Source organism: Hyperolius riggenbachi, chromosome 8, assembly GCF_040937935.1.
Source record: "Hyperolius riggenbachi isolate aHypRig1 chromosome 8, aHypRig1.pri, whole genome shotgun sequence".
Classification (NCBI taxonomy): domain Eukaryota; kingdom Metazoa; phylum Chordata; class Amphibia; order Anura; family Hyperoliidae; genus Hyperolius; species Hyperolius riggenbachi.
The window spans coordinates 46,404,601-46,476,689 of NC_090653.1; the positions used below are offsets into that span (position 1 = coordinate 46,404,601).

The following is a 72,089-nucleotide window of genomic DNA, read 5'->3' on the forward strand; positions in this document are numbered from 1 at the left end:
TGAGATTGTATGATATACATTTCCATATCAATGAGTCCCATCTCTGTGCATGTGTCTCATTGAAAAACAATGTAAACTATGCAGGTGGGCTACAGGAGGCCAGTTACTCTAGTGCTTTTAGTAGGTTAAAGAGGAACTCTAGTGAAAATAATATAATAAAAAAGTGTTTTTTTAAATAATTATGTATAAATTATTAAGTCAGTGTTTGCCCATTGTAAATTCTTTCCTCTCTCTGATTTACATTCTGAGAAAAAGACACCGAGCGCCCAATACGGTGTAGTATGCTCAGGACAATAGTGGATAATGTAATGTGAGAAGGTTATACTCACAAACAAGGGTTACCGCTGAGGCAACCACTGTGAATGCAGGTGAGGAGATTAGACCTGTCCTCACTCAGGGTTAAGAAGTTGCTCTCTGTAGATAGAAGAAAGGTAGGGGTGGGTCCCCCTTCCACCAAGGGTGGACACTATAATGACTTTGATGAACAGAGGCGCCAGCAGAATAAAAACAACAATTAAAAGTTTTAAAATATGCTGGGGAGGCAGTGGTGGACTTACCTCCGAAAGCAGACTAGACTACTTGTCTGACATAAATAAACACTTTATTAGTACCCCAATAGATGCAACGCGTTTCGCAGGACCAAGCCCGCTTCATCAGGCAATAAAACAGGGGACAAAACAGTAGCTCTCAGGTAGCACATATAGCGCCTCTGTGAGAGGTCCACCACTGCCTCCCCAGCATATTTTAAAACTTTTAATTGTTGTTTTTATTCTGCTGGCGCCTCTGTTCATCAAAGTCATGATTTACATTCTGACATTTATCACGTGGTGACATTTTTACTGCTGGCAGGTGATGCCAGTGGAAGGAGATGCTGCTTGCTTTTTTGGCGGTAAACAGTTGTTATTACCCACAATGCAACAAGGCTCCCACAGTGTGATGTCAGAACCATGGTCCTGACATCACACTATGGGAGGGGTTTCACCACAATATCAGCCATACAGAGCCCCCCGATGATCCGTTTGTGAAAAGGAAAAGATTTTTCTCATGAGAAAGGGGCTATCAGCTACTGATTGGGGTGAAGTTCAATTCTTGGTTACGGTTTCTAGCAGAAGGTGGAACAGTTGGTGGAAGTCCGTCTCTAGCTGGCTACACCTGCCCATACAAAACAAGATACCATATAGGAAACAGATATAAATAGAAGAGGGTATTAAAGAGAATCTGTATTGTTAAAATCGCACAAAAGTAAACATACCAGTGCGTTAGGGGACATCTCCTATTACCCTCTGACACAATTTCGTTTTAGTTAAAAACAGTTTTAAAAAGTTTGTTTATAAACAAACAAAATGGCCACCAAAACAGGAAGTAGGTTGATGTACAGTATGTCCACACATTGAAAATACATCCATACACAAGTAGGCTGTATACAGCCTTCCTTTTGAATCTCAAGAGATCATTTGTGTGTTTCTTTCCCCCTGTTCTCATGCACTGAAGTTTCAGGCTGCTCTTTTCTTCCTGCAAACAGCTTTGCCCTTGTCTCAATTTCCTCAGTATGTGATAGCCCAGCCAGCTCAGAGGACGATTTATCTCCAGCTTGTAAAAGAGAAGAGAGAAGCTGCTCTAATCTAAATAATACACAGCCAGTGTGCATAGAGGGGCCTGGAAGGGGGAGTTCATATCAGAACCACAACACTGAAGAACTTGGCAGCCTTCCAGACACAGGCCGACAAGTCTGACAGGGGAAAGATACATTGATTTATTACAGAGACTGTCATAGTAGAAAGTGCTGCAGTAAGCCAGAACAGATTAGAATAGCTTTTGGAACTTGTAGAATGATAAAAAACAGGATGCAATTTTTGTTACGGAGTCTCTTTAAGGTACATATACTATAAGATTGCTCAAGGAGCATGATGCAAAATAATGTATATTTTATATTATTTCACATTTTGTTGTAAATTTACTTTAGTGTGTTTATTTTTTCATTAAAATATTTATTATAGAGTATTTTTACGTTACTTTCATCTCTCTGTGAGACTGAGTAAAGAAAACTTATCTCCACAAGCACTGATTCCCCTAGAAGGGGGAGTTTTCAGATTCCACCATGAGGTAGCTTCCCTCCTCTCACCTCCCCTAAGGCAGTGGAGTTGGGGAGGACACTATATTCTTACTTACATAACAGATGTATTGTACTGTCCACATTTTTATTTCAGTGATTTTTATGCAGTAGGTAAGGATAATTCTGTTACTGGCAGGAGCCAGCTTGGGACGCTCAGGCTGAAGCCAATCCTGATGTAATTTCCTCCCTTACTCCCTTTAGCATTACAGATTGCAGCGGGGAGGAATAAAGGCAGTGTCCACAGACTCACTTACTCATGGTTCCTGGCACTGGAGTTCCAGTCTATACTCTCTGCACTACCACTGTACAGGGCGGCGGTAGTGCAGAGAGAGTATAGAGGGGAACTCCAGCACCTGGAACTATGATGATGTGAGTCTGTGTGCACTGCCTTTATTCCTCCCTACTACAATCTGTATTGCTGCGGGAGGAGGAGGATGCTGTGGGGTAGAGGGTGATGCAGAGGGATACTCATTGATGTGGCAGCAGTGGAGTTTCCATGGATGCGGGTGTGCCTGCCCATAGAAGTGGCGGGGTATGCCCATAGAAGCGGCGGGAGTGTGGGGATGGGCCAGGTGGTGGCACACTAAGGCTGCCAATCAGGAACCGGTGTGGGAGGGATAGAGGTTTCAGACAATCAGGCTGAACAAGCTGCATCTGAGGAGAAAGAGAGGAAAGTAAAGGAGAAAAAAAAACACCTCTAGCTCTTTTGCGGCAGATGTGCGAAATAATAGCAGTGGGCATGGGGACTGCTTATTGGTTATGAAATTTTGGATTTCCTGTTTAGCATCATTTTTATTTATTTAACCCATAGAAATAGAGAATTAATTTTGGATTTTATGCCTAACAGTTACACTTTAAAAGCAAACCTGAACTTCATATATGGTACATTTCTGAGTGAGTTAAGTGTATGTGTAATAGCAATGATATATAGATTTTTCCTGATACCTCAAATGCTCATTTTCATTGTAAGGGGTTTAGTTTTAACTGTGAAATGTGCACACATCAGTGTGACTTAAAATCAGGTTAATTTAACTCCCCAATGAAAATAAATAATTTGTAAGCAGACAGAGGCGACAAAAGGATAAAAATCGCTAAAATTGTTAAAAATAGAGTAGGTAATGGTGGACTTACCTGTTAATAATGCTGTTATACAGATACTGTTGATAATATTCAACAAACATTTTTATATACATACTCGAAAGTGCAGTGCAACGTGTTTCACGGGTATATCCCGCTTCATCAGGCAATAGACAGACTAGTTCTAGGACTAGGTCTAGTTTAAAGCCAAGCACCTCCGTGGGCTCTTGGTGTCCTCCTTTTTGTGTCTCTGAAAATAAATAATCAACTTTCACCGCCTCCTGAAGAAGCCGGTGGAGCCAGCGAAATCGATTGAGGATGTTGTCCTCCTCAATGACGGCGTCTGTGCTGCCCTCCAGCCTTCTCTAGCCCTGGGATCCACCTCCTCCTTTGAGCCTCAGCCGCCAAGAGACAGTAAGAGCCCGGTGGGCAATCAGTTATATCGGACTACCTATACACGGCATTCGCTCACATGCTTCACAACTGCATTTAACACCGAGCTTGGCTTGCTTGCTCCATGCACTGAACATGCTGTGTGTGTGCTTATGCTCCGCTGAATCAACTACTAACATATGAACTGTGACATGCTGGAGCTGATGCTGTTGTTTTGCTTTGCACTATGAGAAGATTTTCTTGAGCATTCACGCTGCTGATTTACCTGTCTCACCCACATTTGAATGGACTGCTAAGCTAAATTGCTGAGTACGCCTTGGGCGGTGTTCAGTCCATTTGCTACAATAGAAATCTGTGGAGACCAAGGCCGGATTTACCATAAGGCACTGTAGGCACGTGCCTACAGGCGCTTGATGATGAAGGGGCGGCTCACTCCCCTCCCCTAGCGCCTCCCTGCTTCCCTATGCAAAGTTCTCAGCAAAGTGTAAATGAGAGTTTAGTCACCTGGCTCTCTGCATTTCACTGACAAGATCTCTCTTCAGTCGGGGCACCTGCTACTTATGATTGGTAAGGGAGAAGTCACAGCTGGGTTACCAAGCTCACTTGCGGTGCGGTTCAGTGGGGGTTTGTGGGTTTCTGGAGGGCGAAGTTTAGAGCGCCAGGACATCTGTGCCTGTAGGCTCCTGCGATGTAAATCCGGGCCTGGTGGAGACTATCTGCTGTCATATCACTACTCAGGTTGAGGAGCTGAGGCTCAGCAATACCTGCCATTTCCACAATCAAGCGATTGAAGTTCTAGTGCTATTTTTTGGATCTTACATTATCCTGCATGTGTCAGGACAGTTTTTGTGTCAAGTGGCTGCACAGCTTGAGTTTAGACCTATGTGCACATGAATATTTCTTGATTAGGTGGGACCATTGGATATTGATTTAGGGGGTAGCTGGGTTTGGGGGTGTCTGGGGGTGGTGGGGGATGGGACAGACCGCTGAATGTATTTTAAACACTTTTTTGTGCAAGTATCTAATAAAGTTTTGTATTTTTTTTACGAAACATATTTGTACTCCATCAGGTCATACCCCCCCCCCCCCCCCCCACATTTCATCTCAAAAGTTTTTTCTTTAATTAACTTTCAATTGTGTGTGCACTCTCTTGCAATCAAGATTGTCTGCACAGCCAGATAGATTAGTTTTTCTATGTTTACTCAGGATAGTTTTGATTGCAGTTTTACCACCTCATTTGCATACTGTGCATAAAACAATGAGTTTTTTTCTAACCCTTGCAATGAAAAAATAATTAAAAAGTCAACACATTAGCATATTGCCTTGACAAAGCCCACTGATTAGGCGAAACATGTAGGAGAGGAATATGGATCCCAGGACCCACGTGCAATGTAATGTTACATGGATTAACTACATGGCCATGTGCACCTGACTGGAGTTCAAGCACAACAGAGGACACGCTACAGTCCTGGATGAAGGGGAACCAGCTTGGTTCAGTGTCCATGGACAAGCGGTGAGATCCACTTTCTTGTCTGTCAGCAGCTGCACATACAAAACACCAAATAGCGGCACCCTATCATTGCTGGATTTCCCGGTTGAAACTGTGTGATTGCTGGCCAGCTGCTGTGGTAGTTTGCTGCATGAGAGTGTTTGCACGAGGTACGTTAGTTAGGGCGTTTGCGCGCGCAAAACTTTGCGCGCGGGAGCTTCGCGCGAGTTACTTCAGATCCCGCCTAAACTAAGTTTAGGCATGATAAAGGGCTTTTCACAGGTGTGCAAAGTGTTTGCACCGCTTTGTGAATCAGGCCCTTAGTGTGTGATTATTTTGTTTAGTAATTACCTTATTTTCAATGCATTTTTAAGGGAAAAGTAGAGAAAAAAAATGAAAAACACACTCTTTCTCCATTTACGTCCGTGATAGCTTTACAAAAAACAGTGCTAACTGTAACTTAAACCCACTCATTTTATTTGCTTATTCATCCTGGTTATAACAACATTTAGATTATGCTCCTAGCACAATGTATGGTGACAATATTGTATTTGAAATTAAAGGTGTCTTTTTTTCTGTTTTTTCATTTTTGTTTACTCATTGTACACTATTGATGATTATAAGACCTTATTTGCAAAAATAATAGTAATATACCCTCATGGTATACATATTTCAAAAGCCAAGCTTTTAATGTAACAATACATGTTGTTTCTTTCATATTCTGTCACTTTGTTTTCATTTCACAAGTCTTTTATTTTGGTACAGCCTATGCAAAAATGTAATTGCCTTTGATTCAGTTTGTGACTAAAAAGAATACACAAGACATGGGCCTCAACCCTAAAACTACTACTACTTACTACTACTTACGGTTATAATGTGACTACATATGTCTCTTGTAGTTTTGCTAAAACTTTCCCAAATTTGATCATAATTTAGAAAATGACTTTTTTATGTTGGATTGAGTTTGTTCGTACCTATTTTTTATTTGATGTGTGTCCAAGCTTTAAGACGCACCAAAATGTATTCTACAACTCAGTTAAAATGATACCATACGTGCCTCATTTAGTAACAAACTGATGGTGCACCCTCCACAAATACACTGGACATTTATAAACATCCAGTTGTCATTAAAGGACCACTATCGCGAAACATTTAATTTTCAACACCCCCACAGTAGTTACGCCAAGCATACAGAAGATTCCCTGTGTCATTTATTTTAATTTCTAGTATGGTCCTTTAAACATTCAAATGTCCCTGTATGCTATATACGTCAGTGCCCAAACTTGTGCTGACGGACTTCTGTAACTGTAATGCTTTTATAGGGGTGGCCTGGTTAGGTGTTGCAAACAGATGGTATAGCCTTTTTTTAACGTGTCCCCCAACTGCCATATCCCAGAGAAAGCTCACCTTGCCTAACCACTATTCCTCCTGCGACCATACTACAGAAAGGTCCCTGCACTCTCCCCGTGCCCTGCAGGCATTCGGGAGGCAGATCTCAGCGCGACACTGCTGCGTAATAACAAGCTGGAGCCGCTCTCCCCATCCATTGAATTGCCGGTTCTCTGCAATGATTCATATGAATCATTGCCGGTTCTCTGCCTGCTAGCAATGCTTCATATGAATCATTGCCGGTTCTCTGCCTGCTTGCAATGATTCATATGAATCATTGCCGGTTCTCAGCCTGCTAGCAATGCTTCATATGAATCATTGCCGGTTCTTTGCCTGCTTGCAATGATTCATATGAATCATTGCCGGTTTTCTTCCTGCGGGGACCTTTCTGTAGTATGGTCGCAGGAGGAATAGCGGTTAGGCAGGGTGAGCTTTCTCTGGGATATGGCAGTTGGGGGACACGTTAAAAAAGGCTATACCATCTGTGATTTACAACGCCTGACCAGGCTACCCTTATAAAGGCATTACAGTTACAGAAGTCCGTCAGCGCAAGTGTGGGCACTGATGTACAGTATATAGCATACAGTGACATTTGAATGTTTAAGGGACCATACTAGAAATTAAAATAAATGACACAGGGAATCTTCTGTATGCTTGGCGTAACTACTGTGGGGGTGTTGAAAACTAAATGTTTCGCGATAGTGGTCCTTTAAGTGGTTAAACTAAAGAGCAGAAATGTGACATGCAGATAATTCTTCATTATTTGGACGGTGATCCCAAATCAGATGAATGCACTGAAAACAATGTGAGGCTGATTTATCAAGACTGGTGCAAACAAAACAAGTAAAAAATAGATAAACAGATATTCACACAGAGTCACCAGATGAGGATAAAATGATTTAAAAACTGTTTAAAAAGGAAGTGGTGGACTTACATACCACAAGCAGACTCATGGTCAGTTTTCACAGAAAAATATCTTTATTTAATAAGACTCCAGATAAATTGCAACGTGTTTCACGAGTAGCATCCGGTTTCTTGAGGCAGTACGAGGAGCTCTGTGAAAGTCCAGACAGGTATGAGCGCCTACCGAGGCGAGGGAGGAAGGGAGGCAGGAAGACCATAGGACTGTAGGAAGAACGCAGGCCTGACCTCAGCGTCCATGTGATGCCCATCACGTGGATGCTGCACCGCTGCTGCCTAGGGAGACCACACGCCACCAGCAAGGAACACGTGGGTCACACCATCACCAAGTGGTCTGAACGCCGCCGCTCCCCTAGCTGCACCACCCCCAGAACATCTCATCGGCGTGGCCAGTAGGTCAATACTGACGATCCCCCTGACAGACCACTGCTGCCTGCCACCGTCACCACGGTTTCATCTCCCCGTGGAGCATTAGCAGCATTAGCCACTGTTGGGGAACACCAGCCAGCAGCCACACATGGCACGAACCACAGCACATGGCCCAGCCAGCACAGCCATCACCTCCACGGTTTACCAGCTGACTCCAGCCCTCAGCATGCAGGGCAAGGCTGTTTCTTAGGCAGTGCGGGCAGGGTGACCACCCTGATATCAGCGGCTACAAAAAGTAGGCTCTTGTAGCTGCAGATTTCATAGTTACGGCCCGCCACCTGTAATTTACTGGGCGCCTATTTTTCCACTATTTGTGGCCACAAATTTCATAGCAGGTGGGCCAGGTGCATTGTTATTTATCAGGCGCCTTTGAGGGCCAGATTCCACACTATAAACAATAATTTGTATGGGCACCTATTGGGCGCCCATAATTATTGTTTTTGCAGTTTTGATAATCATCAGTTTTGTAGGTGGGAGAAATGGTTTGAGTTTCAAGATTCAGTAAAATATGGAATTATGATGGAGATGTAAGGGAGGCATCTCTTGATGAGGGGATTGTGATTTGTTAGGAGGTTTATTTTAATGTATGGGGCAGGAAGCTCTTTAGTGGGTTTTGTTTCTTTTTGTCTGGTGAGGATTTTTGGTGTATAGATTAGGAGGGGGAGTGTTTTTGGTAGATTTTTTTTTTTTTGGGAGGGGGAGGGGGTTTGTATGTTAAAAATGTGGGAGAAAGGGGCGGGAAGAGGAATGTGTTCTATGGTGGATTCTGTAGATTATTGACTGTTTATGGAAGCATTATTTTTACCTCTTTTTGTAATTTAATATTTTATATATATATACTGTTTTTGTTTTTTTCCCGGCAGGGAATGGGGGTGTTAAGGCTAGGCATGTGTGTGTGTGTGTGTTGGGGGGGGGGGGGCTACACATGAGGGGTGGTTAAGGTTTAGGCAAGTGAGAGTGTATTTAAGGTTAGGTGTGGGAGGGAGTGTCTTTAGGTTAAGGCATGGGGGGGTAAAGGTTGGGCGTTGGGGGTTAGGGTGGGTATGGTAAGGCATCGGTAGAGAGAATAGGGTAAGATTTAGTTGTAGTACAATATTAGTATTATTTACCGATATTTCACTATCATAATTTACACTTTTAAAACATAGACTATTGGTAAATTTACAAATATTCTACTTGCCGCTATTGGGTGCACACATTTCCCTGCACCTCTTTTCTATGTACACTATAAAGTCACCTGCTGTTAGACACATGGCCCTAAAAGCACAAATCTTTTCTCATGAATTATTTTACTTTTATGTTTGCTGGGAGTCAACAGGCCATATGCAATTCACTTTTTCTCCTGACGTTTCTCCTAGTAGATACATTTTCATCTTCTATTTATAAATAGAAATAGAAAAAGTACCAAAAAGTAGTTGAAAAAGTACCATCAACATTATTTTGAGTGTTTTCTTTCTTGTTGCAGGTGGTTTAACTACCTGCGGACTGAGCGAGTATAAATCTACGGCGGGCAGGGGGCGCTGCGGTCCACGTAAGCTCTACGTCCCATTGACCGAGTGCCCCCGCCCGTCCCCGCCGCTCGGTCCGCTCTGCCCCCGCCGCAATGTGATGCCCTGAGGCAGGAGCCATTTTCATTAGCTTACATGGAGTGACAATGTCAGGAGCCAATGAAAGCGACTCCTGACCGGTGCACAGCGCTCTGCTGTCATAGCGACGGCAGAGAGAGCATCCTGCGGCAGGGATAGAGCGACGTGTCCGGCGGGAGCGATGGTAACTTGCGGCGATTCGTCCGGAAGCAGCGGTTTGCTGGACCAGCACCCTCTGGTCCTTAAGGGGGCAGAGGGTGCTGGTCCAGAAAGGGTTAAATGACATTTTATTGACAAGCTTGAAAATATCACGTAGGAGAAAACTCAGGAGAAAAAGTGAATTGCATAAGGGCCAACATGTGTTGCAGAGGTAAGGTGATACATGATAAGAGAATATAATGGCTCACGACAGAAGTTTTGTGCATCAGGGTCAGGAGAATTTGTATGGGGCAGGCTGGACATATACAAGCCTTCAGTCTGGTTTATGTGGCTGCAGAAAACCTTTGAAAGGAAGTTTGTAGCTGTTTATTTGTAGCTGTAGTAACACAATTTCCTGCAACTCTAACATGAAGAAACTGAAGATATCCTCACTTTCAATTTCTGGCAAATGTGCTCAGTGGACTGTCTGACCAATGTGATTGCACACAAATATTCATCAATCCAGTCTGTTGGCCACAGATAAATAATCATAATCCCTGAAGACCACAAGTGACTCTGAAGATTTGTATTGGATTTATTAAAAAGGAAAAAATACAATTATATATTAGCTGGCAAAAATTGCTTCCCCTTTTGATTGGGTTATAATAGCAAGGTTTCCCTAGGCACGGTAGCTGAGAGGTAAGTGATATAACATCTCTGTTAATATAATGCTAGGTACACACGATCAATTATTTTTGACAGATTTAGATTCAATCTGATTTCCGATTGATTTTGGAATCAGATCGGACCTGTCAGAAATAATCGATCAGACAGTAAATCTGTCAGAAAATTGTATTGTGCGTACCTAGCATAAGATCCTTACTGTCTAATGTGTATTTTAAGATCTTTACTCCAGGCAAGTAGCTAACATACTTAGCAGAGATACCCCAGTGGAGATAAAATGCAGGGCAGGGCGACAAACCTGGGCACAGACCGGCAAACAGGGTCAGACTGGGACACTAAGGGCCCACCTGGAAAGTTTCAGCCTGGGGCCCACCCCTGTCCAGTGCCCCCCCTCCCCCCCCCCCGCCCCCGTCGTGAGCCTCCCATGAAAATACTCATAATGCGGCAATGTTTCACCATAAAGTAATCATAATGCGCCAATGTTTCACCATAAATAAACCATAATGCGGCAATGGTTCACCAGAAAATAATCACAATGCGGCAATCTTTCACCAGAAAATAATCGTAAAGCTGCAATCTTTCACTAGAAAATAATTGTGATGCAGCAATGTTTCACTAAAAAATAATCGTAACGTGGCAATGTTTCACTAGAGAATAATCGTAATGCGGCAATCTTTCACCACTCACCAGAAAATAATTGTCACGCAGCAATGTTTAACCATAAAATAATTGTAATGCGGCAATCTTTCACCAGAAAATAATCGTAACGCAGGGGGGGAAGGGGGCGCAATTTTTAAACCCTCACCCTGGGTGCAATTTAGCCTAGAAACTGCCCTGATGTAGGGGATAAGTTCCAGCAGCGGCTGCACACTGAAGCTATAGCCGCACACTGGGAGTACACTGGGTGATCTAGCAGGCACCAGCCTAGCTCATGGACCACTGGGCTCCAGTCACCATGGCCCTGTACCCACAGCTGCAAGGCCCAGTACCATCAGCACAGTAAGGCCCTTCCACATGGCTCTGAAATATGCTAGCCCTAGACACCTGGATCCTGCAGCTCACAGGTCAGAACATGCTAGCTTACACCGCAACCCTGGATACAGACAGCCCAGCAAAGCCTCCAGGAGGTCCTGCTCTCCTCCACAGGGCTGGATTCATTTACCAAAGCAAAGGTCCATTGGACATTCCACAAGGGTACTCTGGCCAGGTCACCCCCAGTATCCAAAGGGGACTCTGTCTCTCTTCGCACTGTCCCTCTCTGTCCTTTCTAAGGACCTGGTACAGGGAACCTGTGGTGTGGAAGCTCAGTTCACATAGCACTCAGTTGACCCCAGGGTTGTAACTACAGGGGCTACAACCTCCTCAGCTGTGGGGGGGGGGGGGGGGGCGCCCAGGGTGGTCTTGTGGGGGCAGGAGTAGAACCACCGTGTGCTGGGGGAGCGCTGCCGCCCCCAATTGTGGGACCCCTGTGTTGAACTGGCCGTGGAGTCTGATAGACGCTGTGCCAGTTCTTTCCCAGCAACCCGCAGCTCACCTCAGCCTGCAGGGAAGCAGAGCAGGGCTACGGGAAGATGGTGTCCGAAACCCTGCACTGGAGACTATTTGTGTCTCCAGTACAGGGCTTCGGGCACCATATTCCCGTAGCCCTGCTATTCATCTCAGCGCGTGAGATTTGAGCAGAAGGGGAGCTGCGTGCCACAGGCAGGCCTGGAGAGAAGACTTCTGCCAGGTGAGTAAATTATTTTTTTTGCAGGTGCATTATTTTCTGGTAAAATGCTGCCCACTTTACGATTAATTTCTGGTGAAATGTTGCCCACTTTACGATTCATTTCAGGTGAAATGCTGCACACATTATGATTATTTTATGGTGAAACATCACTGCATTACGATTATTTTATGGTTAACTGCTGCCCCATTACAATTATTTTATAGTGAAACGCTGCTCCATTACGATTATTTGGCACCTATGAGGGGTCATCCAAATTTTCGCAGGGGGGCCCAGTGATTTCTATGGTAATGGTATGCATTTTTCATGCGTTTCCCATGCTTTTTTATAGGCGTTTTGATAAAAAAAATGTGATGTATTTCCGCTTCCTGTTGTTTTCCTAGTTATTTGCATAAATTGTAAAACGCATGAAAAACGCATATGAGTATTGTACATGCGACCAGCAAATGCATTAAAAAGCACCAAACATGCTTGAAAAATGCATCTGCGGTAAAAAATGCTAATGAAAAATGCACCAAAAACGCAGCAAAAATGCATACAAAAAAACTTGCACATGATTTAAAACGCAGCCTGTCACGTTATGTGTGCACCCAGCCTTAAAGGGACATGCATGAAGTATTTTTGCAATATATACAAATTATTGGCAGGAATTTGGACACCCCATAGGCACCTGTACAGATTATTATTTATAGTGTGAAATTTGAGCGCAAAGGTGCCAGAGATAAAATGCTTAAAAACTGTTCAAAATGTAAGTCAATTACATCAATGTCAGGAGGTGGAAAAATAATACAAACACTCACTGATCACTTGAAGTCAAATTTCATGTGCATCACCCCATTTCTTCAGGTGAATAAAAAGTGTCTTAGTGCCCGTCTCCACTTTTGCAGAAACGGACGTGAATCCGCAGGCAAATCGCGCGGGAAAACTCTGCCATAGGGGATAACGGCGCCGCCAGCCGAACCGCTTGCAGTAGCGATTCGGCCGGAACCCCTACAGAATTTGCGGCAGAGGCTGCGATTCACATAGCCGTGCATGGCACGGCTCATGGGATTCACCTGCGATCCCGCCCACCCGCTCAGTGCCGGCGTGCGTCTACGAGCCGCACTAGTGGAAACGAGCCCTTAGGGTAAATAGAAGATAGCTAGGGGTGCCTAACTATTTTAATTAGGTGCTCTTACCCATTTTCTATTTTTGTCAAGACATGTTTTATTGACCTGAAGAAGCAGCAGGACATTCACGAAATGTGTTGTCGTGAAAGTCATCAATAAACGTTTATATTATAGTTGCACTTCCTGGTATTTTTCCATCATTGATGTAAGTTATACTTAGCTTTTAAACAGTTTTTAAGTATTTCATCTGTATTGGGTGGCCTCCTCCAAGCACGTTAGTTCCCAAACCCTAAAGGTTTTTAGCCAGTGGAGCTATACAACTAGCAGTGAGTGAATATGTCCTGTTTATTTGGCTATAGTTTTTGTGAATTTTTACATTTTCACACAGATGAAAACATCTGCAAAAACATATGGGCGTTCGAAAACACATTTTGACACTCAAAAACACATTTCGACGAAAGTTGATGTTTACACAAAAAAAAGTGTATTTTGTGAAAATCTTTGTTGGCAGTATTCATGAATGACAGCCTCCCCCCCAATCTTTGTTAGCTGTATTTATTAATGACGACTACCCACCCTCCCTCCCCTTCCTCAGGTGACAGGAGGCTGTAGTACTTTTCAGAAATAAAAGTTTGCTGTATCTTAAAACAGTTGGCTACATAAAACTTGTAGTATTAAATCAAGTAGACTTCCTGTGGTTACAGCCTTATACAAGCGCATAGTTCTTCTTGCAGACCTCATGTGCTCAGCCCCCCCTTCAAAAATGCTAAAAATATAGCCATACCTGAACTTTTTCAACACGAATTTCAAAATAGCTGTGGCTGAGAATATGGGCTCAGCTGCAATGCTCACAGATTATCATGTGAGTAATTCTTGCATGCACCATCCACAAATAATGACTTCTGACACAAGCAAGCAAAGTCTTATGGAAATCCACAATAATAATTATCACACCCAGTGGAGTAACACAAAGCAGCTAACACTATCACGGGGGTGAAGAACTCTGGTGAGGCCCTTTAAATAACCCTCCATGTACTCAGAATCCGCCCACACTAGTAGGACTACAATTCCCATAATCCCAAGCTACAAACAAGAGAGTATTGAATAGGTCAGTCTGCCTCTTTAATTTAGCTATGGCCTGATTGGCTAGTGGCGACACTGCACTGCATAAGAGCAAATGATGGCCGCGAGCGCCCGCCTAACAAGGCTGCCTGTGCGCGCTTGCTTGTGTACAGCCATGGGGACGCTGCTGGAGGAGGAAGGCTGCGCAGTCTGGCAGTCGCCGCTGGAGCCTGTGTAAGGTAAGACCATGTCAGATACTATACACAAGACATCTTCTGGACTCTAGTGTCCATATTCAAAGTCCACTTTGTTAATCACTTCACACGGAGACTAAAGGTTAATGCATTTCAGATTAAAGGGGAACTAAAGTCAGAACTTTCTCTCTGCACTAAAAGATTAGCCACAGCAGGTGGGGAACTGCTGATCCTGCCCCATTACCTGCATTTAAAGCTTCTCCCATTGTGGGGTATGAGCTAAATTTTCTGTAACATTTTGTTGTATGTTCATTGAAGATTAATATTTTTATGTCATCCCTCCCTTTCTTTGATATCAGTTTTTGTTTATGTGGATTTGTTTGTTCTTTGCTTTTGCTTTTTGCTGCTATGGTATTGAGCGCATTAATTTTTTCAATCTCTTTCTATTTCTTCTGATCACAGAGCTGTAATTTTGTATTATGTTTCTCTTCTACTGCCCGATGTACGTGTTAACCACAACCGAGAATTATAACAGTTAAGAACTTCAAGTACTTGACTTCAAAATGACAAGTGGCCAGGGATGTTTCTAGAAGGAAACTATTTATACACAAAGACAGGAAGTACGTTTTTTTATAAAGTGCCCAAAAAATGTATTTGTTATTTTCATTTGACATATTTAACCACCTAACAACTGCATCATGCCGATGGGTATGAAGGCCCAGGACCGCCTAATGCCAATTGGCGTCAATTCCTCGGGCGGGATTTTGCAGGAGATTGCGCGTGCTTCTCTGCTTGAATGATGGAGCTCTGCTCAGCCATCAGCCTCCCAGTGGCGATTGCTGCTAGGAGACTTTTAGACGGCGAAACCAGAGTCTATTTACACTATACAGTGCTGCGATCTATAGCAGCGCTGTACTAGGGACAGCCGTGTGACACGCCTGTTTAGCTGAGAGACACAGGAGCGATCGGCTCTCATATGCTGATTGGCTAGCGGGGGAGGTAGGGAGGGATAAAAAAAAAATAAGAAGAATAGGTATATTTATTTAAAAAACTATAAATAAATATACAAAAAAATAAACACACATCCCAGCAGGGATTAGAGCCCACCAACAGAAAGCTCTGTTGGTGGGCAGAAAAAGGGGGAGGGAGGGAATCACTTCTGTGCTGAGTTGTACGTTCCTGCAGCGAGGCTTTAAAGCTGTAGTGGCCTAAATTGTAAAAAATAGCCTGGTCACTGGAGATGGCTCGAACCTCCGATTTTAGGTTTGCAAACCTCGAGCGCGGACTTCCGCAAAAGTTCGGGTTTGCACGAACGTCACAAACTGCGATAGACTTCAATGGGCAGGCGAACTTTCAAAAATTTAAACTTTAATTCTGGCCACAAAAATTATGGAAAAGAGGTTTCAAGGGGTCTAACACCTGGAGGGGGCATGGCGGAGTGGGATACATGGCTAAAGTCCCAGGGAAAAATCCGGATTTGATGCACAGCAGCGTTTTAAGGGCATTGCTAAATTTGAGGCATAAAGTGCTTTAAAAGATCTCGCGTGTGTATACATCCATCATTGAGTGTAATTAGAGTACTGCTTCACACTGACAGACCAAACTCACTGTGTAACGCACCGCAAGCAGCTGTTTGCATAGTGATGGCCGTGCTGGACTGGTGCGCACCATGGCGAGAGTGCAAGCCATATGGTCGCCAGGCTGAGGTAGTTAAATGATCAATGGACAACAGTGACTGTCCAGCTGATCGAATTTGGTCTGTCCACAATGAAGCAACAATCTTTTTATCTTGGGTGTGCCCCCCAACATACTCATATAGCCGGCGGTCATTGCTTCATTGTGATATGCAAGCCCCTTCACGGCGGCAAGGTAATGATCACGAAGGGGAATTGACACATGTACATTCCTTTTGTTTTGTTGTTGCAGCCGCAGTGCAGTCAGAAATTTTTAGGCAGGCATGTACACGCACCAGAAAAATTATTATTTTTGTTAGTGGCCACTGCTAGCAGCGGCTTCAAAAATTCTGGAATCCACCTGTCATCATGAACCCTGTTGGTGGTGGCGGAGAAGGCAGTCAAGTGGCCTGCAGGCAGAGATGCTGTGTGTGGACCGACTTAGTCTTGGGGCAGGCAGTCAATAGAGATGGCCCGAACGGTCCGACATCACCATTAGATCGCTGGAGCGTCCTGTCCTTGCCTGTGTGGACATGGGAGGAGGAGGAAGATTACTGGCAGTGGCACCTTTATTCCGTTGTGCTGTGTGACATCACCCTTAAACGCACTGTAAAGCATACTTGCCAGCTTGTTGTGCAAGTGCTGCATCCTTTTTGCCTTCTGGTGATTTGGAAACATCTCTGCCACTTTGTGCTTATACCGAGGGTCTAGTAGTGTTGCCACCCAGTACAGGTAATTCCCCTTGAGTTTTTTTATACGGGGGTCCCTCAACAGGCTGGACAGCATGAAAGACACTATCTGCACAAAGTTGGGTGCCAACGTACTATCCATCTCCTCCTTCTCTTCCTCAGTGTTGTCAGGTAAGTTTTCCTCCTCCCCCCAGCCACGAACAATACCACCAGAAAGGTGAGCAGCACAAGCCCCCTGCGACGCGTACTGCGGTTGAGAGAAGAAAAGCTGTGACTGGGCACACCATCTAAGGCAGGGTGCTTGGTATTGTGGTATAGGCAGACCACCAAAGTATAAGTCCAGAATTCAAGTATACCAGCACTCCAGTGCTGGTATACTTGCGTACTGCGGTTGTTCTTCCACCCCCTTCTTCTAAAAAAAACCACCTTCCTCATCTGACTCCTCTTCCCCAGATGACTCTTTCTCCTCCAACCCCCTCCTCTGTGCTGCTGCAGGCTTTGAGGAAACATCTGGTTCTGTTAATGATTTTTCCCACTCTTCCGCCTCTTCCTGTTCACGCTCCTCCACAGCTTGATCCATCACTCTACGCACGGCACGCTCCAGCAAGAAAGCATATGGGATCAAGTCGTTGATGGCACCTTCACTGCGACTCACCAGTTTTGTCACCTCTTCAAACGGTGCATGATCCTGCAGGCATTTCGCATGAGTGTCCAGTAGGTATGATCGGAAAAGACAATTTCGATATAGCGGAAATTCCGGATTCCAAGGTAACGAAATTCCGTAACCGCTACATTCCGGGGGATCTCTGCGGTATTCCATGGAATTCCACATTCCGGTGGAACAATTTACACAATGTTAAAGGGAACGTAATGGATGTTTCCTTTTAAACAAATACCAGTTCCCTGGCAGTCCTGCTGATAACTTTGGCTTTAGTGGTGGCTGAATCACAATCCTGATTACAATTTTTTTTTGGAGCAGCAGGAGTTGTCGTAGGCCATGGGACCTAGAGGTGGTTTCACAATGGTCATCACAATTTTTGTTTGGAGCAGCAGGAGTTGTCGTAGGCCATGGGACCTAGAGGTGGTTCCACGGCAGTCATTACAATTTTTTTTGGAGCAGCAGGAGTTGTCGTAGGCCATGGGACCTAGAGGTGGTTTCACAACAGTCATTATCATTTTTTGGGGGAGCAGCAGGAGTTGTAGTAGGCCATGGGACCTAGAGGTGGTTCCATGGCAGTCATTACAGCAAAATTTTAGTCTGTTCAATCTTCATCGTGAATCAGTGAGAGGGGCCTTATAATTATCACTGATCCATGACTTGTTCATTTTTATGAACGTTAGTATGTCCACATTGTCTGTGGACAGACGGGTCCGTTGGTCGGTGACCACCCCACCTGCAGCACTAAATACTCGCTCAGAAAGAACACTGGCGGCGGGGCATGCAAGACCCTCCAGTGCATACTGAGCAAGTTCAGGCCAGGTATCCAGTTGTTTTGTCCAATACTCCATGGGGTCATCATTACTCTCCATATTATCTGGAGCACTGGCCGATCCCAAGTAATCACCATATGGGCCAGCCGCTGGCGGTGACTACTTTGCCCGCTGGTGGTGCTGCTGCTAGAAGGAGTATCTGGCATTGGCTGATAAAATGTCTTCAACATACTCAGCAGGTTCCCAGATTGGCTTTTGGTGCTGCTGCTGGGAGGTGGACCACCAGACCTTTGTTGAATATGATGAGGCTTGGTAGCTTGGTCCCGGGATACAGGTGCCGGAAACGCATCTTCTAACCAATGAAGAAGGGCATCCCGGATTTGGCTCATCCTGGTGTCTGCTTGGGAGGGGGGTATGAACTGCCGCATTTTCCCCTTGCAACGGGGATCTAAGATGGTGGCCACATGTCAAGCCTTGATTTTAGAGTTTTAATCCGGGGGTCCTTAGTCCTTACGGAGGCACTGGATCATATGCGCAGCCATAGGGAAGAGATGTCTGCCATTAATCACCTCTTCCTGGCTGTCAGAACTGTCGTCATGCTTCAGCTCAACATCATCAGAATCTACTTCGCACCCCTGGACAATGGGCTCTTCCGCTTCCACAAGCTCTGCCTCCTCATCCAGGACTTGAGCATGCTCACTCACTCCCCCACTTGACTGACCACTGTTCAGTAGGGCTTCCTCCCCCTGTCTGAGCACTTTGTCAAGAGCCTTGTCTAGCATGAAGATAATAGGGAGCACTTCTGATATGCTGCTGTGCTCCTCACTGACCAATTTTGTTGCCTGCTGAAACAGCTCCAACACTTTACAGACCTGTCCAATCAGCTGCCACTGGTCCCCAGTAATGTAGTCCAGTGGCCCTGTTCTGGAGGAAGATGTCTGAGACAGGGATAGCCTGACCACCATTCGCTGCTCCCACAACCTCTCTAGCATGTGGAGGGTGGAGTTCCACCGCCTCAGACAATCATAAATAAGCCTGTGCTGCGGCAGGCTATGGCGGCGCTGCAGCAGTTTCAAGGCAGCGAAGGCGGTTGCGAAGCGACGTATGTGGGCTGACACTTTTCAAGCTGAGGCCACAGCGTCCTTCAACCCATCAAAAGTTCGTAGAAATTTCTGGACAACAAAGTTGAAGACGTGGGCCAAGCAAGGTAAGTGAGTGTAGTCACCTTCCGAAATGGCGGCCAGCATGTTGGCACCATTATCAGACACCACTACACCTTTTTCCAGTTTTTTGGGGGAAAAGGCACTGCCGAATCTGATCCTGTAAGGCTGCAAGGATTAAGGATCCAGTTTGCCTGTTCTCGTTCCATGGTTTCGAGTTTCAGCACTGCTTAGCATCAATGGTGCTGCAGACCAGTGTAGGAGCGGGACCACTTGCTGGGAGGCTCAGCAACGGCGGACTGGCCTTGGACAGAACAGGTAGCAGAGGGAAGTAGAACAGGCCTCCCCTTCAACCCACGTGGCGGCACCACCATCTGAGATGCCCCTGATGTTGCACCCTCCTCAGCAGCACCATAAAGGGTGGCCCAATGGGCGGTAAAAGTTAGATACTTTCCCTGCCCATGCCTGCTGCTCCAGCCATCCATAGTGAAGTGCACTTTGCCACCGACAGCGTGATCCATAGACCGGCCGACATACTCCACAATGTCCTGGTGAAGGGCAGGGATAGCATTCCTGGCAAAATAATGGCGGCTGGGGATCCGCCATTGTGGAGCAACACTGTTCATCAGTCTGCGGAAGGGACCACAGTCCACAAACTGGTAAGGCAGCAGCTATTGGCCCAACAGCCTTGCCAGGAGCGCATTATTTTTCACAACAAATGGATCAGTTGCAGGGAGCATCCACTTCCTCTGCAACATTTCTGGCACAGAGGCCTGACACTGGAACACTGGTGATTCAGAGGAAACCAACAAGTGTTATGATGAGGTGCTTGCCAAGGTCTGGAGTCCTCTTCCAGCCTGGCATGCAGAGGGATTTGAACTCGAATGGGACTGAGCAGGTTGGATAGGGACAGGACGAGTAGAAAAAGAAGAGGAGGGGCCTGTTGCTGCTGCTTTTTCTCCACCCATCTTATTGTAATTCTTTACATATTCGAACTCCCATCTGTGGTGGTTGCGCAGATGGCTTATCAGCCCTGAAGTGCCGAACTTGCTGCCTGATTTGCCTCTGCTCACCGATTTATGGCACACGGAACAAACTGCCCTGGATTCATCCTCTTCCAGAACAGTAAAATAATTCCATGCAGGGGACGTGCGTGCACGTGGAGCAGTGGTGTGAGTGGTGTGACTTGTTCTAGCACGTCGATGCTCAGCATTGGGCTGGTGGGTACTGACAGACGGGAAACACTTGCAGGCTGCTGGCCAACCATCTGCTCTGTTTCTCCACGCTGCTCACGCCTGCTAATGCCTAACCCACCAGATGGCAACCACGGTGGATCAGCCACCTCATCATCCAAAATATCATCCAGTTCAATCAAATCATTGGAACCCATATGTGACTCCTATGGACCCTCCACCTGGCCACAAAACACCTCTGTAGTTGACTGGTGGTGATGTACAATGGTGATGACACAAGCTCCCAGTTGTGAGGAATTACTACTAGATGAAGAAAACACAGGGGCCATTTCTGTCACCACAGAACCCACCACTTCTTGGTCCCACAGTCTCCTCCAAAGCCTCCTCCCAATCCTTCTGCACATCTCTCAACAACATAGGTGTGCTTTAATTCTGGAGGTGAGTACTGGGAGGAAGCAACCTCGTCAAGAGAAGCAGCTGCGGTCGGGTTCTGGTCATGAGGAACCTGGCCACTACTGGTGCTGCTGCCACTAGCTTGTGAACAGAGGGAAGACATCTCTGACCAGGGGGGAACGCTTCGTGCTGCTGCTGCCACCCTCAACCTGATCACATACTTGACGTGATCCACCAACACCACCATCACTCCATTTTCTTTTAGGAGTGGCAGGAAATTGCTGCTGCTCTCGCTCCATCGCTTTGGGGCCAAAAACTTTATTGGGGAAGCGGTATGAGCGACAGAACCAAAGTAAAAGAAATAAAGAAAATAAATCAAAAACAAAATAAAGAAAAAAAAATGAACTTAGAAAACAAACAAACAAAAAAACTTGCACTACACTCAGCTAATCAATCACCACCTAACTCTCTCACAGTCTTATATATATACAGTCTTTAAAAAGACTATTGTTTTATGTTGAATCAACTATAATGGGTCGTTCTCTCCTCTCTCCAACACCAGACTGAAACCCACAAGCTTTCGTGACTGTCACACCTCTCCTATATACAAAATTGGTGGGATAGCTGATGATAGGTAGTTAGGAGTAGTGTTGGGCGAACAGTGTTCGCCACTGTTCGGGTTCTGCAGAACATTACCCTGTTCGGGTGATGTTCGAGTTCGGCCGAACATCTGATGGTGTTCGGCCAAACTGTTCGGCCATATGGCCGAAATAAGAGCGCATGGCCGAACGTTCCCCGAACGTTCGGCTAGCGCTGTGATTGGCCGAACGGGTCACGTGTAGTGTTGGGCGAACATCTAGATGTTCGGGTTCGGGCCGAACATGGTCGCGATGTTCGGGTGTTCGAGCCGAACTTCGAACATAATGGAAGTCAATGGGGACCCGAACTTTCGTGCTTTGTAAAGCCTCCTTACATGCTACATACCCCAAATTTACAGGGTATGTGCACCTTGGGAGTGGGTACAAGAGGAAAAATTTTTGCAAAAAGAGCTTATAGTTTTTGAGAAAATCGATTTTAAAGTTTCAAAGGGAAAACTGTCTTTTAAATGCGGGAAATGTCTGTTTTCTTTGCACAGGTAACATGCTTTTTGTCGGCATGCAGTCATAAATGTAATACAGATAAGAGGTTCCAGGAAAAGGGACCGGTATCGCTAACCCAGCAGCAGCACACGTGATGGAACAGGAGGAGGGCGGCGCAGGAGGAGAAGGCCACGCTTTGAGACACAACAACCCAGGCCTTGCATGAGGACAAGAAGCGTGCGGATAGCAATTTGCATTTTGTCGCCATGCAGTCATAAATGTAATACAGATGAGAGGTTCAATAAACAGGGACCGGAAACGCTAACCCATCACAGATGTTCATTGTTCATGTTACTTGGTTGGGGTCCGGGAGTGTTGCGTAGTCGTTTCCAATCCAGGATTGATTCATTTTAATTTGAGTCAGACGGTCTGCATTTTCTGTGGAGAGGCGGATACGCCGATCTGTGACGATGCCTCCGGCAGCACTGAAACAGCGTTCCGACATAACGCTGGCTGCCGGGCAAGCCAGCACCTCTATTGCGTACATTGCCAGTTCGTGCCAGGTGTCTAGCTTCGATACCCAATAGTTGAAGGGTGCAGATGGATTGTTCAACACAGCTATGCCATCTGACAAAACTATAAGCTCTTTTTGCTAAATTTTTTTCCCTCTTGTACCCACTCCCAAGGTGCACATACCCTGTAAATTTGGGGTATGTAGCATGTAAGGAGGCTTTACAAAGCACGAAAGTTCAGGTCCCCATTGACTTCCATTATGTTCGGAGTTCGGCTCGAACACCCGAACATCGCGGCCATGTTCGGCCTGTTCGGCCCGAACCCGAACATCTAGATGTTCGCCCAACACTAGTTAGGAGCTGGTTGTTAACATAGGATTGGTTGGTTTTTGTTAAGACTCTAATTGGTGCAGAAATCCGTTTTTAATGCAGAAATCATCATGTCTTAAGCTTCTGTGATGGGTCTATCCCCTTCTGATCCTTCTGATTGGGTAATGCAGCAAAAGCTTTTGTTTAAATTCCGACGGAATTCCGCATAGAAATTCCGCTATTTCTGTTTAGCGCTATACCTTTTCCGTTCCGGCTCCCCGGAAGGGAATTGCCAATTTCCGACCGGAATCGAGGAAATCTTCATTCCGCGGAATCCGACGAGAGTACTTCAGCCAGAACAACCCCAGCTCCCCAGAGCATGACCTTTCACTGTAGTTGTACAGATACTGGTTGACGGCTTTCTTCTGTTGTAGCAGGTGGTCGAACATCAGGAGCGTTGAATTCCAGCGAGTCGGGCTATCGCAAATCAAGTGCCTCACTGGTAAGTTGTTTCTCTGCTGAATATTGGCGAAGCGTGTCATGGCCGTGTAGGACCACCTGAAATGCCCACACACCTTCCTGGACTTCTTCAGGACCTCCTGTAAGCCTGGGTACTTAGACACAAATCTTTGGATTACTAGATTCAGCATATGTGCCATGCAGGGTATGTGTGTCAACTTTCTTAAACTCAAAGCCGAAATGAGATTGCTGTCGTTGTCACACACCACGTTGCCGATCTCCAGTTGGTGCAGAGTCAGCCACTGATCCACCTGTTTGTTCAGAGCAGCCAGGAGAGCTGCTCCAGTGTGACTCTCGGCTTTGAGGCAAGACATGTCCAAGATGGCATGACACCGTCGTACCTGGCATGCAGCATAGGCCCTGGGGAGCTTGGGGTGTGTAGCTGGAGAGGAGATCGCAGCACCAGTAGAGTAGCACTGCCACTCAGCCAAGGAGGAGGATAGCAGTGAAGAAGATGTTGCAGGAGGAGTAGGAGGAGAAGGAGAGGAGGTGGCAGCAGGCCTGCCTGCAAGCCGTGGAGGTGTCACAACTAGGTCCACTACACAGCCATGTACTCCCTGCTTGCCAGCGGTCACCAGGTTGACCCAATGTGCTGTGTAAATATGTACCTGCCCTGACCGTACTTTGCAGACCAGGCATCCGCGGTCAGATGGACCCTTGACCCAACGCTGTGTGCCAGAGATGACACCACTTGCCTTTTAACTTCATGGTACAGTTTGGGTATCGCCTTTTTTGAGAAATAATTGTGGCCTGGTATCTTCCACTGCGGTGTCCCAATGGCCACAAATTTTTAGAAGGCCTCAGAGTCCACCAGCTGGTATGGTAACAGCTGGAGAGCTAACAGTTCCGCCAAGCCAGCTGTCAGATGCCGGGCAAGGGGGTGACTGGCAGACATTGGCTTCTTCCGCTCAAAGATTTCCTTCACGGACACCTGGCTTCTGCTGTCGGCAGAGGAGCAGGAACCACTCAAGGTAAAAGGTGGAGTGGAAGAGGGTGGCTGTGAAGGTGCAGGGGAGAAAGCGGTTGAAGATAATGCACCTGAAGGAGGAAGAGGAGAAGGAGGGTGGCTTTGCTTTTGTGTGCTGCTTTTGCTCAGGTGGTCTTCCCATTGCCATTTGTGCTTTTTCATCATGTGCCTTCGTAAGGCAGTTGTCCCTACGCGGGTCTTGGACTTGGTCTTTCCACGGCTCAATTTTTGTTGGCAGAAAGTACAGATGGCATTGCTCTCATCTGAGGCAGACACACAAAAAAAATGTCCTCACCGCTGAGACCTGGAATGATGGCACTTTGGTGGTGGCATCAGCAGCTGGCATTGAAGGGCATGTTGGCTGGCTGTCCATAGGTGGTGATACATGCCGCCGGACACTGCCACGAGCTGTTTCTGATGACGAGCTCCCCTGCTTCTTTCAGCAACTCGTCTCCTCCTACTCCTCTCTGACTCCCCCTCTGAACTGTCCCCCTGGTCATCATGTCTATCAGTGCAGTTTCTAGGTTAAAATGCACCCAGGGCGAGGGTGTAAAAATTGCGCCCCCCCCTGGACCCCTCCCCCCGGAGCAAGGTATGGGTGCCCGCAGTATAGGTTTGCCAGGTCTAGTTGCACTTAGTATAGGTCCCCCCAGTATAGGTAGCCAAGAATAGGTACCCCGGTATAGGTAGCCAGCTATAGGTCCCCCCAGTATAGGTAGACAGGCACAGATGAGCCAGTATAGTTGCCCCCGCTATAGGTTAGCCAGGTAGGTGCCTCCAGTATAGGTAGCCAGTATAGTTGCCCCAGTATAGGTTAGATAGACAGGCGCCCTCGGTATAAGTTAGATAGGTAGGTGCCCCAGTAAAGGTTAGCTAGGTGGGTTCCTCTAATATAGGTAGCCCGAATAGTTGCCCCCAGCATAGGTTAGATAGGTAGGTGTCCCCAGTATAGGTTATTTAGGTAGGTGTCTCCAATATAGGTAGCCAGTACAGTTGCCACCTGTATAGGCTAGCTAGGTAGGTAGGTGCCCCCAATACAGGTTAGATAAGTGCCCCCAGTATAGGTTAGATAGGTAGCTGCCCCCCAGTGTAGGTTAGATAGGTAGCTGCCCCCCAGTGTAGGTTAGATAGGTAGCTGCCCCCCAGTGTAGGTTAGATAAGTAGGTGCCCCCCAGTATAGGTTAGATTGGTAGGTGCCCCCCAGTATAGGTTAGATTAGCTTAATCAGAAGAAAATGTATGCGTGCTCAACATCAAGCTTAACCCTTTCAAGTCTGGCTGTGCAAATCTGGCTAAAATGGCTTACCATGAGACATGCTCAAGCAGAAATGCATTTGCTTTCGCATGCCAAACTTTGCAGGGTCAAAAACCAATACCGCGAAGCGGTTGCCCTGCGGGAATTAGTTCATGCTTAATAGCACTATCCAGGAGCGCCACGGGGAGGCTTCCCAATGCCCCCATACAACGGGGGGGGGGGGGGCTGCGGGGCCCCAGGCTCTCTCACTGCCTAGGGACCACAGCGACACCCCGGAGGTGGAGGCTGGGCAAAGCAGACGACCCCCCCGAGCGTGGCCAGTGCCGGGGGGGCCATCCGCACCCACCTCCCAAAAATTTTAAAACCTGGCACTTACCTTAACGTCCATTGCGTTCTGCTACTGCGCATCGACTTGGGGCACTGCATAGAACAGGAGTGACGCATGGGTCACCCCGAGCTGTGAAGCTCAGGGCTGGCTCACACACATCTCTCCAGAAGGGGGGGGAGGACAGGCACAGACAGCCCACTACTAGAGCAAGCCGTCCACCACCTGCCTCCAAAGGACAGAATTGCAAATAGCTTAATCAGAAGAAAATGTATGCGTGCTCAACATCAAGCTTAACCCTTTCAAGTCTGGCTGTGCAAATCTGGCTAAAATGGCTTACCATGAGACATGCTCACGCAGAAATGCATCTGCTTTCGCATGCCAAACTTTGCAGGGTCAAAAACCAATACCGCGAAGCGGTTGCCCTGCGGGAATTAGTTCATGCTTAATAGCACTATCCAGGAGCGCCACGGGGAGGCTTCCCAATGCCCCCATACAACGGGGGGGGGGGGGCTGCGGGGCCCCAGGCTCTCTCACTGCCTAGGGACCACAGCGACACCCCGGAGGTGGAGGCTGGGCAAAGCAGACGACCCCCCCGAGCGTGGCCAGTGCTGGGGGGGCCATCCGCACCCACCTCCCAAAAATTTTAAAACCTGGCACTTACCTTAACGTCCATTGCGTTCTGCTACTGCGCATCGACTTGGGGCACTGCATAGAACAGGAGTGACGCATGGGTCACCCCGAGCTGTGAAGCTCAGGGCTGGCTCACACACATCTCTCCAGAAGGGGGGGGAGGACAGGCACAGACAGCCCACTACTAGAGCAAGCCGTCCACCACCTGCCTCCAAAGGACAGAATTGCAAATAGCTTAATCAGAAGAAAATGTATGCGTGCTCAACATCAAGCTTAACCCTTTCAAGTCTGGCTGTGCAAATCTGGCTAAAATGGCTTACCATGAGACATGCTCACGCAGAAATGCATCTGCTTTCGCATGCCAAACTTTGCAGGGTCAAAAACCAATACCGCGAAGCGGTTGCCCTGCGGGAATTAGTTCATGCTTCATAGCACTATCCAGGAGCGCCACGGGGAGGCTTCCCAATGCCCCCATACAACCGGGGGGACTGCGGGGCCCCAGGCTCTCTCACTGCCTAGGGACCACAGCGACACCCCGGAGGTGGAGGCTGGGCAAAGCAGACGACCCCCCCAAGCGTGGCCAGCGCTGGGGGGGGGGGCATCCGCACCCACCTAGGTTAGATTAGGTAGCTCCCCCCCAGTATAGGCTACATTAGACAGGTGCCCCCCAGTATAGGTTAGATAGGTAGTTGCCCCCCAGTATAGGTTAGATTAGGTAGCTGCCCCCCAGTATAGGTTAGATTAGGTAGGTAGCTGCCCCCCAGTGTAGGTTAGATAGGTAGCTGCCCCCAGTGTAGGTTAGATAGGTATGTGCCCCCCAGTATAGGTTAGATTAGGTAGCTCCCCCCCAGTATAGGCTAGATTAGACAGGTGCCCCCCAGTATAGGTTAGATAGGTAGCATCCCCCCAGTATAGGTTAGATTAGGTAGCTGCCCCCCAGTATAGGTTAGATTAGGTAGGTAGCTGCCCCCCAGTGTAGGTTAGATAGGTAGCTGCCCCCCAGTGTAGGTTAGATAGGTAGCTGCCCCCCAGTGTAGGTTAGATTAGGTAGGTGCCCCCCAGTATAGGTTAGATAGGTAGCTGCCCCACAGTGTATGTTAGATAGGTAGCTGCCCCCCAGTGTAGGTTAATTAGGTAGGTGCCCCCCAGTGTAGGTTAGATAGGTAGCTGCCCCACAGTGTTGGTTAGATAGGTAGCTGCCCCCCAGTGTAGGTTAGATTAGGTAGGTGCCCCCCAGAGTAGGTTAGATTAGGTAGCTGCCCCCCAGTATAGGTTAGATTAGGTAGCTGCCCCCCAGTATAGGTTAGATTAGGTAGCTGCCCCCCAGTATTGGTTAGATTAGGTAGCTGCCCCCCAGTGTAGGTTAGATTAGGTAGGAGCCCCCCAGAGTAGGTTAGATTAGGTAGCTGCCCCCCAGTATAGGTTAGATTAGGTAGCTGCCCCCCAGCGTAGGTTAGATTAGGTAGGTGCCCCCCAGAGTAGGTTAGATTAGGTAGGTGCCCCCCAGTATAGGTTAGATAGGTAGCTGCCCCACAGTGTATGTTAGATAGGTAGCTGCCCCCCAGTGTAGGTTAATTAGGTAGGTGCCCCCCAGTGTAGGTTAGATAGGTAGCTGCCCCACAGTGTTGGTTAGATAGGTAGCTGCCCCCCAGTGTAGGTTAGATTAGGTAGGTGCCCCCCAGAGTAGGTTAGATTAGGTAGCTGCCCCCCAGTATAGGTTAGATTAGGTAGCTGCCCCCCAGTATAGGTTAGATTAGGTAGCTGCCCCCCAGTATTGGTTAGATTAGGTAGCTGCCCCCCAGTGTAGGTTAGATTAGGTAGGAGCCCCCCAGAGTAGGTTAGATTAGGTAGCTGCCCCCCAGTATAGGTTAGATTAGGTAGCTGCCCCCCAGCGTAGGTTAGATTAGGTAGGTGCCCCCCAGAGTAGGTTAGATTAGGTAGCTGCCCCCCAGTATAGGTTAGATTAGGTAGCTGCCCCCCAGTGTAGGTTAGATTAGGTAGGTGCCCCCCAGCGTAGGTTAGATAGGTAGCTGTCCCCCATAGCGGAGGGGGGAGCCGGAGCCGCGGGGAGGGCAGCCCGACCTCTCCCTCCCTCTCCTGGGCCGCCCTCCGTGCTCCCCCCTCAGACGCATACTCAGGCAGGAAGCGCCGCTGTTTACAACTCACCTCCCTGGCTCCAAGCGCTGCTCTCTCACCGCTGGTCTTTTCCTCTCTGCCTACACGCTGATACACACGCTGCTTCCGGCAGCGTGTGTATCAGCGTGTATACAGAGAGGAGACTGGCGGCGAGAGAGCAGCGCTTGGAGCCAGGGAGGTGAGTTGTAAACAGCGGCGCTTCCTGCCTGAGTATGCGTCTGAGGGGGGAGCATGGAGGGCGGCCCAGGAGAGGGAGGGAGAGGTCGGGCTGCCCTCCCAGCAGCTCCGGCTCCCCCCTCCATTACAGCGCCCCCCTCCCAACAGCGCCCAGGGCGGCGGCACGCCCCGCACGGCCCTAGAAACGGGCATGATGTCTATTAGGATCACACGTGATATCCATGGCAGTATCATCATCATCATTGTCATCCTCCACAGCTTCACTTGTATCTGACACCTCAGAAACTGCACCAAACGCAGGTACTTCATTCATCATCCTCACACCTTATGTCCATAGTGCCGCCTAGCTCAGACGTATGAGGAGGTGTAATTTGCTTAGCGCCTTCATCTTGTTGTAACAATAATGGCTGTGAATCAGTTAATTCCCCACCAAATAACTCCTGCAAAGTGTGAAATGGAGTGGATGTGGTGCTTGTAGTAGCACTGGTGGCTGTGGAAGATGAAGAGCTCTGTGTTAAATAGTCAACTACGTCCTGACAATCTTGGGAGTTGATGGCACATGCCTTCTTCTGAGCACTGTACTTTGGTCCAGGGCCACACGAAATCACATCAGCACGACCTCGAACAAACCTGCCGGGTGGCTTGCCTCTGCCTCTGCCTGTTGTTTTGTCCATATTGGGGGGGATGAAGTGAAAGGTATGCACTGACTTGACTAATACAATGTGCAGTCACACAGGTGCAGTGAAAGGTATGCAGTAACTGCTGGTAGAACAATGTGCAGTCACACAGATGCAGTTAATGGTATGCAGTGACTGGTATTACAATAGAATGTGCAGCTGTCACACACACAGGTGCAGTTAACAGGTATGCACGTACTGGTGTATAAAACAGCGTGTGGTCACACAGGTGCAGTGAAAGGTATGCAGTGACTGGTATTACAATACAAAGGGGTGGCCACATTAAGATTTCAGGTTCTACAGCAGGTCCATCACCCTAGAAGAGGTGGGGATAGAGTAAAACTATTATTAAAAGCAGAGGCTTGGTGGATTAGACATCCCGACACTAAGCACCCACAGGGTCTAAATAGGGAATATGACCTTTTCCCTATATTATAAATGAGTGAACATATAAATGTGTAGTGTATAAAGGTATCCTTATTGTGGCCATGTCTGCCAATTTTTGAAAATCAATTTTTGTCATATAGCAAAATATTTTTATATTTCAACCCTATTTTTCTATAATTGATGTTTCTTATAATCAATGTTCTCCTGTATTTATTTTTACCTAGGTGGAGCTGTGGGAGATTTCCACACCGGTGCATAACAGGTTTAGGCAAAAATTTATTTTTTCCGTCCCTTTTATGGTTTGCCTGAAGGGGGCTGTCATTTGGATGGCACGAATATACTGCTTCTGAGTTATATACCCAAATGAAAGCCCCATGTAAATACTTAAGATATTGCCAGTGTGGCAATATCATTTTTTTTACAATAGATGGCACCAAACGCGGAAGTGGCGCTGGTACGCATCATGTAACCATTGACGCGGCTGAGCCACGCTGACAGTGCGGATGACGTAGGGGGGCGGTCAGAGAGCCGGAAGTTAGGCTCTGAAACCGGGAGTCTAAGAAGAGCGGGGTATACAAAACTGCGTGCTGTCACACAGGTGCAGTGAACAGGTATGCACGGACTGGGATCAATAAAATGTGCCGCTGTCACACAGGTGCAGTGAACAGGTATGCATGGACTGGTATCAATAAAATGTGCAGCTGTCACACAGGTGCAGTGAACAGGTATGCATGGACTGGTATAAATACAATGTGCAGCTTTCACAGGTGCAGGTAACAGGTATGCACGAACTGGTATATCAAACTGCGTGCTGTCACACAGGTGCAGTGAACAGGTATTCACAGACTGGTATTACAAATGTGAAGCTGTCACACACATAGGTACAGAGAACAGGTATGCAGTGACTGGTAAATAAAACTGTGTGCTGTCACACAGGTGCAGTGAACAGGTACGCACGGACTGGTATTACAAATGTGCAGCTGTCATACCCACAGGTGCAGTGAAAAGGTAGGCACTGAATGTGCTGGGCCTGGCACAGCATAGCAATTAGCAAGGCCCAGCTGCGACAGACAGGGCTGTATGTGCAAGTTTCAGTGGGCCACACACACACAAAAAAAAAACACATCACAAGAACATTAGCTCTCAAATGAGCTTTTTAGCAATAATTATCAGCAAAGAGCAAGCTGACAAGCCTAACAAGAGCCTAACTAAGCTATCTCTGCAGCAACCTCTCTCCCTACTCTCACTAATAGCAGCAGCAGACTGAGTGAGAAAATGGCTGACGTTGCTGCCTTATATGGGGGGGGGGCCTCTAGGAGGGAGTGCAGCTTGATTGGCTGCCAAGTGTCTGCTGACTGTGATTTTAGAGGGTCAAAGTTTAGTCCAATGTTGTAGTATAGGGGGCGGGTCGAACTCGCATAAAGTTAAAGTTTGATCGCAAACGCGAACCAACAATGTTCACGCGAATAAGTTTGCATGCGAACCGTTCGGGCCATCTCTAAATGTAATAAGTGTTTTTGAAATGTGCGGTATGATCGAACTCTATGGCCTCGATTCACCAAGCGGTGATAACTCAGTTATCACGCCTAAAGGACTTTAGGCGTGATGACCTTTTCACCACTGAGTTATCACCGCTTTTTCCTGCTCTTCGCGCGCAAAGTCCCATAGGGTTTAATGGGAGCTTCGCGCGAAGCGTCGGGTGCTGCGCGCGCACTTACGCGCGTACGCGCGAACGCGCGTACGCGCGGTAACTTCGCGCGAAGCCCTTCTTATCATGCCTAAACTGAGTTTAGGCGTGATAAGGGCCTTTTCACCACGGTGCTAACACTTTGCACCGCTTGGTGAATCGAGCCCCATGTTTCCAAAAAGACCAACTTAGGGATCAAGTGGGTTGAAATAAAGGTTGGTGAAATATGTTTGTACATAATATATGCTATTAATTTGTACATGAAGCTTAAGAAAAAAATACTTTTTAACCAACTGTCTCTTGAAGAAGAAAAAACAGAAAACAAAGTGGTCAGTCAAAATGCACTGTTTCTAGTCATACTTTCCATGATGCGTTGAGCACAAAAAGGGGTTGAGCTATAGGTGGAGACCTATATGGTGTTCTTCTGAAAACAAACCTGTGCACAAATCTTGTACTTTTCCCAGCTACGGATGAGCAACAAAATGAAGGTTCTTCATCATTCTCATCTATGGCCACTGCTCAGCCTTCTCTATCTCCTTTTGCTAACTGGTAAGGTGAAACATAAGATGGCTTCTATTATTAAAGGGGTTTTGCTTAGTAATCAAAATGCATTTTTTATGACAGTGCGGGGGACCTGATTTAGTAAATATATCACAAATGATTCTTCCCACTTACTCTGAAATATTTTAAATTTTCTGGTTGTAAGGCTTCTTTTCCATGAGCAGCAGAAGGTGGTGAATTCACTGCCGGTCAGCAGCTCCTGGCCACCAGTCGGGTGCTTGTTAGTGCTCAGCACAGATGGTGGACAGGCCAGCCCCCCATGGGGTTGCATTTGAGCACAGCAGAAGATGCTTGGGGATCATTGGAAATGTTTTAGTTAATCAAACCCTAAAGCTGGCCACTATCGGTCTAATTTCTAGCGAAAAATCGTTCGAGCGATCAGAAATTCTGATCGGATGAAAAATCGTTCACTACACCATCAACTAACCAATGTTTGGTTCCTATCTATCATGACCACCAAGAAAATCCAAATTTTCGTTCGACAAAAATTAATTCGGGCGACATTTTTTTTCACTCGTTCATAATCGATTGTGTCCACCAATGGAAATTATTTACAACCAATCCGATCAGAATTTCTGATCGCTCGAACGATTTTTTGCTAGGAATTGGACCGTTAGTGGCCAGCTTAAATGTGTGAGCAATCAGTCTAAAATTATTTTCAATCAAATTTCATTTTTAAAGAGAACCAGAGACGAAGCACCCTCATGTATTTTATTACATTTATCAGTGGGAACATGACAGTAAACACCTACCCTGCTTTTAGTTTTATTCTTCTCAGTCTAATCTATCTGTTATCAACTGTGATAAGAATCCACCTACTATTCAGTCGAGGTTTGACCTGGAATCATTATAGCTGAGTCACTCTTCTGTGGAGTGTTTTCAAGCCCAAGCCTTCCCCCTCCTGGCTCAAATTTCATGCTTTACATACTGAGAGCTGTTATGACATGGGATGGAGCTGCTGCTGCAGGAAAAATCTCTGTCTAACAGACAAGTGTGGCTGTGTGATCTGTGTGCTCTGTCTGTGCAGCCAGTCATCATTATTATCTACTGTATGCAGTTTCATTACTATGAGAGACACTTCCTACAGGCAGCCACACAGCATACCAGAATATGAAGTTGAAAAACACAGATGAAAGCCTACAGCAGCCCTGCTTGTCTATAGTCTCATATAGCCTAGACAGCACATCCAGAACACCTTATAACCTGGAAGCAGAAGGAATATGAGCCGGCGGCCATATTGGATATTTCCTGGAGCAATAATGCATAAAAAGCACTCAAAAAGGCACACCAGAGTGGCAAAATTATCGGGTAGAGCATTTATTCTTTACAAGCTATCAACTGATATGTTTATTTTGTGTGAATCGTTCATCTCTGGTTCCCTTTAAATATGTATTTTAAATAGATTTTATTTAAAAAAAAAAACACCTTTTTTCCCTATAATTTTTTAATGACTTTGATTTCACCAGATTCAATAGTTTCACCAGGAGAGAAAAAAATCCATTCACTACATGAACATTTTGATGGCATTTATATTTTTTTGTGCTGTAGTGGTAAAATTGTAGGCTGAGAGAAAAATTGAAAAAATATTTCAGAAATTATTGTAAAACAGAAGATCTGAAGTTTACACATTTTTGGTCATCTAATTTAATTAACTAGTGTAAAGAGGTTTAAATCTCCCTTGAACTCTTAAGAATTGTTATGTATGAATATATAACATCTTACAATTTTAATTTACCAGCTTCACTGTTGGTGGTTAAGTGGTTTATTCACTTAAAATGCTAGACAGGAAAACTTATTTTATACAGTATACATAGTAAAACACAGCCTTACGGTTAAAGAAATGCAGATTTTCTTGTGAACTTGTTTGCTTATTACTATAATGTTTTTGGTATCTGTTCCTCTTGGACAAAATACATATGTAAATATTTTGTTTTGTTTTTTTAAATCCAAAAAGCCTCAGAGGACAAAAATCAATAAACATTTATTTTAAAAAATTCACAGTAAGCAATCAAGCAGAGAAAGATTCTTAAGAATTGCATCACAATCAAAATACATATAGATGGTATAAAAAAAAATCAGTGGCCTCACATACTCACATATCATTGTTTTGCAGCCTATGAACATAGATGCAAGAAGGAAAAAAATCACATCTGTATTTACTTAATACAATTTATAACAGTCAAATGAAAGAAATTATACAAGCAGCTTGGGGGGGGGGGGGGGGTCAAATCAATGAGATTTACAAAGATCTCTTTCTAAAAAAGTCTAAATAAAGGTATCAGATATAATTACTGTCTTTTTTTGGACTATAAGACTCACTTTTACTCCCCCAAAAGAGGGGGAAAAAGTTATTGCATCTTATAGTCCAAATGCAGGGAGTTCCTGTCTTGTGAACGCCTGCCAATACGAACCTACAACCCGCTGCAATGTCGGGGACTCCCTGTACTGTGCTGATGCAGAGGAGGACACAGGAGGACACAAAGGGGCATAGAGGAGGACACAAGGAGGACAGAGGCGGACACATGGGGGACAAAGGAGGTCACAGGGAGACAAGATATACAAAGGGACATGAGGTACAAAGGGGGTATAATCTACAAGATGCCCCTGCACCATGGATGCACCAGGTTTAGTATGGTTTTTATCCTCTAAACCTAGGTGCGTTTTATGGTCAGGAGCGTCTTATAGTCCGAAAAATACGGTACCTTTTCCACTGCATAATTTTTTTTTTTTAGCTTTCGACTGCGATCATTTGATTAGTTCAAATACAGTCACTATTTCTGGAGCATGGGGCAAGAGAAAAGTTGGCAAAAAAAAACATAGGCTTCCAATCCATAAAAACAAAGTTAAGTCTAACATTAAGAAGTGAAAAGTGTTTGGTACTACTAGGACCCTGATCAGGTAATTCAAGAGACTAGATGGAAAAATAATGAGAAAACTAGTCAGTGGAAATGTACATGTGATTAGAGATGGCTCGAACTGTTTGCTGGCGAGCAGTATTCTACAAACATCTGCTGTTCACATGTGCGGCGAACAGCGAACATTTGGCATGTTTGATTCTCCCCTATATATTATCATTGAGCTAAACATTGACCCCTTACCTTACAGTCAGCAGACACATGGCAGCCAATCAGCTAACACCCCCTCCTAGACTTTACACCCCCCTATCAAAAAGCAGTTGCCATGGCAATATTGGATTAATTCTCACTGTTAGTGAGAGCAGGGTCAGACTTGCTGCAGATAGGTAGGGAAAGCATTAGCTAGGCCTGTGTTCTTGTTCCTCACTTGCTGTGAAAACCCTTTTGAAGGCTAGCACATCGGTCTCCTGTTGTTGTTTTTTTTGTGACATGCCACAGCCCGTTGACACCCAGAGCTGTGTGCACACTACTGTTGTTACCTCATTAAGTTGCAGGCACAGAACCACACCAGTGCATTATTATTTCCAAGTATTCTGATAGTACTATTGCATTTCTCTGTCTGTGATACTCCACAGCTGTAGTGCTACATCTTTTGTACTCATGCAATGGCAGCCATTTTGTAGTCTATGTAACATGAATCTGATCATTTAAGTCTGCCATCTGTATCTGTTCATTTGGTAGAGAACCCTTTTAACACTTTTTTACTAGAAGTGCATACCAGATGTGTGTATGACTAATATGCCTTCTGGGTCACTCTAACGCAAAGTAGAATTATAAGCATTGATATGGGACAAAGTACAATTATAAGCACTGATATGGGATGAGTACTAATATAGCTCAGGGCGTATTGCCCTTGTTTTACTGATAATAAGTTTTTAAACTAGTGATTATGTTCAAGTATGACTACTTTATTGTGTTGATAACAGAAGGATCACTTACGAGCAGGCTGTAAATCTGTCAATTGCTGGATGGCCGTGAGATGGCTTCTGGTTTGTATCCAGCTATTATGTTTTATGTAAGAATCTCAAGAGGGCTTTCTTATACTCCATGGTTTGCTATGGAGTAGGAAGGGTATAAAAACTCTGTCCTTATTTCGGACTTTGGAATTCTCTCGACTCTTGCTGGACTGGCCATCCAGCATTGACGTGACTGCCTGTTCTGCCTGAGGAACTTCTTTGCCATCGCAGAGAAAGAGTCACTCACGTAGAACGGGTAGAAGTTAGCTGCAACCTTGAGCGGACACCTAGAAACACAAGGTGATGTGATGTGTTTATAATTCTGTATTTTATTATACTCTTAGTCTTTGCCTTCTTTAAGATAATTTTGTATTTTGTATCAATAAACTTGTTAACCTTGTTGATTGTGTCTGATGATTGGAGGGATCATAAAGAACCTGCAATTGTTGTCTGTTTAAGTGGTGTCACTTTTCCACAGCAATACAACAGCCCACTGACATCAGTCAAACATCTGATCTGCTACATGCTTGTTCAGAGCCTGAGTACTAGAGGCAGAGGATTGGTATTGGTAAAAGGAAAGAAATATGCTAGCCTCCGTATCCCTCTCAAATGAAACTAATTTACAATTTCATTGTAATTACAGAAAAAAAATGCCCTATAGGGATGACTCCTAATCACATGTAGAGATGTCGTGAACAGGCGAATCTGGCAAACTGCCATAGTCTTCAATGGGCAGGCAAATTTTGAAACCTACAAAGACTGTTTATGGCCACAAAAGTGATGATGTTGTTTCAAGGAGTCTAACACCCGGACAGGGGCATGCTGGAGGGGGATCCATGCCAAAAGTCCAACCAACAATTACAGAGTTGACGCAAAGTCAGGTTTTTTCATCCCTAAAGGGCAGGAATCACATTATGCACAGCTCTGGGTGTCAGTGGGCTGTTGAGAATCACAAAACAGAGATATGCAATAGTACTATCAGAATACAGTGAAATCATAATACACAGGAGTGGTTCTGTGCCTGTAACCTAATGAGGCAACGGCAGTAGTGTGCACACAGCTCTGGGTGTCAGTGGGCTGTGGAGTAGTGATGCGGAAGGTTCGGTTCACGGAAAAGTTCGCGAACAGCAATAGACTTCAATGGGGAGGCGAACTTTGAAAAATAGAAAAAATTATGCTGGCCACAAAAGTGATGGAAAACATGTTTCAAGGGGTCTAACACCTGAAGGGGGGCATGGCGGAGTGGGATACATGCCCAAAGTCCCGGGGAAAAATCTGGATGTGACGCAAAGCAGCGTTTTAAGGGCAGAAATCACATTGAATGCTAAATCGCAGGCCTAAAGTGCTTTCAAACATCTTGCATGTGTATACATCAATCAGGGAGTGTAATTAGAGTACGGCTTCACACTGACAGACCAAACTCACTGTGTAACCCACTGCAAACAGCTGTTTGCGTAGTGATGGCCGTGCTGGACTGGTGCGCAACATGGGCAGAGTGCCAGGTAGGTATGCATAGGTAGGTCCCCTAGTATAGGTAGGTAGGTAGGTGTCCCCGTATAGGTAAGTAGGTGCCCCAGTAGTTAGGTAGGCATAGGTAGGTGTCCCAGTATAGATAGTTAGGCAGGGCCTGGCTGGCACAGTAAAAGCAATTACCAAGGTCCAGCTGCTCCAGGGCTGTATAATGTCAGTGTCAGTGAACAACACACACAAAAAAAAAACCACATCAGGAAAACATTAGCTCCTAAAAGAGCTGTTGAGGGGTGCTATTTTAGCAATAACAATCGGTGCTAGTAAAAAAGGGCGCACAAGGATAGTGGACAAAAAGGGCGCTGCCATAGACTGCAATGCAAAATATCAACTATTCGGCACCCGACAGGAAAAAAGGGCGCCCGAGAAATAGCGGTTACAGGGATCGTGTTAACAAAAGTTTTCGTTTACAAAATAAGGTTTATAACAAATATCGTTTACAAGTTCGTTTTGAGTTTGTGTTATACTTATTTTTCCGTTTTTAAATTTTGCTTATATCAGTTTTTACTTAATTTTTAGTTTTAAAATTTCGCTTACAAAAGTATAACAACTAAATTTTCGTTTACACTTCTTTGATCATTTAAAAATTTGTTTTCATATGTATAACGCTTAAATACCGTTTTCAACCTTATTGTATTAGAAATACATCGCTTTTGGTATTAACTTTGTTTTTACACTTATAATGCATTGATTATAGTTACTAAAATATCGCTTTTAATATTACTGTTATTTTAAGATTTCTAATGCGTACATGATTGTAAGGCTATCTTTTGTATTGTATATATTTATATATACTTTTCTCTATTTATAATATTAATGTATACGTAATTTTAAGGCTGTTTTAAGGCTATTTATTCTATTACAAATATATAAATTATTTTATTCATGTTATTTGTAGAGAAGTATTTTAAGGATTAAATATATTATTGTTTATATGTGTTTAGGGTGTTTGTGCTGTGGGGATGGTTAGGTTTAGGCATTACCAGGGGGGGTCTAGGGGTTAGGGATAGGTACAGGGAGGGTTAGGTATAGTTACAGTATAATATACGCAACCAGGGGGTGGTTAGGGTTAGGCACCACCAGGGGGGTGGTTAGGGTTAGGCACCACCAGGGGGGTCTAGGGGTTAGGGTTAGGTACAGGGGGTTAGGCTAGGTATAGTTACAGTGCAATATAGACCACCAGGGGGATGGTTAGGGTTAGGCATCACCAGGGGAGATTTAGGGTTAGGCACCACCAGGGGGGTGCTTAGGTTTAGGCACCACCAGGGGGGTCTTAGGGTTAGGCACCACCAGGGGGGTCTTAGGGTTAGGCACCACCAGGGGGTCTTAGGGTTAGGCACCACCAGGAGGGGTCTTAGGGTAAAGGCTCATACACACATCAGACTATGGTCTTTGGAAACTGAAAGATCACAGACCAATCTTACCACCCTTCATGTAGTGTGAGAGCCATACTCTACACAGTCTTTTCTATGGAGCTGAACTCCCCATCAGAAAAAAATCTTTGCAAGATGTTGCACACACAGATGCTGTACAGACACAAAAGATCAGTATCTGCAAAAGATCTGTTCCTGCCAAAAATCCATTCCTGCAAATTGCAATGATAGTCTATGAGATCTGCAGATCATCATACACACATGATTTAACTGACATTCATCTGCAGATCAAGCAATCATCCGCAGATCTGAAAATCCATCCTGGTGGATCTGATCTGCAGATGAATGTCAGTTAAATCATGTGTGTATGATGATCTGCAGATCTCATAGACTATCATTGCAATTTGCAGGAATGGATTTTTGGCAGGAACAGATCTTTTGCAGATACTGATCTTTTGTGTCTGTACAGCATCTGTGTGTGCAGCATCTTGCAAAGATTTTTTTCTGATGGGGAGTTCAGCTCCATAGAATAGACTGTGTAGAGTATGGCTCTCATACTACATGAAGGGTGGTAAGATTGGTCTGTGATCTTTCAGTTTCCAAAGACCATAGTCTGATGTGTGTATGAGCCTTTAGGCACCACCAGGGGGGTCTTAGGGTTAGGCACCACCAGGGGGGGTCTTAGGGTTAGGCACCACCAGGGGGGTCTTAGGGTTAGGCACCACCAGGGGGGTCTTAGGGTTAGGCACCACCAGGGGGGTCTTAGGGTTGGTCACCACCAGGGGGGTCTAGGGGTTAGGGATAGGTACAGGGAGTGCTCTGTGTGAGAGTAGGGTTAAGTATAGTTACAGCACAATATATGTAATATATGCAATTTATTAAATTATGTATATTTAAACAAAGTGTGGGTCTAGGGGTTAGGGATAGGGATAGGGAGAGATCTGTGTGAGCCTACAGTTAGGTATAATTACAGTAAAATATCTGTAAAACCTACCATTGCATTGCTATGCTTAATACAAGTGTAAATATCGCTTTTGTTATAGACGCTATTTGACGTTTCTTTTCAGAATTCGTTTGTTGTTATAGACGGTATTTTGCCATTTCATTTCCGTTTATTTAACCTATTTAGCACTAAATTTTCGTTTACAACCTCTTAAACGAAAAATATGGTTTTGCATTAAAAATTACAATTTCGGCTATACCCCGCGCCCTTTTTTCCAGGCGCCCTTTATTGATACACGCATAACAATCAGCCAGGAGCAAGCCAAGAGCCTAACTATTCTTTCCCTAGGAGAAAAAATCTGCAGCAGCTCTCCCTAGTCTGTCTATTTGCAGCAGGCACACGAGTGAGTGTCATGGCCAGCGAGCCTGCCTTATATAAGGGGGGGTGGGGCTCCAGAGCTTAGTGTAGCCTGAATGGCTACAATGTGCCTGCTGACTGTGATGCAGAGGGTCAAAGTTGACCCTCATAGTGCATTATGGGGCGAATCGAACTTCCGCAAAAGTTCGCCTGGTGCAGGCGAACGCCAACCACCAAAGTTCGCCTGGAACCGTTCGCCGGCGAACCGTTCGCTACATCTCTACTGTGGATTATCTTTGCCTCTAAAATCCGGAATCACGGGCCATGGTTCGTGAGTAAAACCCTTCCAAAACCCGCCGACTTTATTGGTTAATAGCAAAGCCCCCTTACATGGTATAAACACCAAATTTGCCAGATATGTTAAGAACAAGAGTGGGAACAAGAGTAAAAAAAAGTTTTCAAAAAGACCTTATAGTTTTTGAGAAAATCTATTTTAAAATTTTAAAGCAAAAAAAGTTACATTTAAATGCTGTAAATGACAGTTAGTTAATGAAGCAAAACCCGCCGACTTTAGAGGTTAATAGCAAAGCCCCCTTACATCCTAGAAACACCAAATTTTCAAGATATGTTAAAAAGATAGTGGGGAAAAATAATCTTTTCCTAATCTTAAAACTTTTTTAAAGTGTTTCTAGGACACTATTATTCTTAACATATCTGGCAAATTTGTGTTTATACCATTTATGGGGGCTTTACTATTAACCGATAAAGTTGGTGGGTTTTCTGGTGATAATCACGGATATTTTTCCCGTGATAACAGCCATGATCACGGGTGCGAATACTTGGAATAACGGCTGAATTCGTGATTGACTGCCGTGATCGATTCCCGATCACGGATTCGGATCACGATGTCGGATAGTGAAAAAATGCTCATGAATCACGGCTATGCCATGATCACAGATTGTATCTGAGAACCACTACCGTTTACATGCTTCCGCTTGTATGGATCTATTGTCCGTTCCGGGGAACGGACAAAAAATGCTGCAGTACCTATTTTCCCGGACTGTTGTGCTCAGCGGACCGGAAACAGAAAGTTTTGCAGCTACATAGGAACAAATAGAAAACTGACAGTTTACAGCACACTGGCTGTAAAAACGTTCCGTTTTTACCTGATCCTGATGGCCGGATCCGTAAAAAAATACAAGTGTGAACCGGGTCTAAATCCAATATGGCCACCGAAACTGCTTTTTCATTGTGGGGTGGGAGGTCCAGAAAGGATGCCATGTGTCTGCTGACTGTGAGGTAAGGGGTCAAAGTTTACATCAAGGATGATGTATAGGGTGCGAATCGAACATGCCAAATGTTCGCTATTCACAGCAAACGTGAACAGCTGATGTTCACAGAATACGTCTCTGCGAACTGTTCGGGCCATCGCTACTGGATAGCATTATGCACACTGCAAAAAGCTAATTCTACATTTATTTGCAATTCTTCTTTTCCATCTTCAGCAGATGAAGTGAGGAGTTTAACAGTAGTGAAGCAGCCAAAGTTCCTTCAAGGAGAAGTTGGACAATCAGTGACCATCATCTGCCAGCTTGAGCCTGAACAGAAAACTTTTTCTGCCAACTGGACGGTGGGATGTAAGAATGAGAGCCTTGCAGATCATCAGCATTACAGAAACAGAGTCAGCCTCTCTTGGGATCATCTAAATGTCACCATCACCAGCCTGACTGAGGAGGACTCAGGAATTTACCATTGTAATATACGGAATGTTAAAACAGCTAAAAGACCGGGAACAATGCTGTATGTGACCCCATTATCAACAGCTAAAGAAGGTAATGGACCAGGAATCGAGGACCAGTCCTTGGTTCAGCTTTATTTTATTGGCTAGATGTAGGAACGAATTACATTCTGAGTGATAAACAAGTGTTGAGGAACGGTGAATGGGTTTCTGACACAGACAAAATGATTTGGCATTTTCCAGTTCACACCTTCCATGCTTGGGTTTAACCCTTTAGAAGCCAATTTATTTAGATGCTTGCAAGTGCTCCAGGCTAATTTATTTTGGCACTTTTTTTATTTCTTCTTTGTTAGATTTCCTAGCTTTTAAATAGTACTGCTGTAATGTGTATTTATGGCCATTTTTCAGTTCAGTCGTCCATCTGAAAGCGGTCTAAAGAATTTATCGAATCTGATTAGAAAGAAATCTGTCACGGCTAGTTTTTATTTACATTTTAGTAATTAGATCATAAAAAATTTGTATGGAGGTGGAACACAGGTTGGGGGCTGTAATTTGAATTATCCAGTAACTGTAATGTTGTTCCTTTAGGTCAGTCTATAGCAGGGGCTCTTAAACTGGGTGCCATGGTGTGCTACAAGAACTTCCCAGGAGTGCCGCAATGTCTCCATGCATGGAAGCAACCATGGAAGCAACGCATGCCCAGTCTTAGAACATATAAAAAAAATCCAAAGCGCTCTAAACCCCCGCAGGCACAAACACACTGGTGCAGGATCTGGTCAGCCAAGCCAAATGTAACAAACAGAAGGGATCCGCAGGCTTCACTAAGGTAGATAAAAGCAGGTATTCTTTATTCAAAAATGCCACACATGGAACACAAATAATACATCCACAGGATACACTGATACGTATCAGGCTCACAATCTGTAATTAGTCATAGTTACCATGACTAACTGTGACTAAGGACAGATTCTGAGCCTGATACTGTGGATGTATTGTCTTCTTGTGTGGAGTTTTTGAATAAAGAATACCGGCCTTTATCAACGTTAATGCAGCCTGTGGATCCCTTCTGTTTGTTTTCCATGCCCAGTACTCTTTTATGTCTCCAAAACAGTTGGTGATCTTCTGTTTCAGGAGACATGTGCATGTGTTACTAGCATGTTTTATGCTGCCCAGAGGCTCAGAGTTCTGAGCATGAGCAGGGACATAGCAACCCTCCCGATTGGTTTACAATACCCAGAGATTCACTCTCCCCTGATTGGTTATTTTTGAGACTGAACATATCTGCAACCACCTCTGGATCCCAATTTTGGAGGGCAGAGGGAGTACCCCCTAGCAGCTTCCATGTCAAATTGTTGATCCTAAGCTCTACTGGTTCCTCAGATAGGTTTCTGCAGCATATCTCAGAAACCAGCATGGTAAGGGGTCTGCAGTTAGGTGTGAGAGTTCACGGAGACGCCGCCACGCAGGGCAGCATGGCGGCGGTCTCCGCGTCACAGCCAGCGAGTTCCGGAACAGCTGGCAAGAGTTGCTGGGCACACCACCGCGGCTGGCGACATAGCGGCGAGGCCGGTGATGCGGCCAGCGGAGGTTAGTACGCGCTCGCGCGCGGACCCTGGGCCTGGCCTCTCGTGTACACTGAGGCAGAGGGTCGCGCACAAGGAGGCAGTATTTGTACCTCCTACGGAGGAGGGTCAGCTGACCTTCCAGTCAGCTGACTCCAGCTGCACTATTGATTGGCTGGGCGGCTGGGTGTCGCTGCAGATGCGTCCCCAGCATTTAAGGAGCTGTCTTCACTTGCTCCTTGTCTGCTGTCGTGATTACACTTCTGTGTTAGCGCTCAGACCTTAGTTCAGTGCCCTGGTGTTGATACTAAGGATTTCACACCTTAGCTTAGGATTATTATTGTATATTGATCATTGATCTGTGTTCCGACTCTGGCTATCCCTGACTATTCTCTCTCTTGCTGATCTTGTACCTCTGCCTATCTGATCCTTGTTGCCGACCTCTGCCTGTTTACCGATTACTCTTTTGCCTTCCGCTTCTGTACCGCTGCCGCCATCTCTGTTGCTGAACCCTTGCCTGTCTGACCTTTCTCCCTTCAGTGGAACGTCTCCCACTGGAGGGTTATCTCTGAGGCTTGCCTCTCCGAGACGCCTGCCCCAAGCAGACGATTGCTGCTAGGGGTCGAGATTCCTCAGTCAGCCTGGTTTGAGGATCTCACTCACGGGGTTCCCAATCAGAGGTAACCACACCTCTGAGGAATTGCCGTGTGGTGGATATTTCCACACTTCCGTGATATATTACTGTCTTACTGTGTTTCTTTTGCTGAGGTGTCCAGAGGTTAGCAATATATCTGTATTATCGCTGATTCTGCAGATCATCAATAATCAGGTATAATTTGTATTCTTGGTGATACTGCAGATCACCAATAATCAGATTCTCTCTGCGTGCTGACACCGATCGTGACAGAACAGCAGACCACCAATATGGATGCATTACGCAGTCAGGTCGAGACTCTAACCACCTCGGTTAACAAGCTTATTGAGGTGGTTAATTCACAACAAGCCCAGATCACCGAACTTGCTGGATCTGTACAGGTCTTGCAAACGACTGTTGCCACTATGCAATCCCCTCCGGTCACACATCTCCGCATTTCAGTTCCAGAGAAATTTTCAGGGCAAAGATCTGATTTTCAGAACTTCCGCAACCGGGTCCTGTCTTATTTTGAGTTAAGACCTAACTTATCTGGTTCTGAGCAGCAACGGGTGACGTTTATTAAGACCTTAATGTCCGGGGACTCGCAGACCTGGGCATACGGTCTTCCACCCGGTGATACAGCCTTGACTTCAGTTGAGGAATTTTTCAAGGCAATAGCTATAATTTATGACGACCCAGATGCTTCGATTACTGCTGAGAGGAAGCTCAAAACTCTCAAGCAGGGTCGAGATACGGTCGAAGTTTATGCGGCCGAATTCAGAAGGTGGGCTGTGTCATCTAGGTGGGGGTCTTACGCCTTATTAGACTGCTTCCTCTCAGGCCTATCAGACGCAGTCTCTGAATTAATGTTAGGACACCCAGAACCAAAGTCCATCGATGACGCCATTTCTTTAGCGGTGCGTGCGGACCGCAGATTGCGCTATCAGCGTCAATCGAGAGGCAGGAATGCAGTAAGAACCCTCTCTTATGCCTCCTCCTCATCCACCCCTACTACTGACGAGCCGATGCAAATCAGACATTCCCGGTTGACTGGGGCCGAGAAGGAACGCAGAAGGGCGGAAAATCTTTGTTTGTATTGCGCAGAGCAGGGTCATATTGCTCAAAATTGCCCTAGGAAATCGGGAAACGCTGTCGTCTAGGTGTATTTAGAGGTAATACCCTAGACGCACAGAACTTACCTCTAAGTCAGAATAATCGGTTACTCCTCCCGTGTTCCATTTCCTGGGGAAATTTTACGGTTTGCACTGACGCTTTCGTGGACTCTGGGTCCACGGCCAATTTTATAGATTATGAGTTTGTGAAAAGACTGGGGGTTCCCCTACAGCTTTTAGACCGACAAGTAGTCGTCACCGCAGTGGATGACTCTCCTTTACAGGGTAGACAACCTCTCTCTCAGTCCCCGACGTTGTCATGCACGATAGGGGTTCTACATAAGGAGAGTTTACAGTTTCTTGTTTTACGCATGGCAACCTCCACCGTGATTCTCGGTATGCCCTGGTTACAGCTCCATTCCCCACTGATTGATTGGGCGGCAGGTCAGCTACTCAGTTAGTCGCCGTACTGCCGTACTCACTGTTTGGAGAAAATTGCCATTTGTACTACCAGGGTAGAGGTAAAGGGGGTGCCGGCGCAATACGCTGAGTTTTCGGATGTGTTCTGCCCTAGATCTGCTGATAAACTCCCACCACATCAGAGTTTTGACTGCCCTATCGACTTGAGATGTGGTTGTATGCCCCCTAGGGGTCATCTCTATAATCTGTCCGGACCAGAAAAACTGGCCATGCGGGAGTATATTACTGATAACCTGGCAAAAGGGTTCATCCGCCCTTCCCGGTCACCAGCCGGGGCAGGTTTTTTCTTCGTTTAAAAGAAACATGTTGGTCTTAGACCCTGTATTGACTACCGGGGTCTAAACAAGATCATCATAAAGAATCGCTATCCGTTGCCTCTGATAGACGATCTCTTTGCTCAGATTACCAATGCCAGTATTTTCTCCAAATTGGACCTACGTGGGGCATACAACCTGGTGCGCATTAGGGCTGGTGACGAGTGGAAGACGGCCTTCAATACACCCGACGGGCATTACGAGTACCTAGTTATGCCCTTCGGGTTGTGTAACGCCCCGGCCGTCTTCCAAGAGTTAATTAACGAGGTATTCAGGGAGGTGTTGGGGAGGTTTGTCTTGGTATACCTCGATGACATTCTAATTTTCTCTCCAAACCTCGTGGAGCATCGTAAGCATGTCAAGTATGTGTTGAAGAAGTTGAGACAGAACTTTTTGTATGCAAAACTAGAGAAGTGCCTCTTTGAGGTCACTCAGATTCCTTTTCTGGGGTACATTATTTCAACATCGGGTCTCTCTATGGACCCAGAAAAGGTTTCGGCAGTCTTAGAGTGGCCGCAACCGGTAGGCTTGAAGGCACTTCAAAGATTCCTTGGTTTTGATAACTACTACCGGAGATTTATCAAGGGATTTTTTTCGGTAGTAGCCCCTCTGACTAGTCTTACTAAGAAAGGGGCTGACCCTTACCGTTGGTCACCAGAGGCCCAGTCAGCCTTCAACACCCTTAAAATATTGTTTTGCTCTGCGCCAATACTGAGACATGTCAATGTCACCCTTCCCTTTATGGTGGAGGTGGACGCCTCAGAGATTGGGGTGGGGGCAGTCCTGTCTCAATGTTCAGGCGTCCAAGGCAAAACACATCCCTGAGCCTACTTTTCACGTAGATTCTCTCCTGCTGAAAGAAACTACGATGTAGGCAACAGGGAACTCCTAGCCATCAAGTTAGCCTTTTAGGAGTGGCGTCACTGGCTCGAGGGGCAGAGCATACTATTGTTGTGTATACCGACCATAAGAACCTGGAGTACATTGGGGGGGCCAAAAGGCTTAATCCCAGACAGGCCCGCTGGTCTTTGTTCTTTACACGCTTCAGATTTGTCATCACGTACACTCCAGGTTCTAAGAATGTCAAGGCAGACGCCCTCTCCAGATGTTTCGAGGCTGAGACAGCCCAGTCAACATCTCCCGAGGGTATTCTGCCTCTCAAGGTGGTGCTAGCTGCTGTTGACACATGGGAAGATTGGGCAACCACACTAGCTGCTTTTCAGTTGGATACCCCGGAAGGGAAACTAAAAGGGGTTCTTTTCGTGCCACTTCCTTTCCGATTACAAATCATGCAGCTATTCCATGCCCATAAGAATGCGGGTCACCCTGGGGTCACTCGCACTCTAGATCTGCTCACTAGGTCTGTGTGGTGGCCTTCCTTGGCCTCGGATTGTAGGGAATTTATTAGAGAGTGTGTTGTCTGTGCCAGGAACAAACCTTCTCGTCTGGCTCCAGTGGGCACCTTACAATCTTTACCAGTGCCAAGTGAACCGTGGACCCATTTGTCCATGGATTTCATTGGCGAACTCCCCAGGTCCGAAGGCATGACAGTCATTTGGGTAGTTGTAGATAGATTCAGCAAGATGGCCCATTTTGTTCCGCGTAAAGGGTTTCCCTCAGCCCAAGAGTTGGCCGATCTTTTCATACAACACGTCTTCCGGTTGCACGGAATCCCGGATGATGTGGTTTCTGATAGGGGAGTCCAATTCGTGGCAAAGTTCTGGAGGGCTTTTTGCCATTCGTTGGATATGAACCTGTCCTTTTCTTCAGAGTATCACCCACAGACCAACGGGCAGACCGAAAGAGTTAATCAGGCCCTAGAGCAGTTCCTGAGATGTTATGTGGCGGACGCGCAAACCGAATGGGTTAGGTTTTTGCCCTTTGCGGAGTTTGCGCACAACAACCTGAAGAGTTCGTCTACAGGGCTGTCCCCTTTTCAGGTTGTGTCAGGAAAATCCCCTAAGTTTTCCCCATTACCGGTGTGTTCTTCCCCCTTCCCTGCCCTGGAGGATTGGCAGAGGGCGTTGAGGGAGCTTTGGGGACAGGTGAAAAGAAATTTAGGTATGGCCTTTCAGAGACAAAAGAAACAGGCCGATAGGAAATGCTCTGCCCAGTGGCACTTTGCTCCAGGAGACAAGGTGTGGGTGTCAACAAAACATTTGGCACTCAGACAACCGTCCACCAAGTTGGGTCCTAGGTTCATAGGGCCTTATCCGGTGGTCAAAAGAATCAATGATGTTTCTTATGTCATTGATCTTCCAGCCAGTATGAGATGTGGCAGATCGTTCCACGTCTCCTTACTGAAACCGGCAGTGTATGTGGATTCCTCTCCCCCCCCCCCCCAGTCGTGGTAGAGGGCCAGACAGAGTTTGAGGTTGAAAAGATTTTGGATTGCCGCTTAGTGCAGAATTCACTCCAGTATCTGGTCCACTGGAAGGGGTATGGTGTGGAGGACAGGTCGTAAGTTCCAGAGACTCGCCTGCATGCTGAGAGGTTGAGGAAGAAATTTCATCAGTTACATCCTGAGAAGCCGTGTAGGAAGTGTCTGGAGGCCACTCCCCTCAAGGGGTGGGTACTGTGAGAGTTCACGGAGATGCCGCCACGCAGGGCAGCATGGCGGCGGTCTCCGCGTCCCAGCCAGCGAGTTCCGCTCCACTTGCGGAACCGCTGGCAAGAGTTGCTGGGCACATCGCCGACGCGGCTGGCGACATAGCGGCGGGGCCGGTGATGCGGCCGGCGGAGGTTAGTACGCTCTCGGGCGCGGACCCTGGGCCTGGCCTCTTGTGTACACTGAGGCAGAGGGTCGCGCGCGCACGCACGCACAAGGAGGCAGGATTTGTACCTCCTACGGAGGAGGGTCAGCTGACCTTCCAGTCAGCTGACTCCAGCTGCACTATTGATTGGCTGGGCGGCTGGGTGTCGCTGCAGATGCGTCCCCAGCATTTAAGGAGCTTGTCTGCTGTCGTGATTACACTTCTGTGTTAGCGCTCAGACCTTAGTTCAGTGCCCTGGTGTTGATACTAAGGATTTCACACCTTAGCTTAGGATTATTATTGTATATTGATAATTGATCTGTGTTCTGACTCTGGCTATCCCTGACTATTCTCTCTCTTGCTGATCTTGTACCTCTGCCTATCTGATCCTTGTTGCTGACCTCTGCCTGTTTACCGATTACTCTTTTGCCTTCCGCTCCTGTACCGCTGCCGCCATCTCTGTTGCTGAACCCTTGCCTGTCTGACCTTTCTCCCTTCAGTGGAACGTCTCCCACTGGAGGGTTATCTCTGAGGCTTGCCTCTCCGAGACGCCTGCCCCAAGCAGACGATTGCTGCTAGGGGTCGAGATTCCTCAGTCAGCCTGGTTGGAGGATCTCACTCACGGGGTTCCCATTCAGAGGTAACCACACCTCTGAGGAATTGCCGTGTGGTGGATATTTCCACACTTCTGTGATATATTACTGTCTTATTGTGTTTCTTTTGCTGAGGTGTCCAGAGGTTAGCAATATATCTGTATTATCGGTGATTCTGCAGATCATCAATAATCGGGTATATATCTGCATTCTTGGTGATACTGCAGATCACCAATAATCAGATTCTCTCTGCGTGCTGACACCGATCGTGACATTAGGCAGAGAAGTGGCTCAGAGTTGGTCCCCTCCCTACCCACCCAATTTAGGGTCTGTAGGGACCCATGATTGGGAGATATTCGGATTCTAATGTAACCAATCTGAGGAGGATTTCTGGAGAGTTTTAACCAATGGGAGGGCTACTCCTTTAGTGCGCATGGCCAAAGCTCTGAGCAACACAAAATGATAGAAAATGCCCCGAATTGATGCTGCATAATAAAAAGGTAGGCTACTGCTTGGGGGGGGGGGGGGGATTTTGTCTAATTGAAGGGGAGAGGGGATAACTGTTTACTTAAAGCATAGATAGAGTAGGGCTGCTGCTTTATGGGGGTCACTACTCACTGGCAGTGATGAGCGAAAATGCCAATATTTTTTCGCATAACATTTTGCAAAATTAATGTTAAATTTGATTTTTGAGCAAAAATTCCATCACATTTTTTCGCATTGTTAATATTTATCACGAAATTTCATGGAAAGAATATTGTTGCGTTAAAAACATAGTTTTCTGTGTTTTTGCAGTAAGAATATTGACTTTTTTATGAACAATGCGAAAACGCAAAAATAAAAATTAATTTTTGTGAAAATTTTCTTGAATCAAAAATGGTATTTTCGATGTGAAAATTACTTTGGTGAATATTCGCAAGCAACACTGGTCACTGGCTACTATAACGGAGTACTGTCTAATGGGGAAGGTGTGTTTGTCTATTTGGAGTGGAGCTGCTGCCTCGTAAGGGTCACTGGTTAGCTGGAGGGGGGACTCTACCTAATAAACATCAATAATAAGTGTCACTAGCTACTTGGGGGGGCTTGGGAGGGTCCTGACAGCATTTTGGTAGTAGGGGTGCCTTGAAGAAATGTCAATGTTAGCAGGGGTGCTCTCACCCATAAAAGTTTGAGAACAACTGGTCTGTAGTATTACACAGCCTTTCTAACTAGCTGGTAAAATACAATACTCCTTAAAGCCAGTGTTTACCAATTTACAAATAAAAAAGTCAGATACTCACCTAAGGAGAGGGAAGGCTCGGTCCTAATGAGCCTTCCCTCTCCTCTCCCGGTGCCCTCGGTGCTGCGCTGGCTTCCCCGTTCGCGTCCGCCGCCGCAGGGACTACACACGCGCGAGTGCGTCATAGAGGGCGCTCGCACATGCGTAGTATGGAGCGGCCCGTCTTCGGGAGCCCTAGTGCTCCCGAAGGCTTCCGAAAGCTGCCTTCGGCTGCGGAAGTGGCAGTATTTGACCGAACTGATCGAATACTGCCACGGGGGATCCTGCGCAGGACTGGGCACCGGGAGAGGAGAGGGAAGGCTCATTAGGACCGAGCCTTCCCTCTCCTTAGGTGAGTATCTGACTTTTTTATTGTTAAGTTGGTAAACATTCACTTTAACAGCTGTTTCCTCTAGCCCCATCTGCAGGTCACAACTGGAATATGGGAAAGCTTGTTATCATGGAAACCCTTCGCATCAGCTGCCTCATCATCCTCATCATCCTGCTGACCGTCACTATAATGATGTCTTGTTGAGACATGAAAGTCTCTGGACAGAGAAATGAAACAGTTTCCTTGTGGCCCGTATGAAACCCTATGGCTTATTATTACTGGACATTGTCTTCCTGTTATCCACAAATATTAATCCACAAATAAATGAATGCATTTCCTTTCCTCTTACTTGCTTTACAAATGTTTATCTGCTTTGAAAAAAAATACATTCTTTTTTTTTTATTATTATTTTTCATTGTGATCATTTTACTTATGTAGATAATAATAAAAACATAATTACTTTGTAATCACATAAACCTTCATGTCTAAAACGTAATATGCCGTAAGTTCCTTCACTGATTAGACTAACATTATGCACACAGTATGTAAAACAAAACAAAAGGTCAGTCGAGAGCCCCCAATAGTGTATTACTGATGGTAGAATTGGAAATAATAATCAATAACAGCTGTATACTCACAAATATGGGTTGCCAAGACTAGGCAACCACTAATTGCACTTGGGGAGAAATTATACCTGTCCTGACTCAGGCCAAAAAGTCGCTCTCCGTAGCAAGAAGAAAAGGGTAGTAACACCCATCCACCAGGTGGAAAACAAATACTTGTAAATTACAGAGGTGCCAAATAGGATAAAATGCACTAAAACAGCATAAAATGGGGGGCAAGGGTGGACTGGTAAGAATAAATGGTTTTTTTTTGGTAATACAAGATTGTTGTGTTTTTCTCTGGGGAGATAAGTCCACCCTTGCCGCCCCATTTTATGCTGTTTTTAGTGCATTTTTATCCTAGTTGGCGCCTCTGTAATTTACAAATTATGCACACAGTGAAGATTAAAAGAGGAACTTGAAAATACATTTATAACGTATACATAATAAACATGAACACTATAGAGGCGCCATGTAAGGGTAGCTTGTAGCTCCACTGCAAGTGTCTATAATTATAACAAGCAATAAATCATCTAAATTCAACAGTCATCCCCACCCCCAGTCCCATTCTAAATACACTTATGCAAAATGTATCATGGAAGTCCTCCAAGAACACATAACACTTCAGAAAATGCAACGTGTTTTGCATCATGTGGGGGCTTCTTCAGGGACATATATATAGCAGCATGGTGGCATAGTAGATAGTGCTTTTGCCTTGCTGGTTTTAATCTGTGTATATATGCGGTAATAAGTGATAGTCTAGGGTGTGATAATCTGGCCCAAGGCTGAGATAAATGTTTTGTTCATGACAATAGTATACTATATTTGCTCTCTTCCTACCGTAATTAATTTAATTACAGAATTGGAATTGCTACAAGACCTGGTGAAATGTCATCCTGACATTTCCACATAAATTCTGTGAAATAAATTAACATTTGGGTCACTTCCTAAGCTCCTCCTCAGAATCAGAATCAACTTTATTCACCAAGTGTGACAGACGTTGCACCTGGAATTATATGTCATGTACATGGCAAAATTAAAACTTAGAGGAAGATTCTTGGGGGGGGGGGGGGTGGAGGGAGGTCTTCCTGTGTCTGTAAGTTTTGGTGGGGATGGTCCTGTAGTGGTGGCCGGAGGGCAGAAGGTTAAAAAAAAGACTGCTGGGGTGAGAGGGGTCTTCATTTATCCTGTTGGCCCTGGACCCCATTCTAGATGTGTGGAGTAGGTCCAGAGCTGGCAGGGATGACCCAATGATCCTCTCAACAGTGCTAATTACTCTTTGAAGTTTATGCCTATTGCTTGCATTTGCCTTTGTGTACCAGAGGAGGATGGAAGAGCAAAGGACAGCTTCAATGGAGGCAGTATAGAAACTGATGAGCAATTCCTGCCGATGGTTTTCTAAAGTTTCTCAGTTGCCTCCGGAAGAACAGCCTCTGCTGAGCCTTCTTTTTGGGTTATGGTGGCGTTCACGTCCCATCTCAAATTGTTGGTGATGGTAGTGCCTAGAAACTGAGCACTATGTACTCTGGGGATCTTGGACCCTTCGATGGAGACTGGATTGAGTGTGGGTGGGGGTGTGTAACGATTGGTGTCAGCAACCAGAGAGAATCTGATTATTGGTGATCTGCAGTATCACCAACAATACAGATATATACCCGATTATTGATGATCTGCAGAATCACCAATAATGCAAGTATGACTAACCTCTGGACACCTGGTAACGTGTAAGTGTTTGGTGCAACAGTGAGCTGTCTCCCGAGGGGCGGGAGATAATGATAACAAAAGAGCACCAACCACCTGAGGGGCAGGTGGCCCCTGAGAGAGCAGGGACTATCTCCTGGGAGAGAGGATAGAGATAACTAGCTATCCAGTAATTCCCTGTAATACTGGGAATCAGACTTAACTGCAGCCAAAGGACTCCAAAGGGATAGAGTCCCTGGCTGGACTGAAGAAAGACCTCTCTGAGTAACAGGAGGTTTCTGCAGCTACCTGACACTAGCAAGGTCGTGTCACAGGTAGTACAGACAGACTGACACTCAAGGGGAGAGTGACAGCCAGAAGGATCGTTCAGGCCGGGTCGGCAACACACTGACAGATAAGGTACAAAGAAAGAAGGCTGATTCGGTAACCAGGTGCAGGCAGGGTCTGGCAACAGATAGACAGATATGCGAGGTACCGAATCAGAAAGCAAGAGAAAGGTCGGCAGAGCAAAAGGTCATAACATATAAATATTACAGTATCCTAGACTGGGGTGTGAGCTCCTTGATCTCGACACCCGGAAACTAGTCTAGAGTATACACACAGAGACACAGAGTCCCTAAGCTTGGGTGTGAGGTCCTTGGTTACAACACCCTGGAACTGGTCAAAGATATAACACAGCAATGACACAGTATCCCTAAGCTTGGGTGTGAGGTCCTTGGTCACAACACCCTGGAACTGGTCTAAAGTATTACACAGTAATAACACAAGAGTAATCTGGCTCAGTGTGAATTCCCAGGTCCACCTGGTTCTAACACACTGTGGGGTCTGACTATGGTCTGAGTGCTAACACGCATGTATTCGCAACGGCACAACTTGAGACTGAGCGGCGAGATCTATATATAGTGCAGCGCTCCTCAGTGCCACCCAGCGCCACTCAGCCAATGACAGTTCGCTCTCTGGGATCAGCTGACCAACCTGATCAGCTGATCCCTCTCCTCCTGGCATAAAGGTCCTGCCTCCCAGCGCGCGCACGCGTAGCTCTCCATCTGTGTGCACTAGAAGGCTCAGACAAACCAGACGCACGCTGCTGTGCGGAAACCGCCGGTCTGAACGCGGAGACAGCCGCCCCGCTGCCAGACCGCGCGGCGGCATCTCCTCAATCCTTTACAGGGTGCCTTCTGAAGTCCACAGTAAGTTTAACAGTTTTGCCGCATTTAGGATGAGCAGGGCCGGCCTTAAGTTTCACAGCGCCCTGTTCGAAACCTGATTTTGGTGCCCCCCCCCCATTCATCCTCTTCACGTGTGCATGCACACACATGTAGGCAGATCCCCCCTTTAGTATATATAGGCAGATTCCCCCCTTTAGTGTATGTATAGGCCAGGCTTGCAGATCTTCTTTTAGTGTATATAGGCAGATCCAAGGCTATGACTATGGTAGGATTAGCTTGTGAGTTTCTCTGAAGACAGACAGTGACATGACTATGTACTCTGTAATGTGCTGCAGAAGATGTCAGTGCTATATAAATACATAATAATAATATGGTAGGGCATTAGACTATGACTATGGTAGGATTAGATAGTGAGCTCTTTTAAAGACAGTGACATGACTATGTACTCTGTAAAGTGCTGCAGAAGATGCCAGTGCTTTGTAAATAAATAATAAATGGTAGCACATTGCGCTATGACTATGGTAGAACAGCACTGCCGCGTAGTGGTTAGCACTCTCGCCTTGCAGCGCTGGGTCCCTGATTCAAATCCCAGCCAAGCCAGCATCTGCATGGAGTTTGTCTTCCGCCCCCCCCCCCCCCGCTGTCTGCGTGGGTTTCCTCTGGGCACTCTGGTTTCCTCCCGCATCCCAAAAACATACAGATAAGTTAATTAGCTTTCCCCTAAATTGGCCCTAGACAGGAATACATACACTACACTGATACATACATAGACATAGTAGGACTATGGTAGGGATTAGATTGTTAGCTCCTCTGAGGGAGTTAGTGACAAGACTATGTACTCTGTACAGTGCTGCCGAAGATGTCAGCACTAAATAAAAAATGTATGATAAAAAAAATGGTAGGATTAGACTGTGAGCTCCTCTGAAGACAGTCCGTGACATGACTACGTACTTTGTAAAGTGCTGCAGAAGATGTCAGTGCTATATAAATACATCATAATAATATGGGAGGACATTAGACTATGACTATGACTATGGTAGGATTAGCCTGTGAGCTTCTCTGAGGACAGTCAGTGACATGACTATGTACTCTTTAAAGTGCTGCAGAAGATCATGTCAGTGTTATATAAATGAATAATAATAATATGGTAGGACATTAGAGGGATGCACATAGACTGAGGCAAAGAAGGTGGGCAGGGGGGGGGGGCATGGAAGGTGGGCAGGGGGGGGGCATGAAAGGTGGGCGGGGGCATGGAAGGTGGGCACAGGGGGACGCATGGGGAAGGTGGGCACAGGGGGACGCATGGGGAAGGTGGGCACAGGGGGACACATGGGGAAGGTGGGCACAGGGGGATGCATGGGGAAGGTGGGCACAGGGGGGATGCATGTGGAAGGTGGGCACAGGGGGATGCATGGAAGGTGGGCACAGGGGGATGCATGGAAGGTGGGCACAGGGGGATGCATGGAAGGTGGGCACAGGGGGGATGCATGAAAGGTGAGCACAGGGTGGATACATGGAAGGTGGGCACAAGGGGGATACATGGAAGGTAAGAAGGTGAGCACAGCGCAGCATGCAAGGAAGGTGGGTGCAGTAGGATGCCAGGAGAGTAGTCACACAGAGAGATGCACAGGGAGAGAGGGTGGACACAGGATAGAGATAGAGATGGACACAAGAATAGAGATCAAATTGCAAAAATAAGAAGCCAGAATATAATATCACCTCCTCCCTCTCTGGCTGAGCGTCCCTCAGTCTGGCTGTGTCTCTGCTCCCACCTCCATGTACGGCTTGCAGGCTATCTAGATGTTATCTGTCTCCGATCTCCCCCTCTGTGTACAGCTGCTGGCTGGGTCTGCCTGTGTCTCTGATCTTCCTCTCTCCTTCATGTCCAGCTCCCAGTGCTCGTCTCGCTCCACTGCTCCTCACTCCTCTTAGTACAAATTTCGCGCCACAGCAGCTGCTGAACGTTAACACGCAGCTGAAGAAACATCAAGGGGGGAGGAAGCAGGAGAAGGGGTAGGCGTGCACTGGTCCCTTCTACTGCTAATCAGCAGTTCAGTATTGACAACAAACACTGACCCGGTGGGTCAGTACGACCTTGGGCGGAGCTACCACGGAAGATGGACTTGTCAGAGCCCACAGCAAAGTACATATGCCCCAGAACTGCAGGGGCGCCCCCCTGGAAGCCGGCGCCCTGAGCGACCGCTCTGGTCGCTCAGGTCAAAGGCCGGCCGTGAGGATGAGGTTCAGGTTAGATGGTCACGAGGTTAATGGTTCTGTGTGAGAGTATGAAAAGGTTAGGTCATAGTGAAATATCTGCAAACATTACAGATATTTCATTATATATTATATATAATTATATATTATAGAACTAGTCCATGTTCCTCTTTTATCACTGTAACTCCAGGGTTCTTTTGCCTGGTAAACTCCATGCAATTTCACATGAGATCATTTTTCTGATTGATTTTCTAATCACTTTTATACAAATTAGAAATCAGAAAAATGAAATTATCGATTTGACTGTCAATCTGATGGGGCATTGCATAGTGTGTAGGCATAAATTATACTTTGTCTTTAACCATTTCAGCCGGCAGGGATTTTCCACCTTATGCATCAGAGCAATTTTTACCTCCCATTCATTCGCTTATAACTTCATCACTACTTATAACAAGTTATTGATCTATATCTTGTTTTTTCCACCACTAATTAGGCTTTCTTTGGGTGGTACATTTTGCTAAGAATTATTTTTTTATAAATGCATGTTAATTAACAGGATTAATAAGTAAAACATTGAAAAAATTCATTATTTCTCAGTTTTTGTCCATTATAGCTTTAAAATAATCCATGCTACCATAATTAAAACCTATGTATTTTATTTGCCCATTTGTCTCGGTTATGACACCATTTAAATTTTGTCCCTATCACAACGTATGGCGCCAATATTTTATTTGGAAACAAAGGTGCATTTTTTCAGTTTTGCATCCATCACTATTTCCAAGTTTATCATTTTAAAAATGTTCATAGTATACCCCCTTCACATGCATATTTAAAAAGTTCAGACCCTTAGGTAACTATTTATGCTTTGTTTTTTGTTTTTTTTAATTGTAATTTTTGTTTTTCCAGTAAAAAATTTATTTGGGTCATTTTTTGGTGTGGGAAATAAACAGTTAATTTTAAATGTTAAAATGTGTGTGAATTCCTTTCAAAAATGTTTGTAGATTGTAAGGAAACGCGGAAATGCCGCCGTCTCTCAAGGTGAGGCGGCTGTTTCCGCGTCCAGCATGGCGTCACAACGCGGAAAAAACGCTGCATGCCGCATAGGCAGTGCGGCGGAATCCGCATTGGGAACGGCGGAATCCGCATCAGAGGCGGCCCCCGCACTAGATACATTGCATGACAGTACTGGTGTGGCTGGGACTGATAGTCCACCAAGATTCAGACTTACACGCGCGCGAGCAGAAAGGCAGAGTTTAAATAGCAGTTAGAAGGGTGTCGGCTGACCAGCTGGGTCAGCTGACAAATTCCACTGCTCTCATTGGACCAGCAATTAGGGAGGTCCTGGAAAGGTCCTAGAGTATATATACTGCTGGTTGTTCACTTGCTCTTTGTCTGGCGTGCGATCACATACGTGGGAGCACCCAGATCCGTAGTCAGATCCTGAAGTGTGCCGGGACCAGCTGGAGCTGTAATCCTACACTTAGCTAGATATTTGATAGCTAAAGTACTAGTTTGATTGTGATTATATGTTATGACTTTTGCCTGCCTCGACTATCCTCCTGAACTCTGACCTTGTACCTCGATATTTCTGATACTCTGTTGCCGAACCTCGGCTCGTTCCAAGACTCTGTTTCTGCCTCCTGATTTTGTACCCCGATATATCTGATACCCCGTTGCCGAACCCTGCCTGTACTTTGACTCCGCCTTTGCCTACTGTATTTGTACTTTATCTGTCCGTGTGTGTACGACCTGGCTTGTCTGACCTCGAGAACCGACCTCACGATTGGAGGCGGTTCCCAGTCCTGTTAGTGACACTTCTTCCTGAGTGTCACTCTCGGACTTTCCTTCCTACTGTCAGTCTGACTCCTCCCGTCTTGGAGAGCTCAGGTCTGCGGAAGGAATACGTGCAGTTCTCCTTGCTGCACTGAGGCCTAGGCCTCCTAGTGTTACTGTTACACCAAAACACTACACTCTACTCAGGCGAACAGAGGTTAGTTTGTATATCGGATTATCGGTGAGACTGCAGATCACTTATAATCTGGTATATATCTGTATTTCCGGCGATACTGCAGATCACCGGTAATCAGATACTCTCTGCGCCCACCGATCGTTACAGAACGCCAGACCCAAAAAATGCAAATGGACGCACATACTGACCGTCTGGGCGCACTTGCCACTTCGGTGGAAAACATCAACCAAGTGCTGGGTAGCCACAAGACTATGATTGATGTCCTGTCAGGCTCTGTGCAAACCCTCCAGACGTCAGTTGATTCAGTGCGATCCTCTCCTAGTACTGACATACGTATGCCTGTACCTGATAAATTTTCCGGCCACAAGTCTGACTTCCGGAATTTCAGGAGTAGAGTGTTATCGTATTTCGAGTTGAGACCCCGATCCTCGGGGACTGAGACCCAACGGGTCACCTTTATTAAAACTTTGCTGTCTGGTGACTCCCAGTCATGGGCATACAACCTGCCTTCTACCGATACTGCTCTGACCTCGGTAGAGGAATTTTTTAAGGCCATGGCCGTAATCTACGACGACCCTGACCTTGCTGCATCCTCTGAGCGGAAGCTCAAACTTTTACGTCAAGGCAGGGGTCCAGTCGAGGATTATGCGGCCGAATTTCGTAGGTGGTCAGTTACGGCCAGGTTTGGCACTTATGCCCTGTTAGATTACTTCCTGTCTGGGTTGTCAGATGAGGTCTCCGACCTAATGTTAAGCCAACCCGAACCCAAAACAGTCGACGAGGCCATCTCATCGGCCATTCGAATCGACCGTAGGCTACGCCATCAGAGACAGACTAGGGGCAGTCATCGGCTTAGGCCGACCTCTTACACAGTGCCTCCCGCTGCACCCCTAGTAACTCCGTCTCCTTCTGTCTCATCATCTCCGGTCTTGCCTCCACCTGAGCCGATGCAGATCGGTCGGTCTAAATTGACCCAAGTGGAGAGAAGACGGAGATTGTCGGAACAACTATGTTTATACTGTGGTGAAGGGGGGCATAGGGTACGAGACTGTCTCATTAAGCCTAATAAGGATAAGCCGGGAAACGCTACCGCCTAGGAGTGATAAGGGGTGACACCCTAGGCGCCCAGCTCGCACCCCTGAAAGAAAGACGATTGCTCCTCCCCTGTACGATTACATGGGGGGACAAATCTGAAGCCACAGAGGCCTTTATTGATTCAGGCTCCGCGGCTAACTTCATGAGTTCCGAATTTGCAGAGAAGTTGGACATTCCTCTCACCCCAGTAAAACCACCTATCCAGGTTACTGCCGTGGACGACTCCCCGTTACAAAGGGACCGTCCGCTGTCCCAGACACCAGAGGTGGAAGTCATTACTGGGGTACTGCATAGGGAGAGTTTACGTTTTTTTGTGTTACATATGACCACCTCCACCATTGTCCTAGGTATGCCTTGGCTGCAGCTTCATTCGCCACAGATCAATTGGGCGACAGGACAATTAACCAGTTGGTCAGACTTCTGTTCCCAACAGTGCCTAGGAAAAGTGGTATTAGGTCAGACCAAGGTACATGTGGAGGGTGTTCCCGAGCAATACTCCGAGTTCTCGGATGTATTCTGTCCCAGGGCTGCTGATAGGTTACCTCCTCATCGCCCTTTCGATGGCCCCATCGATCTCCGTGCCGGTTGTATGCCCCCTAGGGGTCACCTGTATAATTTGTCTGGACCAGAGAAGGTGGCTATGCAGGAGTACATCCGTGACAATCTGGCCAAGGGGTTCATTCGCCCCTCCCGCTCGCCTGCAGGGGCCGGTTTCTTTTTTGTTAAGAAAAAAGACGGAGGTCTTCGACCTTGCATCGATTATCGGGGCCTAAATAAAATCACGGTGAAGAATCGTTATCCGTTGCCATTAATAGACGATTTATTCACGCAGGTCACAGACGCTAAGATCTTTTCAAAATTGGATCTGAGGGGTGCATACAACCTGATCCGCATTAGAGAGGGCGATGAATGGAAGACGGCCTTCAACACACCCGATGGGCATTACGAGTACTTAGTGATGCCCTTCGGGTTGTGCAATGCGCCAGCCGTCTTCCAGGAATTGATTAACGAGGTATTCAGGGAGGTGTTGGGTAGGTTTGTGCTTGTATACCTTGACGATATACTAATTTACTCCAACAACCTCTCCGAGCACAGGGTCCATGTCAGATTTGTGCTAAACAAGTTGAGACAAAATCTGCTGTACGCCAAGTTGGAAAAATGTATTTTTGAAGTTACATCTGTCGCCTTTCTGGGGTACATAATCTCCACCTCGGGCCTGTCTATGGACCCTGCCAAGGTATCCGCTGTTCTGGAGTGGCCTCAGCCGGTGGGGTTAAAGTCGTTGCAACGTTTTCTGGGTTTTGCAAACTATTATAGGAGGTTCATAAAGGGGTACTCCACCGTTATTGCACCTCTCACTAGTCTCACTAGGAAAGGGGCGGATACTACTCACTGGTCGCCTGAGGCCCTACAGGCATTTTCGACCTTGAAGGAGCTGTTCTGCACAGCACCCATACTAAGACACGTAGACACTTCCTTCCCTTTTATTGTTGAGGTAGACGCCTCAGAAGTCGGGGTGGGGGCTGTGCTGTCTCAACGTTCAGGCTTACAGGGTAGATTGCACCCATGTGCCTATTTTTCTCGGAGATTCTCTCCAGCAGAGAGAAACTACGATATAGGCAACAGGGAACTCTTAGCCATTAAACTAGCCTTTGAAGAATGGCGTCATTGGTTAGAAGGAGCGGAGCATACTATCACGGTTTTTACCGACCACAAGAATCTGGAATACATCGAGGGGGCTAAGAGGTTAAGCCCTCGTCAGGCTCGATGGTCCCTGTTTTTTTCAAGGTTCACATTCGTGATTACGTACACCCCGGGCAGTAAGAATACTAAGGCAGATGCGCTATCCAGGTGCTTTGAGCCAGAAACAGCACAGGCCTCCGTCCCTGAGACGATTGTTCCGCGAAAATTGGTGCTGGCTGCAATTGATACTTGGGAAGACTGGAAGGAGACGTTGAGCCCCTTCCAGCAGGACATCCCGGAAGGGAAGCCTGAAGGGGTCATGTTTATTCCCTTGCCCTTTCGTCTTCAGATCCTTGAAATGTTCCACGCACATAAAAATGCTGGACATCCTGGAGTTGCCAGAACACAGGATCTTGTAGCCAGGTGTGCCTGGTGGCCTTCCCTGTCTGTTGATTGCAGGGAATTTGTTAGGGAATGCGCAGTATGTGCTAAGAGTAAACCCTCCCGGCTGGCACCTGTCGGTACCTTACAGCCTTTGCCCGCCCCGAGTGAGCCATGGACCCACTTGTCCATGGATTTCGTGGGTGAGCTCCCCAGGTCTGAAGGCATGTCGGTCATTTGGGTGGTAGTCGACCGCTTCAGCAAGATGGCCCATTTCGTGCCCTTGAAAGGACTCCCCTCGGCTCAGGAATTGGCCGACCTGTTCATCATCCACATTTTCCGGCTGCATGGCATTCCGGAAAACATAGTGTCGGATAGGGGAGTCCAATTCATTTCTAGATTCTGGAGGGCATTTTGCCACCAAATGGGCATGAAGCTGTCTTTCTCGTCCGGCTACCACCCACAGACTAATGGCCAGACTGAAAGGATAAATCAGTCTCTAGAACAATTTTTGAGATGTTATGTTGCGGAGGCACAAGACGACTGGGTCAGATTTTTGCCCTTCGCAGAATTTGCTCAAAATAACTTGAGAAATTCCTCCTCCGGATTTTCGCCTTTTCAGGTGGTAACGGGGAGATCGCCCAAGTTTTCCCCCTTGCCAGTTGCCTCCTCTCCGTTTCCAACCCTGGAAGCCTGGCACAGGGCATTTAAAGTCATCTGGGGGAAGGTGAAGAGTAATCTGGAAAGGGCATTCCAGAGTCAAAAGGGTCAGGCTGACAAAAGACGCTCATTGGAGTGGAAGTTCCAGCCAGGAGACTTGGTCTGGGTGTCCACACGTCACTTAACCCTGAGACAGCCCTCAGATAAACTGGGCCCCAGGTTTGTGGGTCCATTTTCAGTGGCCAAGAAGATCAACAACGTTACGTATTCCGTTGATCTTCCCGCCAGCATGCGTGGGGTAAAGTCCTTCCACGTATCCCTGCTTAAACCAGCAGTCCATGTGGGTCCCACTCCTCCTCCTCCTGTGGTGGTGGACGACCAACCTGAGTACGAGGTAGAAAAGATATTGGATTCACGCATGGTACAGAATTCGGTACAGTACCTCGTACATTGGAAAGGGTACGGCATTGAGGAGAGACAGTGGGTACCGGGTTCACGCATGCATGCAGACGAGTTAAGGAGGGAGTTTCATGCCTTACATCCCGAGAAACCTGGTAGGAGTTGTCCGGAGTCCACTCCTCGGGGAGGGGGTACTGTAAGGAAACGCGGAAATGCCGCCGTCTCTCAAGGTGAGGCGGCTGTTTCCGCGTCCAGCATGGCGTCACAACGCGGAAAAAACGCTGCATGCCGCATAGGCAGTGCGGCGGAATCCGCATTGGGAACGGCGGAATCCGCATCAGAGGCGGCCCCCGCACTAGATACATTGCATGACAGTACTGGTGTGGCTGGGACTGATAGTCCACCAAGATTCAGACTTACACGCGCGCGAGCAGAAAGGCAGAGTTTAAATAGCAGTTAGAAGGGTGTCGGCTGACCAGCTGGGTCAGCTGACAAATTCCACTGCTCTCATTGGACCAGCAATTAGGGAGGTCCTGGAAAGGTCCTAGAGTATATATACTGCTGGTTGTTCACTTGCTCTTTGTCTGGCGTGCGATCACATACGTGGGAGCACCCAGATCCGTAGTCAGATCCTGAAGTGTGCCGGGACCAGCTGGAGCTGTAATCCTACACTTAGCTAGATATTTGATAGCTAAAGTACTAGTTTGATTGTGATTATATGTTATGACTTTTGCCTGCCTCGACTATCCTCCTGAACTCTGACCTTGTACCTCGATATTTCTGATACTCTGTTGCCGAACCTCGGCTCGTTCCAAGACTCTGTTTCTGCCTCCTGATTTTGTACCCCGATATATCTGATACCCCGTTGCCGAACCCTGCCTGTACTTTGACTCCGCCTTTGCCTACTGTATTTGTACTTTATCTGTCCGTGTGTGTACGACCTGGCTTGTCTGACCTCGAGAACCGACCTCACGATTGGAGGCGGTTCCCAGTCCTGTTAGTGACACTTCTTCCTGAGTGTCACTCTCGGACTTTCCTTCCTACTGTCAGTCTGACTCCTCCCGTCTTGGAGAGCTCAGGTCTGCGGAAGGAATACGTGCAGTTCTCCTTGCTGCACTGAGGCCTAGGCCTCCTAGTGTTACTGTTACACCAAAACACTACACTCTACTCAGGCGAACAGAGGTTAGTTTGTATATCGGATTATCGGTGAGACTGCAGATCACTTATAATCTGGTATATATCTGTATTTCCGGCGATACTGCAGATCACCGGTAATCAGATACTCTCTGCGCCCACCGATCGTTACATAGATGTAGTTTTACTATCTTGGCCAACTTAAGTTTTTATTTTTATCTTGTGCTTCTCGCTAACTGGAAGCACAAGGAGGACGGGGAAACTTTTTTTTTTGCAGAAAGACTGCAGTCTCTGGTAAGAGACCATCGTTTTTTCTTCTGGGGATTTTGATCGGTGATCGGGAACCATGTTCCCATTCACTGATCACAGGGCTACTAGGGAACAGCATGGGGGCAAAGGGGCACGCCCGCAATCGCGCACAGGAGCGCACCGAAGTGCGGCACCGCAGCAGAGCAGCCAACTGGACGTGAGGATCACGTCTGGGCAGCTGAAATGGTTAATCAGACTTAAAGAGGAACTCCAGTGAAAATAATGTAATAAACAAGTGCTTCATTTTTACAATAATTATGAATAAATGATTGAGTCAGTGTTTGCCCATTGTAAAATCTTTTAAATCCCTGATTTACATTCTGAAATTTATCACATGGTGACATTTTTACTGCTGGCAGGTGATGTAACTGCTGCTTGCTTTTTTGACAGATGGAAACAGCTGTAAACAGCTATTTCCCACAATGCAACAAGGTTCACAGACAGGAAACTACCAGGACCATGGTCCTCAGAGTTTCTTGTGGGAGGGGTTTCACCACAATATCAGCCATACAGACCCACTGAGGATCCGTTTGTGAAAAGGAAAAGATTTATCATGGGGAAAGGGGGTATCAGCTACTGATTGGGATGAAGTTCTGTTCTTGGTCACGGTTTCTCTTTAACCTCCTTGGCGGTAACCCCGGGCTAGCTGCGTGTGCATAACGATCGCCGCCGCTACCCGCCTATTCACCGCTATCCGCTGCGCCGCCCCGACCCCTTTCGCTGCCTGGCCAAGCAGTGCCAGGCAGCGCTGAGGGGTGGATCGGAACACCCGCTGACGTCACGACGCCGATGATGTCGGTGGCATCATCGCAATCATCGCCATGGCGACGGGGAAGCCCATACAGGGAATCCCGTTCAGAACGGGATTCCCTGCAGGGTAAAAGCGCCGGCGGTGATCAGAGGGGTGGGAGGGATGGCGAAGGGAGGGGGGAAGCATGTAGCTAGCGCTAGGCTAGCTACATGCTTTATAAAAAAATTAAAAAAAGTGCTGCGCTGCCCCCTGGTGGATTTATTGTACCGCCAAGGAGGTTAAGTCAGAATGCCATGCAAGTCCCACTGATAACGAATAACATGCTGCAAAGCTCTTGCATGACGAAGATAAACTTCTGAGTTTAGGAAAGAGATAAAAACAGGTCTACGAATCAAGATAGAAGCTGTAAAACAGCAAAAATGTGTGTTAAAGAGGAACTGTAGCGAAAAGAGGAAAAAAATAAATCAACACATTGCAAAGTGAGAAGTTAAAGAAATAGAAAGAGAAAGAAGTTAAAGAAAGGAGGAACAGCTGTGTGAGGAATCAAATTGCTCCTAGTACTTGCCCTAATGTGTGCTACAACATACAGCATTTAAAAATAAATGCATACATCGATAGTATTCCTTTAATTAACCAGAAATACTTACCTGTACCTTTAAAGAGTATCTGTACTCTAATATACTGTTATACTGTTTCATTAAAGGGACTCCAAGCAGTGCAGAAACTATGGAAAGATGCATATAATTTTAAAGCTCTCTTTCTCCTCTTTCCAATGATATATAAACCATCGCCCTACGCCTTTCAGTTTTCGCTATTTTCGTGATTGAAATTGCAACGGCCGCGATTTCAATCGCGAAAATAGAGAAAACTAAAAGGCGTATGGCGACGATTTAGGTGTCACCAGAAAGAGGAGAAAGAGAGCTTTAAAATGATATCCACCTTTCCATAGTTACTTGTATTACACAGGGCGACTTTTTCCTAAAGTCAGCAGCTCCATTCTGCTGAATGGAGCTGCTGACACCGGGGAAAGTGTCGTCCTGTGTAATACAGCGGCCGCGGCTATTTCAATCGCGAAAATAGTGAAAACTAAAATGCGTAGGGTGGCGGTTTATATATCATTGGAAAGAGGAGAAAGAAAGCTTTAAAATGATATGCATCTTTCCATAGTTTCTGCACTGCTCAGAGTCCCTTTAACATGTCTTATTATTATTATCGCTGCAAAGATGTGCACTGGTAAACTGTTTACATGGGATGTATAATTTCTATGCAACATTTGTTTTCTTCTATTTTTTTGAAATTCAATTAAAACTGTATGAAAATGAACATTGAAAGTTTGGGAATGCAGAATTGTACATTCAAATAAATGCTTGTTTTTTTCTGCAATGATAGATGTAAATCTTTCCTGAATGCTAGAGATACTGAAATATTCCTTCATGCTCTGTGTAGTCTTCTGAGAAGGGGAGGGGCCATTAACCACTTTACCCCCGGCGGTACGAATTTCTCCGTCCCTTTTTTCCCTCCTAAAAAACCAGGGACGGAGAAATCCGTACCTTTCGCGCTCCCGCCGCTGTCCGCGCTACCGCCGCTCGTGCGCGCGCACCCGCCGCTCGTGCACGCCGCCGCCCGCTTGCCCGGAGATCAATGAACGGGAAAATCCATTCCCGTTCGTTGATCTAAGCCCCGCAATGATCTGCTGCTTCTTTCAGAAACAGCGCGATCATTGTGAGTCTCCCAGCCTCCTACTGCTTCCTGTAAGCGTCCTTCCGGTCGCTTACAGGTCGCATGTAAACATACTCACTGTGGCCATCTTGTGTCCAAATAGTAAACTACACCCTAATGCATTTTACACATACAAATAAATTGTTTTACATAATAAATTAACTCATTACCTCCCACACTCCCCAATGTTTTTTTTTTTTTTGTAATTTAAAAAAAAAAAAATGTATACAATAAAAAAAAAAACATAAATAGTTACCGTAGGGACTGAACTTTTTAAATATTTATGTCAAGAGGGTATAACACTGTTACTTTATAAACTACGGGCTTGTAATTAGGGATGGACGCAAAACTGAAAAAAATGCACCTTTATTTCCAAATAAAATATTGGGGCCAAACATTGTGATAGGGACATCATTTAAACGGTTTTATAATTGGGAATAATGGGCAAATTTCATGGGTTTTAATTACAGTAGCATGCATTATTTAAAAACTATAATGGCCGAAAACTGAAAATAATAATTTTTTCCCACATTTTTTCCTATTTTCCCCATTAAAACACATTTAGAATAAAATAATTCTTGACATAATGTCCCACCTAAAGAAAGCCTAATTGGTGGCGGAAAAAACAAGATATAGTTCATTTCATTGCGATAAGTAATAATAAAGTTATAGACGAATGAATGGACGGAGCGCTGAAAGGTGAAAATTGCTCTGGTGGTCAGGGGGTAAAACCCCTCAGTGGTGAAGTGGTTAACACCAACAGAAACATGTTTTTTTTTAAAGGCAACCAAGCTAAGTTATGGAGATCCAGAGCTACAAGAAAGTCTTATAGTGAATCAAAATGCAAAAGACCTCTGCTGAAAAAAAAGCACTGATAAGTATAATTTTGCTTTCTTATAACTAAAAATGAAGATAACCAAGCTAGGGTTAAACGATCAGCTAGTATAGGGTGCCCAACTCCCCTGAAGGAACAGAGAAAGTTCCTCTGTGAAATATGTTGTCAGATGCAATAAACAATTTTAGCTAAACACCAGACCTGCCCTTGCTTTACCAACCAAAACCACCAATACAGCTGCCTTTATAAGCCTGTAATCGCGGCTGTTCTTGGTACACAATGTCCAGTAACCGATGTGCACAGAGTTGCCACTCTCCATATGTAGACTCAGCAGGCAGACTGACAAGAGGCTTGGCAGAACCAAGTGAAAGAGGAGTTTGATGTAACTTTTTTTAATTTTTATTTTCACATAAATGACCTGCTGTATACCTTTATTAACCTCCCTGGTGGTATGATTCCTTCCTGATTTTAGGGTCTAAAAGTGGTACAATTTTTTTCAAGTGCTTTTGCTCCCTAAAAGCATGAAAAAAATCATACCACAAGAGAGCCTGGAGCAGCCCCTGCACTTACTCACCTTCTTGGGATCCAGCGCTACAGTTCTCCCTCCATCCTCCGGGTGGCGCTGTAACCCTAGAGTGAGATTGCTGGCTGTCGTCATGACGACAGTCGGCGATCTCACCAGGGAGATGCAGAACCCCTGTGGACAGGAAGTGGAATGGTCGCCAGCACCTGGATCGCCTGGGAGGTGAGTGAAATCGCCCACTGCAGGCAATGCTCTTCATGGACCTCCCGTCAGCTACCATGTATGTAGCTCAGGGTTACCTCTCTGAGCTGCGTTTTTCCACCCCAAGTCTAGCTCGTGGCTACTGCTAAGGAGGTTAAATTGTACATTTCTGTATGCTTTTTATCTGCCTTTATCGGCAAATCCCAATAATTTATTTCTAACTGCCACATGTACCTGAAGTAATCTGCATTACATCATACTCCCATTTCACTTGGTTCTGCCAAGCCTTCCTGCTGCACTTCAATGTTATCATGCATTGACTTTATAGTGATATTCAAACATTTGTGTTTTTTTTACTCTAATTACGCTATTCTTTTTAGCTTTCTATTCCTGTTTACGTTAACAACCGTATTTTTTTCAATTTAATTGTGACTGGTGTCCTTAAAAAAAAAAAAGAAAAGAAAGAGTGCCTGTCTTTGATAATAATTACTAAGGCTCAACACACACCATACAATCTTGGTTGTTCAATCTTACCACTTTCATGTAGTATAAGAGCTTATCTAATCAATCATACTAGGTATTTTAAATCTGTAAACCATTTCAGGTAAACAAAATTGGTAAATGTGGTGGTAAAAATATAAAGTGCATGATAACCAATGCTCGGAGCCTTGCAAATAAAATAGATGAACTAGAGTTCATTCTGAATGACAAAGGCTATGACATTGTGGGAATAACCGAGACATGGATGGATGAAAGTCATGACTGGATAGCCAATTTAAAAGGATACAATGTGTTCAGGAGGGATAGAACAGGGAAAAAAGGTGGAGGGGTTTGTCTCTTTGTTAAGAATTCTTTTACAGCTGTCCTCAACGATGAGATGGAGGAAGATTGCGAAGATGTGGAGTCCGTTTGGGTAAATATTCATGGTGGAAATAAAAGTTGCCAATTGCTTATTGGGGTATGCTACAGACCACCTCATATTAATGAAGCTGCAGAACTGCAATTACTACAGCAAATTGAAAAAGCGGCAAGTAAAAATGAGGTCATAGTTATGGGCGACTTCAACTTTCCAGACATTGACTGGGGTATTGAGGCTACCCATTCTGGTAAAAGCAGCAGATTTCTGGCAGCACTACAGGACAATTACTTGACTCAAATGGTAACGGAACCAACTAGGGGGAATGCGTTACTGGATCTGATCATTTCGAATAGACCAGATAATGTATCAAATGTGCAGGTTCAAGAACATTTGGGAAATAGTGATCACAACATGATAACGTTTGATCTGGTGACTGATAGGCCACGGGGCAGCGGGACCACTAAAACTATGAATTTTAGAAAAGCAAAGTTCAATCAAATTAGGCAGGCACTAAGTTTGGTGAACTGGGATAATGTACTACAAGGGGAGGACACTGAAGGGAAATGGCAAGCTTTTAAACGTATTCTCAATCAATATTGTAGTATGTATATCCCATATGGAAACAAAATGTCTAGGAATAAAAAAAGGCCTCTATGGATGAATAGAAAGGTTAGAGATAAAATGAAGAGGAAAAAGAATGCCTATAAGGTCCTAAAACAGGAGGGGTCCGAGGCTGCACTCAGCAATTACAAGGAGTGCAATAAAAATTGTAAAAAAGAAATTAGGCTAGCAAAGATCGAAGCTGAAAATCAAATCGCTAGGGATATCAAATCTAACCCAAAAAAGTTTTACAAGTACATCAACTCTAAAAAAAGAAAGGTTGACTGTATAGGACTCCTAAAGGATGAAGGTGGAAACTCAATGGTGGATGACCAAGGTAAGGCAGAGTTATTAAATGCTTTCTTTGCTTCTGTCTTTACAAAGGAAACAGCACTGTTGCAAATTACAGAGGCGGAAGAGTCTCAATCTTCTAACTGTAATATTAAATACTTAACGCAGGAAGAAGTAAAGGCAAGACTAAATAAATTAAAAATAGACAAGGCACCTGGCCCGGATGGCATGCATCCTCGGGTCCTAAGGGAATTAAGTTCAGTTATAGATAAACCCCTTTATCTTATCTTTTGTGACTCTCTTGCAACTGGCAGAGTCCCAGTGGATTGGCGTACAGCCCACGTTTTCCCATTATTTAAGAAGGGCAAAAAATCAGATCCAGGAAATTATAGACCTGTAAGCTTAACATCAGTTGTATGCAAACTATTTGAGGGGTTACTAAGAGATACTATACATGACTTCATAGTAGAAAATAATCTTATTTCTCAGCATCAACATGGGTTTACTAAAGACAGGTCCTGTTTGACTAACATGCTCAGCTTTTATGAGGTAGTGAATGCTAATATGGATATTGGGAATGCTGTAGATGTGATATACTTAGACTTTGCTAAGGCCTTCGACACTGTTCCCCACAAAAGTCTGGTGCAAAAGATGAGGATGCAAGGACTGGGGAAGAGTCTGTGTGCTTGGATAGGGAACTGGCTAATGGACAGAAAACAAAGAGTTGTGGTCAATGGATCATACTCAAAATGGGAGACTGTTAGCAGTGGGGTCCCACAGGGGTCTGTACTGGGTCCAGTGCTCTTCAATTTATTTATTAATGACCTAGTGGATACAGTAGTGAGCAATGTTGCTATTTTTGCAGATGATACAAAATTGTGCAGAATCATCAACTCTAAGGAAGATAGTGTTATATTGCAACAGGATCTGGATAGGATGGCTATATGGGCACATACATGGCAGATGAAATTCAATGTTGACAAATGTAAAGTCATGCATTTTGGTCGTACCAATGGTCTAACACCATACAAAATAAATGGGATACAGTTGGGGACATCAAACTTGGAGAAGGACTTAGGAGTACTCATCGACAACAAGTTAAATAATCGTACTCAATGCCAAGCCGCTGCAGCTAAAGCTAACAAAATTTGGGGATGCATTAAAAGGGAAATAAAAACTCGAGATGCTAGCATAATATTGCCCCTGTTTAACTCTCTAGTAAGGCCACATCTGGAATATGGAATTCAGTTCTGGGCACCACATTACAAAAAAGATATTGCAGTTCTAGAGCAGGTGCAGAGACGAGCAACAAAATTGATACGTGGGATGGAAGGTCTCACTTACCAAGAAAGGTTAGATAAACTGGGTTTATTTAGTCTAGAGAAAAGACGCCTTAGAGGAGATCTAATTAACATGTATAAATACATCAGAGGGCAATATAATAGCTTGGCGGATGAGCTTTTTGTCCCTAGGCCTTCTCAAAGGACTAGAGGACATGATCTGCGCATGGAGGAAAAACGTTTTAGCCATTTATTTAGGAAAGGGTTCTTTACAGTAAGAGTGATTAAGATGTGGAATGCATTGCCACAGGAAGTCGTTATGGCAAACTCTATACCTGCATTTAAAGGGGGCTTAGATGCTTTCCTTGCGTTGAATGACATCCATGGCTACAATTACTAGGTAATGCCAATGATGTTGATCCAGGGATTTTATCTGATTGCCATCTGGAGTCGGGAAGGAATTTTTACCTTGTAAGGGTTTTTTCGCCTTCCTCTGGATCAACACGGATATGTGAGGGAGCAGGCTGGAGTTGTACTTTGTACTGGTTGAACTCGATGGACGTATGTCTTTTTTCAACCAAAGTAACTATGTAACTATGTAACTATGTAACTATGTTGGCCCTTATACTACATAGATTTGGTAAATCTGTACAACCAAGATTGTATGGTGTGTGTTGAGCTTAAGTTTGAGCAAATAGAATTAGCAACATTTTTCATGAAAGGATAAGTGCTGTTGAATGAGAAACAGTGGATGTTTATTCCTGTGCTTGTTTCCGTTTTGCATGTGGGGCATCTC

At 45.8% G+C, this 72,089-nt stretch overlaps 1 protein-coding gene across 1 annotated transcript; it reads left to right on the forward strand.

The window, feature by feature from the left end:
• Positions 1–19,207: 19,207 nt before the first annotated feature.
• Positions 19,208–51,180, forward strand: LOC137527291 (uncharacterized). Its single transcript, XM_068247799.1, has 5 exons — positions 19,208–19,310; positions 19,741–19,922; positions 23,218–23,251; positions 41,652–41,975; positions 51,004–51,180. Exons 1-5 carry the CDS (start codon positions 19,208–19,210, stop codon positions 51,120–51,122), a joined length of 762 nt encoding a protein of 253 aa, XP_068103900.1. The 3' UTR covers positions 51,123–51,180.
• Positions 51,181–72,089: the final 20,909 nt, after the last annotated feature.

Excerpts from the sequence above, each read along its gene's own strand:
- LOC137527291 (XM_068247799.1), top strand. The coding sequence starts at position 19,208 with ATGTGGGCTGACACTTTTCAAGCTGAGGCCACAGCGTCCTTCAACCCA. Across the intron at positions 19,923-23,217 it reads GGACCACAGTCCACAAACTG|CGAGTCGGGCTATCGCAAAT; the intron begins GTAAGGCAGCAG and ends GTTGAATTCCAG. Across the intron at positions 41,976-51,003 it reads ATTATCAACAGCTAAAGAAG|CCCCATCTGCAGGTCACAAC; the intron begins GTAATGGACCAG and ends TGTTTCCTCTAG.